Source organism: Mytilus galloprovincialis, chromosome 8, assembly GCF_965363235.1.
Source record: "Mytilus galloprovincialis chromosome 8, xbMytGall1.hap1.1, whole genome shotgun sequence".
In the NCBI taxonomy this organism is placed as follows: domain Eukaryota; kingdom Metazoa; phylum Mollusca; class Bivalvia; order Mytilida; family Mytilidae; genus Mytilus; species Mytilus galloprovincialis.
Window position 1 is genome coordinate 45410414 of NC_134845.1, and position 60948 is coordinate 45471361.

A 60948-nucleotide genomic window follows, 5' to 3' on the forward strand; every position below is an offset into this window, starting at 1 on the left:
GGCATCAATGAGGGTATGCTTGTTATTCAAAACAAAGTTTAAAAAAAACCTCATACTGTTAGTTCTGTTGAAGATTGGACTGATTCATTTATTGCCTATGCCCAGGTCCTTATCGAAAGGTATCCTGGAAAGGCAAGTGAACTTTTCTCGTATATGTCCATAATAAGGGGTGCAGCAGCTGATCATTCTTTTGAAAAATGCTATTCTTATGACCAACAATTCCGTTTAAGGGTATCAAGGGATCATACAAAGAAATGGTCATCCATAGATGGTTTTTTGTGGTTACGTATTTATACTGCCAGTACTCCAAAACAACAACACGCTGATGTTAGTAATAAATGCTACGATTTTAATTTTAAAGGTTTTTGCAACAAACGCAATTGCCAATACAGACATGCATGTCTCAAATGTGGTTTAGATCACTCTTCCTTAAGATGTCGTCGATTTATGGACAATGAAATTGATACTGATCCATCTAGGTATAATAGGAATGACATTGCACCTTTCCAAAACAACTCTGCTAATAGACAAAACCCAAAAGGAAGTTTTAACAAAAGATAATTTACATATAATGTAAATGAACTCTTGTCTAATGCTGATTTACATTTGTATGCTGACAGTGCAGGTGGTTTTTTCTTGGGTTGTGCAGTTTATTCAAATGGGTCATGATCATTTTCAAAATAGCAATATAATTGGGACAAAGTTTTATTAGTTGACATCACTTATTTAAAAATAATACCTATGCTTTAGTCATCTTTTTATTCATTTCAATGAGTTTCATTGTGGTAATTTGGCTATTGTTGCAATTTGAAATATAACAATTATAAGCTTCAAACAGCATGTAACTTCGCATTTGCTGCATTTTTACGTGCGAGTGAACTTGCCACTCCATCACATGTTGAACATAGGCGAGATATATATATTGATCATGTAAAGTCAGCTTTTTATTACTATAGGTTTTTCTGAACTGATAAAAAAGGGAGATCCATTACTTTAAAAGTTTGTTGATAAAAATAAACAAATGAGATTTGTCCTCTACATTTACGTAGTTTGATAACTTTTTTCCAAATAAGACCTGGAAATAATGGTCCGAATTTATACATATTAATGGGAAATCCTTTATAAGAGTTCAGTTTCAAATTGGTTTGAACATAGGACTCCGGTCAAGTGAATAAATGTTGAGTTGTACACGTTACTTATATTTGTATTGTTGTATAGTATGGTTGTTATACTACCTTGAACTGTTGTATAGTATGGTTGATATACTACGTTGAACTGTTGTATAGTATGGTTGATATACTACGTTGAACTGTTGTATAGTATGGTTGATATACTACGTTGAACTACGTTGAACTGTTGTATAGTATGGTTGATATACTACGTTGAACTGTTGTATAGTATGGTTGATATACTACGTTGAACTGTTGTATAGTATGGTTGATATACTACGTTGAACTGTTGTATAGTATGGTTGATATACTACGTTGAACTGTGGTATAGTATAGTTCATAAACATGTACTATGTTGAACTGTTGTAAGTATGGTTGATCTACTACGTTCAATTGATATGGTTGAATTTAAAAACCTATGTAATTTCAGAATTTGTTTAAGTGTGAATTTTTTGTCATGGATTGATAAATTTTATTTGGCGATGCTCACAAACGGAGTTTGCTAGCATTTGGCTGAATTTATCACAGTTGGCGTCTGGTAGCCCAGTTGCCATTTGGAGAAAACATATGATGGTTGCCCTTCAATGTTTTTATCTTGGACATTAATGAGAAATTGTCGATGAATGCAAATTCGTTGGCCGGTTGATACATAGTTGAACTGTCCTAATAAATCCATGACAAAAAATTGCCAAAATTCAAACTTACTATTTGTTGTTTTTTATTATGATCATATATTAGTTTGTCTTACAATTTGTTCACATTTGTATAACGAAGGTAATCTGGAGTCGTTGGAAATATTACGAGGGATTTCAACGAATTTGGGTTATCTTTTATCTGGTATATCGTATTCCTAAATTGACTTCTGTTGGTTTCTTTCGAATATTTAATAATAAGATTTAATCATTCAGCATTAAATCAATTTAATAAATTGAGAGTATCGTCTGCTAAACTAGAGTTAACTTTTCTTTAATTTTGATGGACTTTAGCGTCTTTTGTTAACCTACATTTTTCATTAGCGGTTTTCCCGCTTTTATTTGGTTTAAAATTGCATGCTTTTCGTGATTTGTTCATTGCGTGATTTGAACTGTGAAGGAACACAAAAACCCACCCTATCCCACCCTTTAGAATATTTTTTCTGCTGTTTGTTGTATATTTTCAGATATTGCCAAAAGAAGCGTCATGGATTGAACAAAATTTTTACTGAATACATAGTTTTACTGAAGGGCTGAATTTATCACAGTTGGCGTCTGGTAGCCCAGTTGCCATTTGGAGAAAACATATGATGGTTGCCCTTCAATGTTTTTATCTTGGACATTAATGAGAAATTGTCGATGAATGCAAATTCGTTGGCCGGTTGATACATAGTTGAACTGTCCTAATAAATCCATGACAAAAAATTGCCAAAATTCAAACTTACTATTTGTTGTTTTTTATTATGATCATATATTAGTTTGTCTTACAATTTGTTCACATTTGTATAACGAAGGTAATCTGGAGTCGTTGGAAATATTACGAGGGATTTCAACGAATTTGGGTTATCTTTTATCTGGTATATCGTATTCCTAAATTGACTTCTGTTGGTTTCTTTCGAATATTTAATAAATTAACTCTAGTATCTGTTGATTTCGTTGCAGACCTTAAAAAGTTTTAAGTGACTCGTGTTTATTTTGATTTAATTTTGTTTATATAACAACACCTGTCACACACACACATATAAATATATCATGTATATGTAAATGTAATTTTTATTCTATAAGTGTATGCCTCATATTTCGGAATTTAATATTGAGTCTGCATTATTGTTAATGAATATGTGATAGTTGAATTAGCTTACTTATTTTCACATATTTTCATTTTTTTTAAAAGTAGTATAAATATAGCTCACCTTATTTTGGAAGTTGCATACCGGAAATGCCTTTCTTACGTGACTTCCTACAAGACCTGATTTAAATTTTGACCTTCGCCTGTCGATTGCCCCTCTATTGCATTTCATTTTACCATGTCAATTATTATAGTTGTATGTAATGCCATAGGTCTTAACCATTTATTGTTAATGACTTTGTGCCAATAAAAATATTTGTATTTGTATTTGCATGGGTTACGTGAACTAAACATTTGAAAGCAAGAAATATATAAAACCTTAATAGCTAATTAACCAAAGGTTCATAAAAAGAAATGCCAAATTTTCTAAATCATGTCAGTACAATATTACTGACAACTGAGCTGATAATACATCGAAACTTATGGTCCACCAGACTTGCAAGCCAAAACTATACTAGTTTTCTTGACGGCATTTACCAAAACTAAATGTTAATAGCGAAATATTATTGCTATATTCCGCTTTGTAAATGTATGAAACAAAAATTAATCATATTCTACTTTCATATCATTATTACACTACTATAAAAAAATCTGGATATGCACATTGGACTCGTTATCTTTTGTAAAACAATACAGAATGTGTATATTTAAGTGTGAATGCGCTAAATACCCTCCTTACATGTTACAAGATTACGACATGAGAATAGATTAAACATAATTTGATGAGAGCTTGCATAATGAGATTGTGCCCCAAAACAACCATTAAAAAGACAGATTACACAAAAATCTAAGATTACTCGTTTACTGATTTCTTTTTCAAATTAGATAACAATTGATAAATAGATCATGTTTTCCTAGACTAAACGATAGTGACGGCGAAACAAGAAAAAATTCTAACAACATACACATGTATATAAAGGCCCCAAAAGGACGAGGCAAAATTGATATTAACATTTTTCATAAGAACTACTACGAGAATAATTGTCAAAATCGAAGTAATAGTAAATCTTGCAGATCATATGAAACACTAGTAATAGTTATTAAAGGTACCAGGATTATAACTTAGTGCGCCAGACGCACGTTTCGTCTGCATAAGACTCATCAGTGATACTCATATCAAAATATTTAAAAAAACAAATATTTACAAAGTCAAAGAGCATTGAGGATAAGAAAATCCTTAGTTTTTCGTAAAATTCAAAGTTTTGTAAACAGAAAATTTATAAAAATAACCACATTATTGATATTCACCAACACTACTGGGCTGGTGATACCCTCGGGACGAATCGTCAACCAGTAGTGGCATCGACCCATATTTAATTAATGATTCTTATTTAAATCAATAACTAGTCTTCAATTAAAACGCAAATGTATCTTTTCATTGATGAATCTATCCAAGTATTAAATGTATCAAACACATATGTGAACATATTTCACCGGCTTTGATATTTGTGGCTAGTTTTCTCATTTTCATAAGCCGCTGTTTCTTTATATCTTATAAACATTTCAACCAGATACAACATAGTTCAATTAGAAAAGGTTAAGGCGGATTTTGTGTAAGAAATACAACTGGTGATGATCTTACTCGTAAGTCCATCGTACTTTAAAGAGATGGATATTAATGAAATGTTATATTATGGGAAAATTTTTGATTATTGATATGAGTGCATAAGTTGTATGCGAATAATATCTTGTAAATGAAAAACACATCTCTGGGTTAGAAAATAAAGAGGTGGCTAGTTGCTGTAAGATATTAGCAGGTAATGCTGTAAGATATTAGCAGGTAATGATGATAGATATTAGCAGGTATCATCCTTAGTTGCAGTAAAATCATATGCATTGCAGTAAGTAATTAAAATAAATTATAACTGATTTTAGGTATTGGGTTGTTTGGTTTTTTTGTTGTTGTTGTTGTTGTTTTTTTTTTTTTTTTTTTTTTTTTTTTTGCTTTTCTTTTGGGGGGAGGGGGTAATTGTTTAAAGGGCAAACCAAATATTCAATCCCATAAGTCGAAAACAAACTGACCATGCCAATACAAATTTAGAATCATATTAAACAAATAAAGGATTAGATGAAGAACCAAAACATTTGGCAGCAGATAAAAATCCACAACAATAGATAAAAAGTTAACGATACTGATTCTTCTGCAACTGATGCACATTTCGACAAATAATTTCTTCGATAAAAAAAAAGAAATACCTACATTATGGCAAAATCAGGACAACGAAATCACATTAGCAAACGACCCTTAAACACTATACACACATAAACAAAAGCAAACCACATAGCCGGACCAAATAGTTCGAGATAGCCGTACTTAGAACCGTGAATCTGGCCCACGAATAAATACGGACATCAGTAGTCAACAGCTGTTCAATAGTCATAATTCGAATAAGCAAAAACATATCAGAGTTACAAACTATAACCGAGAGAAACACATTAACCATCAGAGGAAATCAATGGAACAACAAAAACACAGAAATACATCAAAAGCTAATGCCAACATACACAGAAATATACTGTTAATAACAACTGCAATGTTTTTAATAAGGAGACCTCCTGAATAAGAAGATGCATAGTCACAAAATAACCTACATAACAATTTGTAACTGTATCGTTCATCTATGGGAAACATAAAAAATATTTAATAATATCTGTCATCAAAAATTACTCAAATATAAAGGATGTGAAGATTATAGTGTGGTATGCCAAGTACGCTTTCGTTTATAAACCATATGTAAAATATGTTGAAACAATATAAAAAATAGATGGGGATGAAACAGGAATGAGACCAAAGAATTGCATCTTTATATGACTTTCATACATTCAGCATGTCCTTAATGAGCAAAATGATTATGGATAAAGGTGTCCAATTTATAGAAATCATATATCATATTAAATTTTAACATTGTAAAACACGCAAAATATCAATTTTACTTCTTGTGATATTACATTATATTGCAATTATTACAAGATATGGTAATTAAGCAAATCAATCATGTAGTTGGAAATCTATTTATGGAATTAAAATATCTTAAAACACATGAAAGCTCTAATCAGAAGTATAATATCTATAGTTTCAAACAAAAAGGGATAGTGATAAGGCATATATGTAAAGGATCTCCTTGTTTTTTTAGAACAAGAATCATTGTGTTTTAGAAGAAAAAGTGAGTATGTATTGTATATGAATTTTGGGTAACATTTTATTGTGAATTTATACTATTTAGCAATTTCAGTCATTAAGGGCAACCGCTTGTTTATCAACACATGATGTTTGATTTTATGTTTTGTGTAGCTTCGGAAGCCGGTACATAGTTGGAACTTTTCTTGTATTTTGGTTCTGCTTGTAAAGAGGTAGCTGAAAGTTTATAGATATAAGACGATGTGATATGAGTGCCAATGAGACAACTCTATCATCCAAGTCACAATTTGTTAAAGTAAACCGTTTGTTTGTTACAGAGGTCATTTTCCAAAAAAAGGAGTCAGTTGAAATGTTGGTGATTTTTTTTTCGGAAATTTACATCTGTAACAAACAGCCTTTGATAGTCTTGTATGTTTTTTTTCAATTTTAGTTCATTTCATTTTTTCTAGGGTGAGGTATATGACGTCCATTCTAACTGAATTAATACATATTTTTGTTAAGGGGAATCTGCAGCCCTCCTCTGGTTGCGGGATTTTCTTGTTGTGTTGAAGACCCATTGTTTGTCTTTGTAGAAACCAGACTACCATCTATTTCTAGCTTATTAACAAGGATGTTCTTTTGCCAAAAAAAGGTAGAATAATTAAATGACAAAATTACGTTAACCTTTGCCCAATATTCATTACGGAAGACAGGTGAAGATCTATTCACTGAAGCTAATATTTTTTTAGAAACATTAAGATAAGCAATCCTACTTTGTTTCTGGATGCTATTTTTTCCATAATAATGTATTACTTTATCTAGAATGATTTTATTTCTCTAAACACATACTGTATAAACAAGATTAAAAGTTGATGTGTAGTTTCTGGAGTTTTTTTTAAGAGGTGTGCTTTTATTTTGTTGTTTAGTTACTCTTATATTCCCTAAATTTCATTTTTTTACTCGAATTTATAACTTTTAAATACAAACCTTTATAAGTTACCATGGTTGAACTCATGATGATAAACAAAAGAAATCTAATGCCAACTAACCAAAACCTAGAGAGGGCATATTTACATTCAATAAAACTTTTTTTATACATTTTTGATACAGTGCAACAGACAACTGGCAAAAGCTGATGGTACCACTTTTTAATTGTTTTATAAAAAAAATAACAAGAAATATTATCAACAAAATTCTTTCGAAAAAATGCTATCGACCAATTAATCATGTTAACCATTCTGTTCGATAAAATCGTCGAAAGTGATGGTTTACAAAAATATTGTCACGGATCAACAATTCACGTTTTTGAAATTTAAATCTAAATCGATTGTGAAACGTCTGGCCCAAGACCATAATTATTGATCACGCTTTTCGTTGTCCACGAATATAGTTCCCTTTAATTAAGTCTTTCCACTTTTCTGTGGAAAGACTTATTATTTTTCTTCTGATTATTATTATTTTTTTTTTATCATTTTTTTTTCCGCCAAATTTTGTTCCTGCGATAAATGTTTGTTTTGCAATACGTCGCTTAGATATTTCTCATATTGTATCGTATAGTTAATGCGCTTTTAAATTTCACCCTGCTAAGCCGAACCATTTTCTTTGTAAGAGTTATCTCCCTATTCACTGTTTATCATCAGAGTGCATCTCCTTCGTAACAAAAAAAGATATCGACAAAATTCTTTTTACAAATTGTTCGTTAGATCCTCAGGAATTTTTGGCTAATTTGGTTCGAAGCGATTCGATGAAATTTTATAGGAGTTATCTACCTTTACCAAATAAATTTGTCCGTATGTATTTTTAACTCATAAACCATTAACCGCATAACCCTGGAATGTTTTTATTTGAGACCCCTAGGTACTAACTTGGAAAATGAGGTCAAGGTCAAGGTCAAGTTCTCAATGTTGATTTTTCCTTGTTTTGGCTTGTTCTCCGACATCTTTTAAGATATATATAAAATAACAAGTGCAAAATGTTTATTTAGTTGTAATGAAGATATGTTACATTTGGTTTGAAACAATCTAATGGCATCTTATAGGAGTAATTGCCCCTGAAATGTCTTATTATCAGGTTTATTGATAATTACTTCAACATGATTCATTATATAACCAAATGACCTTTAACAAAATATTGGGTGACATATGACCTTGGAAATTGTCAACCGGAAGTGACCTTGGAAAAATCGGAAGTAGCCAGTTTTGCTCATTTTTCATGAAAAAATACTCGGAATCCATATATGTTTTCATATAGATACATCAACTGATTACTGAAGACTAAAAATTACCTCCAACAAACCGGAAGTGGCCAATTATCTCCAATTCTACATACAAAAGTATATAGAAACTATATATTTTATGAATCAGTGTGACAGAAGCTATCATATGAGACCAGAAGTGACATTCATTTCACCGGAAGTAGCATATTATCTCCCTTATTTAACTCAAAATTATAGTAAAACCATTATTTATCGCATCAGTATGAAGAAACTATCTTCTTATCAAAATTTCTTTGATGTGGAAAGACTTTCAATTGTTCTCTGAACAATTGGTTTTTACTTATAGTGTATTTTTCTTCTTATTTTTTTTTTCTTTCCCTTTCTCATACATTTCTTAGTTGTTTTGGGGTGGAAATGAAAGAAGAGAGCTGAAATAAACTTTTCGATGTTTTATTTTAACTGATTTTGATATGGAAAGAGTGATTAGGCCAGGTGCAAAAAGGTGATAATTACAGTTTTCGGAACATCTCTTGACTTGTCCATAGGTGTATGGATGTGTATTGGCTAAATTTGTAAAATACAGAGGAGCAATCTTTCTGAATATTGGATATAATTTTGGACTAGAACTGTACTTAACACACAAAAAATTTGACAAAAAGATTAGGTGCAATTTTTTTAATAAAACAAAACGTTATAAAGAACTAATAGAGAATTTAATTGTGGTCTGTGGCCGTTTTATCTTCTTTCTTTTATGTCTGCAGCAAGTTATCTTTTTCTTGAATGAAAGAATTTTACTAGTACACACTGCATGAAATGAGATAAAAAAAAAAAAAAGAAGAGATATTACTTGATTGGTTTATACAAAGTCATGAGACGATATTACATTGGCTTTTCGTTAGGACATTGATTACTTTCAAAGGTTTACTCGATAAATATTTCGTCCATGACAACAGACATCTGATATTTCTTCAATTATAAACAGAACACTCTCACTTTTCACATGTAAATCTCATTTTTGTCAAATTTTATTACATTTCGAGGCGTACAAAAACATTTTATATGTCTGATCTTAAATTTGATTTAATATCGGAAAAGGACATATGACGGTGAGATGACGGTATACTGGAAGCTGCAAAAAATTGATTTGATCCGCAAAATAATTAGTCCAGTGCAGGTTTTAGAAAAAGGTTTTTCATTTAATTTATATGTTTTATTGATCAAATGAGATCAAAACCAGATAACGAAAATCGACGTATTACATGAAACAAAACTTAAATTTAAACAAGTTTGAGCTTTCTAAAAAGCTATGAACGGCTTAGCCCTATCCTAATTTAAGGTATTACGTGTGCATGTGGTTGTTGGTTTAGTATTGTAAATGTGGTATTTTATAAGTTGATTGATATAAAATGGATTTTTATATATAATTTTATATACATTATGTGACTGGATCGGCAGGAGTTATAAAATAACCGCGCAATATTGTGTAAGTATCTGCCTGTCCCAAGCCAGGAGCCTGTAATTCAGTAGTTGTCGTTTGTTTATGTGTTACATGTTTGTTTTTCGAGCATTTTTTAAATACATAACGCCGTTAGTTTTCTCGTTTGAATTGTTTAAATTGTCATTTCGGGGCCTTTTATAGCCTACTATGCGGTATGAGCTTTGCTTATTGTTGAAAACCGTACAGTGACCTATAGTTGTTAATTTCAGTGTCATTTTGGTCTCTTGTGGAGAATTGTCTCATTGGAAATCATACCATATCTTCTTTTTTTTTTTTTTTTTTTTTATAGATAATGCATTTTTGTAAACATTGCACATACATGTATTATGAAAGCTGTTTAGTAAAACAATTCATGTATATTGCAGATTAACAAAGCAAATAAATACGTATTAATGATTGATAGTTTAATGTTAAATTTCAGTGTGCAATATATGCATAATAAAACGTACATGAATAATTATACTTGATCGGAACTAAAATACACATAGTTTATTTTCCGGCATTTGATGTCTTATCGAAAGACGTGAAAATTCTGTAATTCTTTATCTCATTTAAGCTAATAGCTGTAGCTGTATCTCAGCCGCAACATAAAGCAACTAATCAGAATTTATATGTGATAAGTAACTGCTTCAAGATGGCGTGTATGTCGCCTGAAACTAACTAACAGCTCCGCACCGTGATGCCCAGCAAACACAACCCATACTTATGATTAGAGCGGGACAACAAGCTCAACTAGAACGACCACAATACATCCAACATAAATAAAACACGACATCGTACAATTCTGTAAGAAGAACACTGTATCGATGCTGTAAGTTATCAAACAACATGCTTATATTGCACTGATTATACAACATTTAAAATACAGTAATAAATTACGGGACCGTCATTGGAGGTAGAAAATCAAAAAGTTGGAGATAATACAACAAATAGCGGCAAGGTTTGTAACAACAAAAACAATTACCAAAGTGACTCAAATACAACATTTATACACTGTGTCAATTGGCCTGTTCCTAAAACAAAAAGAACAACAAACCGTCTAAATATCAGCCCAACAATATTAGATCGGGAAATTTGTAAAAACAAATGTTTTGTTCTTTCCTAGCCGGGATTCGAACTCATTTCACTGAGATATCGTAGCACCAAATCGCCCAGCACGATGTCCGACGAGCTTTTTCTTTGATAGAATTTTATTCAAATATTTACAATAAAAAATTCACAAGATAGTTCCTAGTGTCACAAACCGACAGTTACATGTAGTCAATTGAAACAACAAAAATGCAATGTAAATAATGGCAACAGTAGTATACCGCTGTTCAAAAGTTTTAAATCGATTGAGAGAAAACAAATCCGGGTAACAAACTTAAACCGAGAAAACACATCAACTATACGAGAAAACAAAGAAACAACAGAAACACTGAAGTGCTACAAAAAACAAATGAAAATGCATCATACATAGAAACGAACTATTACTATTGGATAACAACTGCCATCACCTGACTTGGTACAGGACATTTAAAGAAAAAATGGTAGGGTGAACCTGGTTTTGTGTAAGTTTTAAAATAGTGCTAGACCACTCGACCACCTTGGCTCAACACAAATAAAGATTTCCGGGTGTTACCTTTCCACGTCAGTTTTAATCAAGCGTCACAACACAGTACATGATATATAAGGCAGGACTTTGCAATTTTTACAAATCAGTTGAATTATCTTTTGTATAGGATCTTACAAATCAATGTAGGATGCACTCACAGAAATAATTATATTATAAGTACGTCTGAACAAGTGACACCTCTACGACATTTTGTGTCACCAGTGATAGTGATAGTCACAGTTATGTGATCGTCGGCAGTCTTTGGGGGGTCATATCGATGGTGTCCAGACTAAAGTATAGATATATATTATCAAGACTAAGCATTGTTAATTGTTAATTTTAGGCTTATTGTAATTTGGAAATACATTTTAGTATGTAAGAAACAAAATATGGGAATTTTGAGTCAAACCGGTGAACATAAATTTAACAGCTTATGCACTTTTGAAAAGTACACATGGTATTATAAAAAAAATGTCAAGGGTAAAGGGAAATCATGATAGCATACCTGCCTATGTTTTAAGCATTATAAAAATATTATAATGAGTTTGCTACAATATAGATACTGGCCATTTCTTGAAAAAGAGATTAATGTGCATCCAATAGAAATATAGGACGATAAAACTAGTAGATAAATAAACTCATCATAGATACCAGGACTAAATTTTGTATATACGCCAGACGCGCGTTTCGTCTACAAAAGACTCATAAGTGACGCTCGAATCCAAAAAAAGTTAAAAAGGCCAAATAAAGTACGAAGTTAAAGAGCATAGAGGACCAAAATTTCTAAAAGTTTTGCCAAATCCAGGTAAGGTAATCTATGCCTGAGGTAGAAAAGCCTTAGTATTTCAAATATTCTAAATTTTGTAAACAGTTAATTTATAAATATAACCATAGTAGCATATGTACAATAATTAATAAAAAAATACTTCATTGTTACCCATGATTACAGAATTATCTATATCTTCTAAACTTTTGGAATGAAGAAATAAAAAAATTGTATTTCACTCTTTAAACATTTAACCAAACTTATTCACACGCTTGTAATTGAAAAGGAACAAAACCAAGTTACATTTGTAAAGTTTTGATGCAGGAAGTCATTAATACACCTTTTTAATCATTAAATCAAATAGGGGCATATCCCTTGGTTACCTAATTAGATTGACTACCATTTTATGGTTTATGACCTCACAAATTGGTCAACATCCTTGGTTATATGACGCCTAGTAAATGATCACCATTTGATAGTGAACACATCAGATGGTGATCATTTTTAAGGTAACGTCTCTCTCAGGTTGTACTGCATGTGGACTAGGGGATATAACTCCAGAACGTATAACATTACTAGTAATACAAATATTGTATTCTATTATTGTAGAACTTTAAATGTTTAATGTGACTAATAATAATTTTCAAATAGCATGTTTTAAATGAGTTGCATTTGTCAATTGGAATTTTGTTTGGAATGTTTCTATATTACAATACCTGTCACACCCATACATAGTCTAAATATGTGGTGTTATAAACGTGTAATTCTGATATCAAGAAATATAGTAATAAAACCTGCATTTTTATAATAAAAATATAATTTTGAATAAGTCACAATTACAAGTAGTTCAACATGTTTCATTCACCAAAAACAATGCCGCAACATTTTCCCCTTAATTCTCTTTGTTTCTATAATATTGTCTCTATATATTAATAAAACTGAGTGATATTTTTCAGTTTTCAAAGAAAGGTAATGTTAAAAGGTCTTACCTTCGGTTTTTGAAATCAAGAGAATAGCTGTGTCCCACTCATGATATATACAGGAAATGACCCTTCTCACGTGACTTCAAACCCTACATTAAAATTTTACCTTTCCTAAATGTAACCAGATAGCATGAATTTAAATTCAATAATACATTACAGTTCTATTGAGAAAATAACAAAATATTGAACAACATTTGACCTTCTTTTATTGATTTTGCTGGCCTTTTATTTTGTGATTTTTAAAATTGTATATGTCTCTATTTCTTTTTGGCCTGATTTCAAAATATTACATGATTCTTTTTTTAAGCTAGATTTAATTACTGATATGGCCAACTAAAATTAATTAGTAGATTTTCATCCAAATTTTTTAAAATAATGGGGCGGGTGGGAGGATTTTATTTTTTAAATTTTATTTCATATGAAACCCTTTTGCATGTTTTGTGACGAGTTCTTCATATATGCAAGTGTAATAATAAGCTTATATCATGTATTGTTAAGGTCGTACAGTGACCTATAGTTGTTAATGTCTGTGTCATTTTGGTCTTTTGTGGAGAGTTGTCTCATTGGCAATCATATCATATCTTCTTTTTTATATACACAAGTATGAGGAATCTTACATAATTGTTCAAATCCTTAAATAAATATATCTAATTGTGGCTTTAAAAATTTAACAACAAAAACGTGTGAGAAATACTCTCTTCAGACTTCAGTTACACTACCTACACCAAATGTATTTGGGTTTCTAAACAATGGTTTGTATTCCCATAAAATAAAGCAAATGCATTGGTATGCAACACAATTATTATGAGTACAGAATAAAATGAAAACTCAGAGAGAGTCGAAAATAATAGGGTTGGTACTTTATATGCAAGATGAAAATATAATTATCATGTAAAACATGAACTTAATAATAAAAAAAAGTTGTTGTTTAATGACTCTTTTTGGGTGTATTGGAACATTTGCTGTTTGTCAACATAAAAAGACAGCCATGGGTAAAATCAAAGGGCTTGCATAAATAAAATGCATATGTTAGTCGACTTTTTAAATTCAATAAACGGTCATAAATCTGACAGGTTCGTGCTTGTATTTCAATATCTATAATCCAGTCATGTTTTCTGTATCAATGGTTTCCACGAATCTTGCACTTTGGGTATCATTTACAGTTTAAATTTCCTGAGACAAAGTCATTGCATAAATAAAAAAGTCCGCAGTTTTCTAATCACAGAAATTTGTGCCATACCGTGATTTGCAGTCTTGGAAACAGCGTGTTTCTCTTAACACCAATATTTCACGTCATTCTCGTTATCAATCTTCACTCTCGGAAGATGATGTTGTCATCATAGAGCAGCGGAAAGGTCGACTTAATTATTTTTGTTAGATTTACTTGATGTACAAAACCGAAATTTGAAACAGGAAGCTTTGACGATGAAACGAAATTTTAACGGTTACCAGTAACGGGAATGAACGAAATCCGGAAATCGTAAATTTTATAAAATAAAAAAATTCGGGGCGGGACGATTTCAGAGGGGCGGGCGGGGATGAAAATCTATCAATTAATTTTAATTGGCCTATTAAAGACTGAAAACAACACTTTAAATCGCATATATTTCTTGTGTACTATTTTTTTTTTATCTTCGCCGGCAAAGCTCAAACCTAAACATTTGAAATCGAGCAAAGGATAAACACACAGAAACATAGTGAGAGCAAGTTAACCAAAGGGTCCTATAAAGAATGGCAAAATCATCTAAGGTTAACTCGACTTGAGGAAGTTTGAACTTAGTTGTTTTCTTAGTTTTTAAACGGATTACTTTTTATTAGTATGTTAGAAATCAGGCCATTACAGAATTACCGAGTACTGACCTGATGATACATTGGAATTAATAGTCCAACAGAAGCGGTTTCGAACCAGGCAAAATAATAACACATTATAGATTTTGTTTGTCCTTGAAAAAAAAGGAAACAAAAGAATACCAAACTGAAATTTTCTAACAGGTATTCTTTGCCATTCTTCAATCAAGGCTACTCGTATTTCTGTTAATTCTTCCTAGTTAGAAGAACCCTGTTGGTAATTTTTCGACTTTTATCATCCCAGACATACTCAATGGGATTTATATCCAGTGACATGGGTGGATAAGGAATAGTGTCAGTTACCTTCTGACGTTAATAATCTGAAACAATGAGAGCTCTGTGTGTCCTAGCAATATTGTCAATGAATATTGGTCTATTTGCAAGATTGTGATAGTCAAAATGTGACACAATGATGTAATCGCAAGATATTTGACCCGTCATAGTCTTATTCAGAACACAAAGGTTCATTTTGCAGTCGGATGAAAAGCATCCCAAAACTGTCAAACTCATACCACCAAACGCCGTAGCTCCACGAATGTGCTGTTTCCTGTATGCTGTATTCCGAGGACGCCATACGCGCATGCGCTTATCAATATGATGTTGGGGGAATCTTCTCTGGTCAGACCAATGAACTTGACGGTCAGTAATGGTCTTTTGACTATTATACGGGCATGTAAATTGGCACAATGTAGTCTGCGGTTAACAGTTACATTTCATTGCACGAAACTTGCAAGGAAAAAACTTGTATGTAGTTTTACAAAACCTGTTTTTATAAATGGAAACAAAGCAGCTTCAAACTCAATTTTAAAACAAAAAATAGAAGCAAAAAAATTAAGGTGTTGCTTAACTTGTGGTGAAGTGTATAGATATCAAATTCCAGGAAAGGACAGTATTCATTGTTCGTATTAGCTATATCTGAAGTCAGTTCAATTTGATATATCTATTTGGTGTACATACTGTAGTCGTTATTCGTGAGAGCTTATATATCATTCATATACTAGTACCCAGATTCTAAAACAAACTGTAAATAACTTGTGATTGATTTTAAGTATCGATCTTTCTCTTACCTTGATTCATTCAAAACGTTTTTAATCCTTTAACCCCCCCCCCCCCCCCCCCTGTGTAACAGAAAAATTGTCTAAAAGAAATAGTCTACAATGTTTCGAAATATAAAAATAGCAGCATACGCTTTAAATCTATTACTTTGAGACACCATAAGGCCTATTTTGTTAACATTGAACAAGAAGGAAAAACAGGCTACATAGAAGAACAAATGATCAGTATGCTAGAGTTTCCTATTGACAACATATTTATTGAATTTGAAGGTAGACATCAAATTGTCGTCATTCCTACGGGAATGAACTGTGTTTTTTTCTTAGCCGACCTCTTCTTATTTTCATATGATACAGATCTCATTCGGACATTTGTCAAAAAAAAAGAAAATCAAAAAAGGGATAATTTAATTTCACATTTAGATATATTGATAATGTTCTTTCCATTAACAATCAAACTTTTTCTGGCTGTATTCCATTCACCATCCTCCAGAACTAGAAATTGAATAAACAACAGCCATGACTTCCTCTGCCTCATTATAGAATTTTACCTTATTTTTTACATTAGCGTAACACATATGATTTTTTAAATATCATTTTCCCTCACCTTAGTAGCAATATACAAACTTGACCTGCATGTCGGATATACATTTCCCAACTCATTCGGTATTTAAGAGCTTGCATATGCTACTCAGGCTTTATAAAACGTCACCAGTGTGTGGGCAGCACGTTTGTGAGCCAGGATTATGCCAAAGAACATCGATGTTTTTACTTTCAAACAGTTGTATACTACTGTTGCCTTTATTTTTCCGTTTTCTTATAAAAATCTTCGAAGGCTACCAAGACCTTGTTGATAAATATTCCGTATCAACTTCACACATAATACATGATGGTCTTGAAGTATAGATTATAGGTACTGACGTTGTTTTTATCTTAATTACGTGATATGGTTTTCCTTCATTTGTTTTTGTAAATTGTCAACCTTTACTGCTTCGTCCATTTTTGTTAGTCAAGAAAGAATATGACAGTTGTTGTCTATTCATTGGATGTGTTTAAGCTTTTGATTTTGCCATTTTGAATTTTGACTTTCCATTTTGAACTTACATTGGAATTCGATATTTTTGTTGTTTTACTTTTTCTTGTATCGGCTTTCGAATAAGAAAATAGACAAAGATCAAGAATTGGTCAATATTTATAATATTTAAAGACCTTGTGTTTTCCTGATCATGTTTACAAAGCTCTCTCTCTCTCTCTCATAGTACAAAATTCATCAATAATACTAGACTTTAAAATTTGTGTTCGCCAGACTTATAAGTTACAATCTTATCAAAAAGTTTAAACAAACTAATGAAGTAACAAAATGGAGATTTTTCTCATATACAATAGGGGTAATCCTTTTCTTTGGTAGAAAATCCTTAGTATTTCTAACAATTCAAAGTTAAATTAAGGTGGTACACTATTCATAGTGGCTCATTTGGCGGGTTGTGCACAATGTTACCTGTTAAATGCACAGAACATGCAGAATGAAGTATCAAATGAAAAACAGCTTATGTTTTGGATAACATCAATCAGTTAATGTATTTTGTTATCAAGGTTATGGTTATTGCACATAATGTCTGCAAGATTCATATCTAACGTATACAATTTATAGTGTGAGAAAATTAGGTAGATATGTGTATGTTGGCAAGTTTAAATAACCCTGAAGTTATTATATTAATATGTGTATGTTCGTTTAAATGTAGACCTTTCAAACTTTTAAGTGAAATGTGCAAAGTTAATATTTTACAAATGGAATGTGGTTTAAATATGTTTCTATTACAAAACTTTTGTAGCCCCTATACACATATTCAATCAAAAACACATCTTAACTGTACATTTATTTGGTATACTTCATGTGTATTTTGATTTTTCTGATATTTTTATCAGAAATGTGTCGCTCATGTGACAACAAAAACTAAATTTAACTTTCTTAAATATTTTACAAATGGAATTTGATTCAATTTTTTAGCCCCCATACACATACACAAACACAAACAAAACACATCTTAACGGTATACTTCATGTGTATTTTGACTTTTCCATAATCATGATAATGAGTCAGTTTATTTGAATGACAAGACACTTATATTACTATATACAATAGCAAAACTCTTTTGATAAATATATGTTAAACTATTATAACTAAGCATGGTTAAGTATGTGTAATGAAAAATATCTTTCATGTGATTCAGTGTAATTGGTGTGTTCAAAAGCTGATATTTACCGGAAATGTGTCGCTAATGTGGCTACAAAATCTACATTCAACTTTCTCATATGTTACCAGGTCACCTAGAACTATATAAATAAAAGATCACATTACAGAAACTTTTAACTAGATAATGGTGTACAGCAACGTTTGATCTGAAACGTTCATTTGTCGATTTTTCTTTAAAAAGCTTCCAAAGCACTTTTATGAATTTTGCTTCACCACGAAGTTAACACTCAAATCAAAATTTTGTAATTCCAAGGGTGAATAAACTCGTAGAAACTTATGAGTTCTATGACCAAAAGGACATAAAACGAAAAGCCAAATTTATCTTGTCAAAATCATCATCGATACCAGGTTTCAAATTGTATATGCGTCTACAAATGACTCACCAATGGTGTTTGAATCATTAACATGATAAAGGCTAATACGTCATTATAGAAATATTTCATTTTGTTATAAGAATAAAATGTTTAACAGCTAAGGTTAACTCTATACCAGGCATCAACTAAATCGATCAGAAGTGAAATATGTGAGTTCTAGTTAAAAAGAAAGTTGGTAAATACTTTTTTAACAGTAACTTAATAACAAGTTATAAATTACATTCAAGACATAATCAGAAGGTACATACTACTGTAGTCAAGGATAAATGGATATTTTGCGTATATCACTTTACCTTCATTTTCGAGTTATCGTTATCAGATGGAAATACATTGGAACAAATAGTCCAACAAAGTTAAAGGATAACATTTATATGTATGCAGTATGTTGGCGTTTGTTTTTGTTGCAGTGCAGTGTTTCAGTTGGTTCATTGATTTCCTCTTAAAGATGGTGTGTTTCTTTCGGTTTAGTTATTATCCGTATTTGTTTTCGCTTAATAGTTTCATGATTATTGAACAGTGTTATACAGTCCAGGCAATTATTGTTATTCGTAATATTCCTCAAACTTGTAATATTACAACAAATAGTAACATTACAGCATTGTGTAATATAAGGCCTATATTACAAAAAAGCGTAATAATCAATATTACGAATATCTGTAATATAGTTTTTCTATATTACGAATATTTGTAATATACGATTAACCGGCTGTATCGTAAAATTCGACGTGTCTTACCATGACATAAAGTAGTCTTTCTAAAAGATATACATACGGTAATCATTTTTACATAAGCAGAAAATTTAGTTTTAAAGTCGAATTTTGTTTTTTTACAAAATTAATGATTTTCTTACGAAATTTCTCACTTACATTTGAAGTTTGGACAAACTGGTCATTCCCACAATCTTAAAACTAATTTCCTATGAAAGAATTACATTTTTCCTTAACAGAAACGTTTTATTTGTTGTGGTTTGAATGCTAGTATCACGTCGAAAAATCTTTAAAGAAACATGTGTATCGATTCCAAACCACATTTCAGTGGAGATAACTCTAGGTCGCTTAGAAGTGGCTGAAAAGTAAAAATCGTTGTCTCCCTTAAAATTGATCTCGTGCACTTGAAATTACAATGTGTGTTAGTAGCTGGTAAAAATTAGGACACAACTGATGAACCAAATTGATGTCCTATGTAATAATATAAATTTAAATTTTCCGCAATAAATGATATTAGGCATCGACTTTTTTTTATTATTAGGATGGGATATTTTATTTTTTAAAGAATTGTTAAAATAAAAGTTTCTATAATATAAAACTTGTTTCAGAACGGAAATAAGAAGGAAAAAAACTGTTTTATATTTAAAAAAACTTAGATGAGGGCCTTGATTAGGATCTTCATATCTGTATTCTAGAATTTGTGTCTATTATTCTCGCCCGTTGGTTGCCAGGACGTCTGCTGATGCCTGCATTTTCCCATTGATAGACCGCGACTTAAATTTTATTCTATTAATTTTAACACTCGATTTTTGAGAACAAAAAAAAAAGATTTTGTCCTATTATATATTCTTTAAATTTGGTCTATTTTCCTCTTTTCGGTAAATCCGTTCTGATCATAATTTATTTAGATAAGTGTTGTTCGTCACACTGAGACCCCATCATAAAGAAAAAACCAAACACACAAATAAAAAAAACCAAACACACAAATAAAAAAAACCAAACACACACACACACACACACACCGAAATGAATGGAAGTTGTCCGAGTCGAACCAAACAAATATTTTAGACACAATCTACAGGCATGCAGGTGTAATAACTGATAATTTTGATAAGAGGTTCTTACTTCCCACAAAGCTACCTATGTCAAACAATATTTATTTCTGATTACAGTAATATGAACAATCGTTTTAGTTCAAAATCCCACAAACCGATTGATTCATCGAAGTTTTTACCACTGAGAATTTTGTTCACACATAAATTATACACAGTATTTTTTTTTCTCATAAATGTTATATCAAAAGTATAATATAGATACTTATAACGTCAGTCAATCATGCAATGCTTCCATCAGTCTTTAAAAGGAAATATAAATGGCAGTACTGGAATATAGTGTGTTACACGGTTGAAAGGGTAGAAAACAGGTTGGGGGACTAGGTATCATCCACATTTTGGCAAAAGAAAATTAATGACAAATAAAAAAACATGGAAATAAAAGAGGACATTGACAAAACAATAGACTATTATACTATAGAATATATATTTTAGATTATAGAAGACTTTTAAATTTTTTGTTTGCTTTCCAATGACAAAGCTTTGATCCCTCACCTTCATTCTATTCTTAGTAATTTCTTACGTATACGCCGCTAATATTTTCGTAATTTGAATTTGTCCCTTTGTTTATAAGCGGTGCTACCAAAAAGAAAGTTGAAGATGCTGGCTGGTAAATTGTTTTTGAAAAGATTGGAGACGTTGTAAATTTTCTATTGACATGGTCAGCACTCGTTTACCCAGCTGTCATTCTGTATTATTTCATTAAGGTTTGGAGAAAAACTGTCATAAAACATTTAAGACACAACAAAATAAGTATTTGTATTTAGAATAATTGTGTTCTATTACAAAATACGGAACAAAAATATTGATTTGACGACTTCAATAGCTTATATAAGTGTTTCTATTAATGAATGTTTTTACATATTGTGTGTCGAGAATGATATATGATTTGTTTTGATTTTTGTTAACAAGACTTGTAAAGTTAATCACCTCCCATAAAAACCACACAAAAAAAAAAAACGAAACAAAAAGAAACAACGGCATACCGTAAAACCTGATATGGTAAGATGATAGGGTATGCGGTATGGTACAAATGCTACCATGACGTGGTAAAAATGTATGTTACGATGATATTGGGGTATGGCATGGTCATAAAGAATATACTACAATACCAAAGTAAAATTAAAAAAATTGTATATTAAGAAAGTTTTAGTATAAACTAAACTCATTTCAGATCTCTATAATGTTGATAGCAGAGATTGAAATTGATAATAACTTGTTGAATCCATATTTCCTGTTAAACAAAATCGAACATCGGAATGGTAATAAACTGTGGCGGATCAAAAAGAGGGGTTTGGGGAGTTGGAACCCCCTATTTGTTTGACCGATCAATGCATTTGAAGGGGGACATATAGTTGGAACACCCCCTTTTTTGCCCTGGGTTGGGACCCCATCATTTTTAAATGGCTGAACCCGCCCCTGATAAATGTTGAATTCGGTATACTACCGTATATATTCATGATTCACAAGGGTTCCTATGAAGCTTATATTTAACATATTATGTGCCCTAAATAAGGTGCACAGATAACTTTACAAATGCACGGTGGTATTTGTACCATATCAATTGTGTATACATGCTACGATTAGATTTGTACCTTATAACCATTATATTGACGTTACAATACCACATATCATACCATTATACCATACCATGTTTTTCAGTATGCCCCCAAAAAATGCATCAGACTGATTAATAAAAAAAACTGATTATCGCAGCTTCATTTTGTCATTCTAAATACATTTTGACACATGTTTTGAATTTGTGATCACCTACTTACTTACAACAACATATAACAAGGTTATTGCAAAACGATAGATTTCAATAATTTAGGAGGGGCTCTTCAGCAAAGCAACCTTATGTTATCGATGCAAGATATAAAGTTTTAAATAATGACATCTTGGTTTAAATACAATATTGTTAAAATAATACACATCAATAATATCACTTGATTCTCTTAGTTTTAGTTTGGTTCGTGTTGCTCAGTCTTGGGTTTTCTATGTATTTTGTTTGGCTGTGAGTCTTTTTTTTTCTTTTTTAGTCATAGGGTAACGGTTGTCAGTTTATTTTCGACTTTTTGAGTTTGTCTTTTTGGTGTCCTTCGCCTCTCTTTTATAACTTAACTCGTGTGTTATATGTGTATATAACTGTAATTTATGTTAATATGTTTACTAGTTAACCCTTTAAGTTTTACTTTTATCAATCATTATAAATTATTGTTGTTTTTTTTTAATCCGAACTAAAAGAAATATTCAGACACTAGACTAGGTACATGTATATCTGTGATAAAAATTGTGCTATGCAAGAAGAATATTGATTGATTGATTGATTGATTGACATTTAACACCACTTTCAATACTATTGTGCTATTTTGTGGCGATCAGATTTTATTGGTGGAGAAAGCCGCAGTGCCCACCGAAAACCACCGACCTTCTGTAGGAAAACTGACAATCCTAGTCAATTAAGATTGGAGTCGAGTGCACCTGCTCCGTGCGGGATTCGAACTCACAACCTCAGTGTTGACTGGCTAGTGATACGGTAGTTCGACAACTTAGACCACTTGGCATCAAAGCCCCCTACAAGAAAAATAAAAAAGATTTTTTTTTTTTTTTGGGGGGGGGGGGACGCATAACAAAGTGTTCCATAAGAACAATTTAAGAAAAATTCGTAAAGGATTCCGTGAAACCCTGTGCTTCGCCAACGATTGCTGCTGTCCGATTAAAAGTGTAATATCGACATAAAAGTGAGTGAATTTATCAGTAAAAAAAAAAGACTTTAAAAAAAAATTTGTCTTCAGATGCTATTTCTTGGAGATTAGCTTATGGCTAAGTTTCAACAATCCATCAAGTATTACAAACTTATCTTGTCCGGACTGTCTGTATATATATATTAACTACTTAATTAATTACTTGTTAACTGCAAAACTAAGTCCATTTATCAGTAAATGACGGAAAATGAAAATACTTATTATCAAAATTTGTTCTGGATACTGTTCTTTGGTCATTAAAAAGCTTCTGTCCACATTTAATAAAATTTCGTGAAAGTTTTGCAAGATTATTGAAGACTGAAAATCTTAACCTAAGACTTAATCTGAATGTTAAGTTAAAACTTACTGTATTTTGGTCATTGACAGCTTCTTTCATTTCTTAAAATTCTGAGAAGATTTGACTTAGTTATTGATGACTGAAAAGATTTAACTTCAGTCGGACTGAATCTAAAGTTAAATGAAATAAAAATTAAGTCCTACTCAATTTATTAGTAGAATACGGAAAATGAAAATAAATGTTGCAAATTTTGCTCTGAAAACAGTTACTCTATAATTCACAAAAAATCTTAAGAGTAAAAATACTCTTAAGACATAAATATTTCATTTTAACTTACGACCAATTTTAATCCTAAGATTTTCGGGGAAAAGAGTCGCTGTATTTTGGTCACAAATAAGCTTCTGTCAAACATTTTACAAAATTCCATGAAAGTTTAATAAACTGTAACCACAGACAGAAGCTAAATGTTGACGCCTCTGACGCCGACGACGAAATGTAGGATCGCTATGTTGCTTTCGCGACATAATGCTGCAGGCTCGACAAAAATAAAACTGAAACTAGAGTTAGTGCATGATCACATCTACCCCGCCCCGTAGAAACATAGAGATCATGATTTTGTTAAGTGGTCAAAAATATATCATTTACATATCAATAAATTTCAAAAAGGATTTTCTATTTATAATTAGGAAACCACAAAATTAAAAGAAATCTCAACAAAAAAGTACTGTTACAATAACTCTGGAATGGTAACATTCAAAGAAAACCGAACTAGTCATTAAGAAACCACAACATTTGGATTTTTCAAACGACGATTTGTTCACATTAACGACCGATTTAAGAATTGTAATGAGCTTTTACGAGCTATATACGGTTTATTTTCAATTATTAAAAGTTATTACGATGTATTAATACCAATATTCTACGATTTGATACGAGTTGTCACGAATAAATAAGAGCAGCTTCGTTCAGTGGCTCCCGGGCATGTTTTGATAATATATAATAGCTAGTAACGTATGAAATTTTGCTATTCATCAAATCTTTTACGTGTTAGTTACGACCTGTCAATGTGTTGTTAAGAATAGTAACGAGATAGTGTTACGAGTATTTACGAGCCCATACAATTTTGTAGCTTGTATACTAATACCTTACCAAAAATCGTAAATAGTACGCGAGAATATACGCAAAGAGAACGTATCTATTAGTAGTATTAACTACGCATAAAGTGCTCGTGATATAAACTCGTAGCAATCCATAAAGCCGTCGTAACATGAACCGAAAGAAATCGTAAGCAACACTCGTATTAATATTCCATCAATAATTTGTAAAAATATCGTTTAAAAAAAGAATTACGAGTCATAAACGGATTGCTACGTTCTGTTGCGAGCGGTTAACGTACGATACCTTCAGAAGGTTAAATACCGAAAAATCGATCCATGGACAATCGTGAAAAGATTTTTGTCATGAATAAAAAAGTCCTCTCCTTATGAGTTTCTGCGAGTTGTTGTGAGTTCTAACCAGTTATTTACGGGTACCAGCGAGTCATTCACGGATGCTTACAATCGACAACTAGCAAAGCGTAAGGACTCGTTAAAAAATCCGTGTATGTGAGGGAGACATTCAAAAGTTTTCGACGGTTCTCAAGGACGACGGAAGCACATTTTGATATTTTGTCTAGATGAGCTAAATATAAGAATGACATAATATTGGTATGCAATTATTCCATGTACATTACAAGTCAAATAATTACTTCAATTGGAAAAAAGTAAGCAAGTATCTCCAAAAAATAACAACAATGTGTTAACCAAGCATATTAACTAAGGTTATACTTCTCTAAAGCAAGGAGCATTTTTGTTTGATAAATATTGCGGCACCATATATAAAAATTATCTAGGAGCTTATATCATGGAAAAGTCATATCTTTTAATTTACTTTGACTTACAATGTTAAATATTTGACCAAATACAGATTATATATACACGCGCTAAAATGTATTTGCATTTGCGACCAGGATATGTTTATGACATGTTCTATAATAGTATTATTTTACTATGCCGGACGAGCACGCGTACCATATTCAAATCATTATGTAAAAAAATGTACAAATACACCACAAAAGGCTAAAAAGGCACGGAAAAAGAGAAATAGGTATTGCTTTTCTGGCGGGGTTGGCAGCGACAGAGGAGGATGAGTCAACAATTCTTTAGTTTTCGGCGTCAGTCAGTTTGATAGGAACTACTTGATCAATGACATATCTTTACAAAGTTGCATTAGTATCAGATCAATTAAGCTACTTCGAGACCCAGTCCCCTATGTCAAGGTCAGGCGAATTTTAATTAGTAAGCAATTTTCAATATTTAAGTTGCCTGCTTATATGAGTTTGATAGGAACGACTTGTGATAGATCACTGACATTTTCTATAAAGTTGCAATACTATCAATACTTAATAATTTAAAGACTATTTTGAGGCCCTGTCTCTAAGTCAGGGTGCAGTGGTTTTAAATTGGGAAGCAATTGTCAATGTTAGCTTCTTTTCTGCTAAAGTCAGTCTGATATATTATGAACTACTATATCGGGTTGTTGTCGCTTTGACACATTCCCCGTTTCCTTTCTCAATTTTACTTGTGATAAATGAATAACATTTTCAAAAGAGTTGTGTTATTATCAGTACATACCAGTTTGACGACTATTTCGAGGCCCTTTCCCCTAGGTCATTGTCAAGCGACTTTGAATTGATTTTATTCTAAATTTCTGCAAATAGGTGAAACATTTCTTAGTGTAAAAAGTTTTTTTTACTATGAAGATAAAAAGTCTCAGGCTAAAGCTTGAACGTCGAACGCTGAGGAATTAAAGTTCGGCGCTGAAATTTAATTAGTCTAGCGCTGAAATTTAAACTATACCGCCGGGGCTGTATATTTGCTCTGAAGATGTTAGGATCAGCACTGAAGAATATAAGTCTAGCTCCGACGATATTGAGATCAGAACTGAAGATATAACGTACAGCGCTGAAGCTGTAAACTCAAGCGCTGCAAATATAAAGTTGGTCGCTGTAGATATATTTAGAATTTAGCAATGGATTTGGAAAGACTGGCGCTACAGATGTAAAATGTGCGGTGGAGATAAAGTTCAGCGTTAAAGATATAAACCTATGCGCTGAAATTGAAAAGGCTAGTGCTGGAGATTTAAAGTCTAGAGCTCGAAATAGGAGTATGGTGCTCTAAATGTAACGCAGTGGCGGATCTAGGAGGGGTCCGGGAGTTAGATCCCATTTTTGTTGGCCGATCAGTGCATTTGAATGGGGACGAATGGTTAGAACCCTCCTTTATCCTGGGTTGGGACCCCACCCCCTTTTTGAAAATTGCTGGATCCGCCCCTGTAAGTTGTAACGTCTAGCGCTAGGTAATTAACTTTATTTTTTCTAAACTGCAATGTATATGTTCCAGACCATATGAGTATTTGGACCGTACGCGTACGGTCCGGACCGTATACGTATACTCGTACGGTCCAACCATACGCGTACGGTCGGACCGTATGACTATACGCGTACGGTCCGGTATGAGCTGACCATACATGTTATTCTATCATATGGGTAATTAATTAAATTGAAACAAGCATTTTAATTTCACAATCTTTATTTTACTAGTGATTTCAGTTTTACAAATTGTTATTGATCATTTATTACAATTGAAATTAAGTATTTGTTTAATTGTAAATCAGAATCCTATTTTGGTACTATCGCCCAAGGTTACACAATTCAAGTAACGTAATATTTTTTACATTTTCATGTATGCAGTTCATGCATGTTCTTTTGCATTTGCATTTTGTGGTAAAGTTGCTAAATATTCCAAAACAATTGACCTCCCACATGATATTTTCTTCCGATATCTTCAATTTCAGTGATCATAATTCAATTAATGTATTACGGAGGTCTATTACTGATCGACATGCTAGATACAAGAGATTAAGATTTAATAAGGGGGAATTTTAAAAAAAGTTAAAATATAAATTTTTTGTTTCAATTACAATTGAACTTTTTTATATTAATTTGATAGATAAGTTAGGCCACGGTTTTTTAATTTGTTGGTTTACGGATTTTCTCCATGAAAAAGTCGGGTCGGTCGGTCGGGAAAAAAATAAAAAAAATACCTTTCAAGACAGAAAACTGATATGCAAAATAAATATATATTTCACCTTTCTAATAATATGTTTGTTATCCTATTTTGTCATCATTTCTTAAATTTTAGTTTTTCCACCTGTCCACATTTGGACAAGTCTATTTCTATGAGAAGATGCATCTTACGGACTGTTGACAAATAAGAGAAACGAACTTATTGTGTAATTGGTTTTAAACACGGGTTTCGTTCCTAAACAGAAAGTGTTATTAATTCTGTTAGTGATTAATGCATTTCATTTTATAAAAAAAAGGCTAATTTATTTATTTTTCAGGGATAATGCATTTGTTTGGGTCGGCGGGAATGAAAAAGCATGAAAAGTCAATTTTATTTTTATTCTGGAAATAGGCAAAATCAGGTCGGCGGATCCGTAAACCAACAAATTAAAAAATCCTGGCCTTATGTTGATCTGCTATATGCATTTGTATCTAATAAACCTTACCATCTTTTTTTAATATTAGTCAGACCGTACGCGTACGGTCCGCACGTATGAGTATTTTTTTAAAGTACGCATACTGTCCAGACCGTACGCGTACGGTCCAAATACTCATACGGTCTGGAACATATATTAAGTAGTTATATAAAATCTACAGTCCGAGTTTATACCGTGTTCCCTCATCACACCATTTGTTAACAAGAGGCTGTCACAACGACAGCAAACCGGATTTATTAACATTTATTTGTGTCCTGGCTATATCACAAGAACCATTACTGATGAATGGTGAAAGTGAAAATCGTCAATATCAAATTTGACCTCCATTTTGTCATCAGTATCAACATATTAAAATTTGAAAAGCTTAGATTGAATGGTTCATGAGTAAATGCAACAACCTGAATGGAAACGCCATTTTACGATCTTTCAAGAACCATAACTCCTGAACGGTAAAAGTCAAAATCGTCATTATTGAACTTGACCTCTATTTTGTCATCAGTAACAACATATTAAAATTTCAAAAGCTTTGGTTGAATGGTTCATGAGAAAATGCACGGACACGACGGGAAAAACCATTTTTCAATCTTTCAAGAACCATAACTCCTGAACGGTAAAAGTCAAAATTGTCATTATTGAACATGACCTCCATTTTGTCATCAGTAACAGCATATTAAAATTTCGGAAGCTTTGGTAGAACAGTTCATGCATAAATGCACGGACACGACTGGAAACTCCATTTTTCAATCTTTCAAGAACCATAACTCCTGAACGGTAAAAGTCAAAATTGTCATTATTGAACATGACCTCCATTTTGTCATCAGTAACAGCATATTAAAATTTCGGAAGCTTTGGTAGAACAGTTCATGCATAAATGCACGGACACGACTGGAAACTCCATTTTTCAATCTTTCAAGAACCATAACTCCTGAACGGTAAAAGTCAAAATCGCCATTATTGAACTTGACCTTTGTATAGTTGTCAGTAATAACATATTAAAATTTTAAAAGCTTTGGGTGAAGGGTTCATGAGTTAATGCATGGACAACATTTGATTGCCGCCCGCCCGCCCGCCCGCCCGCCAGCCCGCCGTACATCCCCAAATCAATAACCGACATTTTTGTCACAAAAATCCGGTTAAAATCAAATAGTAAAAATCCATAAGTATTTTGTTGTTTGATTGCTGTTTCATCGATGTACAACCCACACCTTCTTTTATTTGGATCTGAATTCTGAACAAAATTGAAAGAAATATTTTTAATATTCTAAAAAGGTCCTGTGTATGAGAGGTCACCTTAAACAAATAAGTTAATAAAGAAATTAGAAATACAATTGCGAGATCAAGTGATTTAGTTAGTCATCGTGGTTTTAGATGGCATTTCCCAGTACAAAGTCTTGTGTAATACCCATATCCTTTTACACCAAAACGAAGCGGGAAATATAACTGCTTTAACCCAACTGACATAATTATTTAGATGGCGAAAGAAGCGGGAAATATAACTGTAAGCTATACATAACATGCTGATTATGCATTTCTCACGGATATTTGATACAGAGAAGGTCGTTGTTTTATCATCACACCTACATTCCATCCTCTAGTTTCCGCCGTAATTTATAATTAATCTGACAGTGCTCGACATCATTTTAAAGTCACTGCTACACCGACAAAGGAGTTTGTTGCATTTTAGATATGACATAAAAAAAAACACATTTTATCAAAATAATATTGTATACAGTTACTATTCTAAGACAACGACCATCTTTTAATTTTATAAAGGAACCATGAAGTTTCTTAAAAAATGAAAAAAAATACCAGAAACAAGAAAATTGACTAAAAAAGTTTGTTCCTGTGTGTTTTAGAAAAAAGGTTTTTTCCTTTAAGTTGGAAAATAATGTTTGTCCCATGCAAGTATAACCATATCCCATAGACTTGCTACAATGCCCTTGAGTTTCTTTTATTTCTTTCTTACTAATTTATATGTTTACGTCTACTGATTGCCTTCCTCCTTGCAGATGTCAGTATAATGGAAATCTCCTATAGTTATAGCAGAAAAAATGTTAAAGGGGCAAAATTGAAAAAAAAATATTAGGAAGGGACATGTAGCAAGTCTACATACCCCCTTAAACAGATGAATTGTCAGGCCATTTATGCACTGAGAAGATTAGCCCATATATATAAATATGATTCCGTACTACAATCAGTATCTTCTAAGGGACGAAATATTCAAAAGATAGATGTAGGATAAAAAAAAAACTTAAATAAAAAATTTTGGGGTTGGGGGGTGGGGGGGGGGGGTAAAATTCTGCAATTTTTGTATATCTAAAATCGATTTTTACATAGGAACTATATCCCTATTGTTAAATCAATTTTTCCCAAATCAAGTTAAGAAGGGGTGGGGGGGGGAGGGTTGTCAGTGAAAAAACTATGTGAATTAAGTTTTTTTCTACATTAAACTTTTGATGTCGTCCCCAAGGAAGCTAATTTAATATAGCGCAACACATATTTTTTTAATTTCTTCCTAGGTTTGCGATTCCAATTCTTAATTAAAAGTTTTTTATATGTTATAATCAGAAACTAAATTGGATTTACATTTACATTCATGATATAATTTTAAGTTTTATAAATTTAACAAGAAAATAGATATGGTATAGGCAAATTCTAATTGAAAGGTCAAGATTTTGAAAATTTTGATTAACAAAAAGCTAGGGGTATAGTAGATTAGAGCAAACATAATGTCATACAATTGTAAAATTATAAGTCAAATAGAAACTGATATTTTTGCTTTAAAATTAATTATTTAGAATAAACATTTTTTAAATTTTGATGTAAGAAATCGTTTGTTGTTTCAGAATACTACAGATTCTTTGTTTTTTTGAAAATGTTTGCGTTATTCCGCAAAAGTTTGCGTTAGGCAACAACCATTTTCTTATCTGGGAGGGGGGGGGGGGGGGCTGGGATTTTTATTATGTTCATAAAAAAAAAATTCAGAACCTTCCTCCGATAATTTTTTTTTTCTTATTAGAAGGAAAGCAAAAAAAAAAATTTCCTATAATGTGGAACAGAAATACATTTTTTTTCTCAAAACCATAAAATTCATTTAAATTTTTAATTGACGTAAAATGTAAAGTGCATGGCTCGGTCTGTATCCTGGCATTGGCTGTTGTCTCTGTTGTTTTTTTTTTAGCCCACTTTCTACATTATGATATTCTCTGAGTCCGTCATACAGGAACCACAGTCCTTGAATTTTAATACTGCAATTGAAATGGCCACCATTGCCATATGTAATGGCAAAGAGTGAGTAGCTCCAAATTATAAACATCCACTGTTTCCAACTATGATAATTGACATTCCATTGAAAAAAAAGGTATAAAGAATGATACAGAATGATACAAAGGAAAATACTACCAGTATACAAGTCTGTGTCATACACAATCAGGGCTACTTTAAAAGACTGTTTTAATATGATACCATATCTATCCCTGTTATAAAATGACCATATCATCTTTATAATAGTTGCAGTTTTAAGTATGTCTTAATGTAGTAGCATACATGTGGGAGATTTGGAATGCTTTTAAATATTTCCGGATCAAACACTATTACAGGAAAATACAAAAAGTAATAAGGTATAAATATAAATCTTAGCTTAATCTGTAGACTGGACAGGTGTTTATAATCTGCTGTTCAACTGTCTCAACTGTTGTTATTTTCACTATTCTCAAATTCAGCAGTGCAAATTTTTTTTTTTCAAGCAGGTGACAGCATAATTTTTTTTTCAGCTACAGTGCAAAACATTTTTTTTTTTTCGTTCAGCTAGGCCATCAAAATATTTTCGCAAAGATTTACCGTTAAACGCAAACATACATGTACGAAGAAATATAAAAAAAAAATTGTGTGGCGCTAATACGCGTCTGTAATCTTCCGCCTATACATTATATATTTATCATAGGGAAATTTCTCAACTGGACATTCAGTTTTAATTTTTTCCACTCACAAGTTTTTTATTACCTTTTAGAATAAATAAATGTAGATTGTGCGCTTATCCCAGGGTTTAAGACACAGATCCAGACTAACCAACAGTTATAAATAATATAACGCTGCATTATATCAAAGTCGAAATATAAGGCGTGGCGAGCGACTTTTAAAAAGAGTTCTTATATTCAGTCATTGGCTGAAAAAGTTCAACCTCACTGATAATTTTTTGCCCTACAAATTTAAGCTTTGGTCAAAAGCATATAACATTAGTAAACACAAGCTTTACAAAATTAACTATTTTCATGACAGTATCGAATCGCCGAAAAAGGGAGGACTGCTGTTCTATAATCCCCGAGAGTAGCAACTGACATACTTTTCCAAAATTCGCCAATGATAAAACTTCGAAATTGTTTTAAAAGAAACTAGGGTTCCAACTCCCTAAGGGATAGCTGAACTTACGTATATTTTGCTATTCTTTGTATGTTCCTTTTGGTCATAAAGCTCCTAGCATATACTAATATATCTATACATTGTAAAATTGAGAATGGAAATGGGGAACATGTCAAAGAGATAAACCCGACCAAAGAGCAGACACCAATAGTGGCTTTGAACTAGCTGTCAGTAACTGCGAGAACTCTCAGATCTGTACTTAGTGTCTTTTTGTTGTTTGGAGGATGTACAAGTACACGACCACGTTCACTTGTATGTGTATAGTATTTGTATTTTTATCCATCTGATTGAGTTAAGCCTTTTCCAACTGATTTTTATATTTCGTTCATATGTTGTACTGTTACACCACTGTCCCAGGTTAGGGGGATGGATGAAATCCCGCTAACATGTTTAACCCCGCCACATTCTCTGTGTATGTGCCTATCCTAAATCAGGAGCCTGCAATTCAGTGGTTGTCTTTTGTTTATGTGTTACATATTTGTTTTCGTTCATTTATTGTACGTAAATTAATCGTTAGTATTCTCGTTTGAATTGTTTTACATTGTCATTTCGGGGTCTGTTATAGCTGACTATGCGGTATGGGCTTTGCTCATTGTTAAAGACCGTACGATGACCTATAGTTGTTAATTTATGTGCCATTTTGGTATCTGATGGAAAGTTGTCTCATTGGCAATCATACCACATCTTTCTTTTTAATATCAGTCGAAGACCACCAATGGGGCTTAGTTTGCTTTCAAAGTTCTGGTTCTGGCTGTTCCTGATAAATGTCAATGAAGATAGGTGCTGTAAATGAGACTTTAAGTTTTTAAAGGTTTATATGACCCTCTAAAAGACTTTTAGTTTAATGTGTTGCTGGATTGGTATCTCATCTGCGTATGTCCCACGTCGCCTTTTATACATACGTGTTTTAGCTAAACGATATTAAACTATTAGAATGAAATTCAAAACAGTGTAGCTGTGGCCATTGATTGACACATTAAACTCGTCCATTGACTGCGACAATTTAGGTGAACGTTTGTATGTAACGACCACTGTTCACTATGTACTTTTTAAAGACACTAAAACTATGGGGTCACCAAAGGTTCTCAACACCTAAATAAAGTAGTTCGAACAATTAATCAGAAATAACACAATGTTTTGATTTATATCAATTATATAAATCAAAACATAAAGGTTATTCCTGATTAATTTTTCGAATTATTTTATAATTAAAGGCGTTAAGAAACCTTTGGTGACCCCACAGTTTAAATGTCTATCGTAGGTACGTCGTGAACAGTGGTCGTTACAGACAAACGTTCACGTAAATTGTCCCAGTCAATGGATGAATTAAATGTGTCAATCAATGGCCACAGCTACACTGTTTTGAATTTCATTCTAATTATAATAATAAAAAAAATATAAAAATGGTAGTAGACACCGTTTTTGCATGAACACGCAGGTACGATGGTAAAGCCTTTCTTAGCTTGATTGGTATAAAATCATAAAATTAGAAATAATTTTAAATGAACGGACAATCGTTATACTTTTCATAAAATCGTTACACTTTAATACATTTCAATAATCATGATAATGCATGTAAGAGAAATGAGACAATAGCGTAGTCAGGGGCGGATCCAGCTATGTTAACGTTCCAACTACATGTCCCCATTGCAAATGCATTGATTCTCCAAAAAAGGGGAAAATTCCAACCCCCGGACCCCCAACCCCCACCCCACCCACAAACACACATTTTTTGGATCCGGTACTAGTACTAAACTATGATCTATCGCCATTCGTATGTACTTGTTAGTTTTCAGTTTAATACGATATTGAACTCAACCCAGTAGTTTGTCCGAGACCACCATTATCGTCCCTTGATTTTCGTTGTTCTATATAGTCCCTAGTGTTGACAGAGGGTTACTTGCCATTAATTTAATATATACCCCTTCCAAATCGATTTCTCCATGTTTAATGCCTTAAATTGCAAGAAGGGGGAGGGGTGAAATTACACTGTAAAAAAATTTGGGTCCAGAATTTTAAAGGAAAGTAGTGATTTGGTCCAGCTGAAAAAGGTTTAAAATTAGCACTTCGGAAGCTGTCAAAAGATTTCAAGACGCCACAAACATAAAATTGTCCATATTTTGAGTTAGAGACGATGAAGTTTTCTATAATGTTGATATAATTTGTCCCAAACGTAGTACAACACACTGTAAAAGTTTCTTTGAGAAAGCGCAGGTGGGATTTTTTTTATTTTCATTTATGTTCTAAAAGAAATGCACTACGAAATAATTGTGGTCTCGGACCAGTTTATATTAGATAGACTTCAAAGTACAAATAACCACTACTTTGTATGGGGTATAGAAATATGGATTCATCTAAGCCACGTTCAATATCGTAGCTGCTACGTAGTGCTACGTAGATTTTGACTGTTGAACGTGTACAAATTGTCTTAAAATGTCTGATGTTAAAGTTCGACGACAAGGTTCGTGAATTATTATATTGAAATCAAACAAGTGAATCTGTGAGCTATAGACTGCTCACTAAGGATACCTCCGTCCCCTAAAAGTATAATGTCAGCAGGAATTTGTTGAGTGATGAATCTGAAAACGTATCCAAGGTTTACAATCATGTAGCTGACTCATAAAAACCCTAAAACCATATATTTCAGAGATCCTTGTAATGTAGTTACTGAAAAAGATGCGACGAAAATTCATATTGACGGACGGACATACAGAGGTAAAACAGTATACCCCCATTGTTTTGAAGCGGAGTATAATAACTCGAGGTGATATCAAGCGATATCATAAGTATTACACATTTTATATATCAATATGTATAGAACACGGTGATTATACATAGCTTGAACCTAGTCTACGTCTGGTCGGAATGGAAACGTAATCTCCGAAAGGTTTCACAGTCTCCTCACGTTAAAGAACCTTTACAAGAACTCTTTGAGGGATGTAACAAAGTTATGACTATTTTATATTTTTCTTATAGTATTTATTATGATATATTTAATAACAGTTGCATTATGAATTTATGTACTTGTATTTTCAAATTTGCAAAAGTATCACCTCCTCCAAAACATCTTAATATATACATGTAGTCTTATAAAATATGAATGTTGTTTAAATTTCAATATTGTATGTTTGTAATGATTGTCATGTTTGTCTTGGTAACACTCCAATATTTGGATTTTACACCAATAAAATGATTTGATTTGATTTGACTATGGTGTATTATCCATAATGAAACTTTTCATGCTATAATGTCTGTTTATATTAAAAATGATGCAATGTATATGTTCCAGACCATATGAGTATTTGGACCGTACGCGTACGGTCCGGCACGTACGGTCCGGACCGTATACGTATACTCGTACGGTCCCACCATACGCGTCCGGTCGGACCGTATGAGTATACGCGTATAGCCCAGTACGAGATAACCATTTATCACAATCTTTATTTTTAGTTTTATAAATTGTTATCATTACAATTACTTTTAGATGGATAAAATGAACAATTGAACGATTGACATTAAATATTTGTTTAATTGTATATCTGAATACTATTTTGGTACTCTCGCCCAAGGTGACATTTACTACCACAATTAATGATATATTTTTTACATTTACATGTTTGCAGTTCATTCATGTTCCTTTGCATTTGCATTTTTTTGTAAAGTTTCTAATATTCTAAAATTGTCGTCCCACATCATGTTAACTTCCGATATCGTAAATTTCTATGATCATAATTAAATTAATGTATTACTGATCGACATACTAAATACAAGATATTAATAGATTTAATAATCGTGAATTTTTTTATTAGTTAACAAATAAAGCTTTTATTCCAATTACAATTGAACTTTTCCATATTAATTTGCGAGTTAAGTTATGTTGATCTGTACATGAACTTTACATGCATTTGTGACTTATAAACTTGAGCAACTTCTTAATGATATTAATCAGACCGTACGCGTACGGTCCGACCGTACGCGTACGGTCCGACCGTATGAGTATTTTGAAAAAGTACGCATACGGTCCAGACCGTACGCGTACGGTTCAAATACTCATACGGTCCGGAACATATATATAATCATATATGCAATTAGGACTCAACTAATTTTGTTAATGAAAATACTTGTATTTATATTACACGTACAAATTACCTACTTAAAATTTATATAGTTTGAATTAATGCTGTGTATTGATATTAATCTATTTATGAAATAATTACCACCTTTGAATCAATGATTGATTGATCGAGTGTTGGTTTCTGAACGTCCAGTGGCAAATATTTCATGCATGTTCAGGACGAGAACAAGTTAACAATAAATACAATAGGTAGGTCTTGTAATTGAGGCCATTCGGGATGATTGTCGGGGAAATTTGGACCGCCACTGAAAATGAGGATATATTGGATACTAAGGGCAGAAATTTTGCCTTGCAACATGCCCCCTACGGATCCCTCAAAGAGCGTGGCACTATTTTTACACGAGGCATTGAATTTAACGTGCCCATTCTGACCGGACGTGACTGCAAACGTGTACATCCCGCACAGCCAAACGGACGCCCCACTTTGGCAAGCGTTTTACTGTCGGACGAAGACCTAGTGACAATATTTCTATTCCTCAGTCACCGGGGGAAAAGGGGGTTGGGGGTGTCAATGACACACGACATGTGATATTTATCAATTATAATTGGAGTGACAGTTTAATTTGAAAAATGGTGTTTTCTTTAGTGTTGCAGATAACAAGTTCAGATATACCGCCAACATCATTTTAATTGCGATTGATTGATTGTTGGTTGTCCAGTTTCAAAGATTTTGATGCTAATTCTTAGGAAAAGATGTAGGACTGTAAACCATGATAAAAATGTAAATCAAGCATAAAGACAGAATGCGTTATGCTTGATTAAGATTTTTGTCTCGATAAATACTATATATACAGGCCTACATATAGTATTAATTCTATTTTTAAGGTTTTTTTTCGAAGTACATTGGACTTGTAGATAGGTGATTATCTAACAAAAAAAATATTCCAAACCTGTAGCGTTAACTATTGTTCAGTAAAATAACTGAATTCTTATTAAGAGGATGTTGATTTATAAGCAACAGATGGGATTATGGTGTATTAAATCTAAGACTAGACATGCTAAATTTCTGGGCCATTTTTTATATTATACAATCATTGACATTTGATCGTGGTTGATACATACTGTTACAGAATATCAGAAAAATGACAATGCTGAGATTATCAAGTTACTGTAAAACTAATGTGTAAAATTAAAGTTCCTTTTCTATGTCTTTTATTCTTTTAAATACATAATGTGTATCAATAATCTATTGAAGTTGTCTCATCAGCTCATATAAAAAAGAAGATGTGGTATGATTGCAAATGACACAGAAATTAACAACTATAGGTCATCGTACGGCCTTCAACAATGTGCAAAGCCCATACCGCATGTACATTTTTTGATTTCTTTGGATGGTTATCAGAAAAACTTAAAACCTCTATTAACTAACGTTTATGTTTATACTTTACTGTTTTAACATGCCGGCATAACTGATTTCTTTGGATGGTTATCACAAAAACTTAAAACCTCTATTAATAACGTTTATGTTTATACTTTACTGTTTTAACATGCCGGCATAACAGATTTATAGCTTTACTTTGCCATTTCAAAACTGGGAAAAGATACGAATTGTAAGCTGTTACATGTAGATTTTGTTTTCACTCTCAACGGCTTAGCAAGACTGTATACCATTGAAAAGTAAAAAAATTCAAAATACTTGACAAATCACAATACTAAATTACATCACTTCGCTCCTTTGATGAAACGGTTGCATATACAAAAATTTCAACACTGAAATGTAATTACCTTTGGCGTTTTTTCTGATGATATAAGTGCGAGAAATACTAGACGGTGCATCATTTTTAATTTTAACTGAATTGACCTGCGTAGGCGTAAAGGCAATAAAGCTGTCATTTCACTTATCAAGCATTTAACCACTTAACCATTCCACATGCTTGCATGATGTTGAACACGCGCGTCTTATCGATCAGTCCCTTTAACAAATACCGCTGCTATAAAAGAATAAAGCTACATTTGTACTTTCAGCTATCATTTTTAATCGTTTCAACTAATATTTATTTCTTCCGTATTATTTTTTAAAATGCACTTGGTCTTTGTTATAGATTGAATTTCTGTTATCAAAAGGTTTTTGTCGGAAGCTACTTAAGTTAAATTCAACTTTTTTTTATTGCAACAGGCGATACACGTATTTTAATTAATAAACGTCTATTGATATTATATAGAATGTGATATGACTATTGTTTCTCCCTTTTCTATATATATTTTCTTCAAATATTACATCAACCCGTTTTATAGCATTGTTAATGGTATATTTTCTATCTAATTTTCTACGATGAAAGTTTAATTATTTTGAGAACAAAATTAATGTAAGTTTGCGGGTGGCAATGAACATTACCCTTTCCTGGATCATGATATCTATATCTTTAACGGGAAGCTTAATTCCAAAATTTATGACAAAAGAGACGACTTTTCGTTTCCTATTGTCAATTATCCATTGTTTGATGGTAACGTTCCTTTTTCACCATCTTATGGTGTTTGTATATATCTCAACTTGTCCGATTCGCTCGTGTAACGTATTTGATTTCAACGAAAGAAATCTCTGTATTACTGAAAAGTTATTACTCCAGGGTTTTTCGATATCACAAACTAGTCTACATAAGTGTAAATTAGTATGCTGATCAGAGCTGGAACCGCTTGGGGTTTTGGAGCCTCTGGCCTTTGTTAGTCTTGTATATCTTTAATTTTACTTCATTTATATGTTTTGGAGTTAAGTGTGACGTCCATTTTCACTGAACTAGTATTCAATTGTATTAAGGGCCAGTCAATTAAGGACCACCTCCGGGTGCGGGATATTCTCGCTGCGTTGAAGACCCATTGGTGGCCTTCGGCTGTTCTCTTATCTGGTCGAGTTGTTGTCTCTTTGAAATATTCCCAAATTTTCATTCTCAATTTTATCATAATATTAAAATAGTTATTCGTTTATTTATGATTAAATTGAGATTTAAAAAAAATCTAGTTTAGACCTTCAACATATTCCTGTGCCAGTCCTTACCTCGCCAGTTTTTGTCTTAATATGATATTTAATCCGGAGAATATGGTAATGATGATAGATATTTGATTGTCTAATTTATGTTTAATTACAACCTTCATAATACTGGGGTAATTTGCATGTGTAATTGTTGAAAAATCCTACATTGATAAAAGCTGACTGACGACTTATGTCGCGTATTGTTTTAAAGTATTATGTTGAAACACTATAAATCAAACACTGCTTATCATATTTTCCGAAATCAATCCATTATATTATGCATTTATCTTTTTTAAATCGTGAACAACAGAAGTTATTCTTTTTAAATTTCTGATAAACAACTTCTCTCATATACATACAATAATGTTCCCTACAGTAGGTATATACTAAACCCTCTTCCGTTAATATTTGCTTGCGACCCGTCAGATACTGACAATATCAAATCAGATAATGATATACGCTGCATTACATGTAACCTTTTATTGGCAGATCATAACGAAAAGAAGTGTTATATTTGTTAATTTTACTTGCTTTGTTTATCTGTACTAATATGTTTACATTTTAACCCGCCAGGGTTTCATGTTTTGTAATAAAGATTATTTATTTGATAAATTTCCCTTTTTTAACTTGCCTGTGTCTGTCGAAACATAGATGTAATAGTCGAAACAATCTATGATTAAAGGGAGATAACACTTTCTACTCGTCTATATTACAAATATTCGTAATAAAGGTAAAATTACTTGTTTAAGTAATATTACCCATCCAAATAATATTACACGAATAAATAATTGCCTGGACTGTTATACTACTGCTGCCTTTATTTATCGACAAACAATACAATCTGAATGCACTTTATAAAATTCGTGAGTTCAGATTGCTTGTCTGGATTTACCTCCATCAGCAACTCGCAATCTTAATCTTTTTTTAAGAAACGTACCTTATGGATAATATAATCAAAGAGCTCTAAAGAGAAACGATAAATTTGTCTAAGGTCAACTTCCCGGGAAAAGGGGGGGGGGGGGTTTGAACTTGAGTTTCTTAAACAAATCTTAATTGATCAACATCTTATCAATTATGTCAGTACCGAATCAGGTTAAGCAGATGAGGAATATACCAATCAGAAATTCAAAAGTTATAAGTCGAAGATCGAATTCCGTATATCAACTTCGCCTGATGGAATTGAAACCTAATTTCATAAACAAAAGTAATTTAAAATAGTTAGAACCGAGTCACTGACTACAGAGTTGACGATAACTGAAAGTAATAGTCCATCAGTAGTGGTATTTAACCATTACTAGTAAATTGCAATAAAAAATTAGCAACAAACTGAACAATATAAAATTATTGATTTTAAATGTAAAAAAATAGACATTTAAGTAAACAAAATGCTAACTACTTTCGAGATATTTTCATCAACAGCTGTAGCATCTATACAGATGAATTCCTTTTCAATTATTGTATTTTTGGCCAGACGTTGTCAGTTTTCCACTCAAATATGAGTTTTAAATGTTCCCTCGGTATAATCTGCATGTGCTTAACCTGTAAATATTGTACTATGTTGGTGCTTATTCATTCTGGTTGACAACGATAACGCAGACTTGTAGGAAAACTAGTTTACGAGAAAGAAATCCATAGATCCGAGACTAGAGAAACATTCACCTTTTGATTATGTTTGAATCATATCTATGCTTTAAATGTGGCTCTTTTCTTTACATTCTCTTCCTTTTATTGAAGTTGATTGGTCTTCGAGCATATTCGGGTAACTGACTTCCTCCAAGGTAGGTTTTAATTTATAAGAATAATGATGACTTTTTTACCAATTTTTTAAGCTAAAACTAAAATATCTCTTCTGATTGATTGTCAAGTGATAGCATATATCAATTCTCCAATGTATTTTAAAAGAAATAAATGTGCATTTATACTGTTTTTCTAGGTTTTAGATGAAACCTCTTCAAATGATAGTCATCTACCCAATTTACATTTGACTGCAAACATAACTCGTATAGAAAAAAAACATCGGACGAATTTACGATCGGTTGTTGTGGTAAGGATTAACTTGATATAAATACAAATTGGTGGAAGAAAAAACCAGGATACATCGGATGTCTTAGAATTGAAAGACAATAATAATTATTAAGTTTTATACGCATCACATGAATCCCATACACGTATTCAGATAGAGTTAAAATAAAGAATTATTAGGAAAGTGGACAAGTTCAAACCGCACGTGCTATGTGTGGAATTAAAAAAAACATTTGTCCACAAATGAATGTTTACATTTTTTGATATTCTAATAATATCATATCATAAATTTACCGGATTTGTTATAACAGGAGCAACACGACGGATGCCACATGTGGAGCAGGATCTGCTAACCCTTCCGGAGCACCGGAGATCACCCCTAGTTTTTGGTGGGGTTCGTGTTGCTTATTTTTCAGTTTTCTATGTTGTGACATGTGTACTATTGTTTGTCTGTTGTCTTTTTCATTTTTAGTCATGGCGTTATCAGTTTATTTTCGATTTATGAGTTTGACTGTCCCTCTGGTATCTTTCGTCCCTCTTTTTAGTACCATGATAACAAGTGTGTGGTTGAACGGGATGTATAGATTTGCAGACATATCCGGTCACAAAGCGGACGTTAAATACTTTGAACTATCTAGAGAGAAAGCCCTATGTAGAGAGTATAACACTCTCTGAACGTTAGAAACACTTTCATGGGTTCATATGGAATCTCTAGCCAATCTTTACTGACCCTTACAAAAATACAATACTTTTTCAGTGGCATCCAATCACCCGCCTATCATCCCGGTCAATTGTGTGTATCGATAAAAAAAAACTTGATCTGAACATGCATAAAATAATTGCCACTGAATAGAAAATTCTTTCCATCCAGATAAAACCAGATACAACCAGATAAAAACAAATAAGATGTCACTGAATTTGCAGAGAATTGCACAATAGGTATAAGTTATTACATCTAGGCATGCGTCGCAATCGCATAAAGATATCGCATATTAAGGTAGAGTACATTGAGAACATATTCGTGATATTAATAATCGCATCAACTATATCTCATTTTTTTCTAAATATGAAAACTACATCAAAGGATTAGTGTGAATGAATGCAAATAGTACAAAGCATGCAAAAGCGCCAATATAAAGAAAGAAAATATAAGCATATGTTAACAAGTATTAAGTATACAGTGGCTGCATTGGAAATTACCTGCATTGTTGTAAGTATTTTCTCTTAATTACTACTCATTTTCAATATTACCTTTATATGTTTACTACTAGATATTGATTCAAATGAGTTAAATTATTAACTTGCAAGCCAATAATACACCAGTGATTTTTTGTTTTGAGATTTTTATGACGAAATGAACCCAAACAGACTGCTAAAAGCGAAACATAGTTTCTACATTCAACTTTAATGAATGTTTGAAACAAAAATAAAATATGTTGTTTTCCCTATTGATGTAAGACTGTTGTATCAAAGGTATTAATCAGAAATGAATACATTAGTTATATGTCTGTGTTATGCACACATTTCTCTGTGTTGGATCAGCTTTGGCCATGCAATCTTTTGTTACATCCATCCTGTTTTAACGCGAAATCCAACGGCCTGATTTAAGCTGAAGCAAAAACCGAAAACCATATTTGACTGACAGTAAATCACGACAATCACTGACTTACCGGCTTTTTATTTGGGATAGACGTATACAGAATGTAGTGGGGTTAGAAAATTTTATGAGCTCTTACTGTTCTCCTTACCTGGTTTACCAGCGTGTTATAAGAATAAATTGTGTCAAATTCAGTTCCGAAGAGCTTGCATAATCAGATCGTGCACAATACACAACCATGAAAATAGACAAAAGCCAAAAAGTACTAATCAAAGATTACACTAAGATACTGATAGCTTGTTCAAAGCTGATAACAATTGGTAAATAAATAATATTTTCTAAGATTAAACGAAAGTGGCTGGAAAGACGAAGCAAATATATTTCACATATATGAAAGCCATCAGAGGACTAAGAAAAAATGCTATTTTCCATAAGAACTTCTACGTCAATCATTGTCAAAATCGAAATTATAGTAAAACTTGCAGATTATATGTATAGATTATCATGTTTTACACATGGATATCGTAAAATATCAGCTACGAGCCATAATGTGAACCGTTTTGGCGAGTGAGCGCATTGAACGAGCTAAAAGGTTTCACGGTTGATATTTTAGGATATCTATACGTAGAAAAACCCGATTATCTGTTTATCGTTCTATTACTGTTCTTTTCCCTCCTCCTAAGACAGTTTTACGCTTGACGAAAACAAGCTTGATAACGTCTCCTTTCACATTGTGACGCCTGGTCTCGTTTTGACGCCTTGATACGAGAATTACGGAGCAACAAAGCAAGGTGATATAGGCGTAGGGAAGGACGATAAGAGGCAGTAGCAATACACTTAATTAGACAGTGATCCTTATTTCAATCAATAACAAGTTTTGAAATTGAAACGCAGATATATCGTTTATATCAACGAATCTATCCATGTATTAAATGTATCAAACACATATGTACATATTTCACCGGCTTAAATATTTGTGGGAAGAAGTTATGTCATTTTATTAATCCGCTATTATATCTTTTTATAAACAATCAAATACAACGTAATTCAAATAGAAACGTTTAAGGCGGAGAATTGTGTAAGAAATGAAACTGGTGGTATCTTACATGCGACTACATGATAGGAAAAAAAGAGATTGATAAAAAGGAAGTGGTATATTTTGGATTTTTTTTATCATTGATATGAATGCATTAGTATTATGCGTATAATGTCTTTGCACATGAAAAATATATCTTTGGATAGAACATAAAGAGGTGGTTAGTTGTTGTAAGATATTAGCTGGTATCATCCTTAGTTGCAGCTTAAGCTATATGCATTGCAGTAAGTGATTAAAATAAATTACAACTGATTTTAGGTATTGGATTGTTTGGGGATCTTTTTTTGTTTGTTAATTATTTAATGGGCGAACATTCATTTGAAGAAAGGCAAAATATACTAAATAATCAAACCCGTAAGTCGAAAACAAAGTGACAATGCCAATACGATTTTGAAAACATATTAGACATAAGGATCAGATGAAGAACCAAAACATTTGGCAGCACACAAAACGTACCACAATAGATAAAAAGATAACGATACTGATTATTATGTAGCTGATGCGCATTTCGACAAATAATGTCTCCGATAAAACAAAAGAAAGACCTAGATTATGGCAAAATCATATTTATTAATATCTGTCATCAAAGACTTCTCAAATATAAAGGATTTGATGATTATACTTGGGTACGCAAAGTGTGCTTTATAAATTTGATGTGAAATATGTTGAAACAATATAAAAACAGGCAGGAATTAGACAAAATAATTGCATCTTTATATGACTATCATACATTCATCATGTTGTTAATGAACGGGATGATTATGGATAAAGATCTCCCAATTTATAGAAATCATATATCATATTAAATTTTAACATTGTAACACACGCAAAATATCAATTTTACTTCTTGTGATATTACATTTTATTGCAATTATTACAAGATAGGGTAATAGAGCAAATCAATCATGTAGTTGGAAATCTTTTTATGGAATTAAAATATCTTAAAAGACATGAAAGCTCTAATAAAAAGTATCATATCTATAGTTTCAAACAAAAAGGGATAGTGCTAAGGCATATATGTGTAAGATCTGCTTGATGTTCAAAACCATAATCATTGTGTTTTAGAAGAAAAAGTGAGTAACTATTGTACATTTTTTTTGTGTAAACATTTTATTGTGAATTTATACTATTTCGTCATTTCAGTCTTTATGGGCAACCGGTTGTTTATCAACCCATGATGTTTACGTTTATGTTTTATGTATTTTCAAAAGCCATTACATAGTTGGAACTTTCATTATATTTTGTTTCTGCTTGTAAAGAGGTAGCTGAAAGTTTATAGATATAAGACTATGTGGTATGAGTGCAAATGAGAAAACTCTCTCATCCAAGTCACAATTTGTAACCATTTGTTTGTTACAGAGTTCATTTTTTTATGGAGTCAGTTGAAATGTTGGCGATTTTTTCTTCTTCGGAAATGACATTTGTAACAGCCTTTGATAGTCTTGTATGTTTTTCAATTTTAGTTCATTTAAATTTTCTGGAATTAGGTATGACGTCCATTCTTACTGAATTAGTACATAATTTTGTTAAGGGGCCAGCTGCAGCCCGCCTTTGGGTGCAGGACTTTCTTGCAGTGTTGAAGACCCATTGATTGTCTTTGGTCGGGCTGTTGTGTTTTTGAAAAAATTCCCCCTTCCCATTCTAAATTTCATGTTAACAATAAAAAATGTTTTCTTAATGTCAAATAAGTATAAATAAATCTGACTATTTTCAAACATATTAAAAAGATCGTCTTACACTTTTAGATCATATAAATGTTGTTAGCAAAGAAATTATAGATCTTTGTATGACTTTCATACATAAATCATTACGGATTTCAAAGATTATTTGGGTATGGGTCAAGATGATCTCATTTCCAATTTTTATGTGTCTTTGACATGCCAAAGATCTATTCGATGTCGGTCGTTTTTAAAATATGAATTTTATCAATGTGAGATGATTGATTATGTAAAAGATCAGTAAACAAAGCAATCATTTGCTACCGTAGAATACGTAACGCCTTGACTGTCTTCTGATGTTCATTGTTTAATATGTTCGGTGCTTTAAGAATTATGTTCAGTAGTTTTCATATTATGTTCAGTAGTTTTGATATTATGTTCGGTACATTGGTTACATGATGTTCAGTTGTTTCATTATTATATGCAGAGGTATTTAAATTATGTTCGGTACTTCTGACGTTATATTCAGTGCATTTTTCATTATGTCTAGTACATTCGACATTATGTTCAGTACATTCGACATTATGTTCAGTAGATTCAATATTATTTGCAGTACATTATGTATTACCTTCCGTGGTCCCGGATTCTTTATATTCGGCCGATTATTCATTAATGACAAATCCACCGACTATAAATAAACTGGGACAACTGAAGGTAATACATAATATACTGCAAATATATTGATATTGAATCTACTGAACAATACTGAACATAATATAAATATACTACTCAACATAATGCACGAAGCACCGACACATATTAATTAATCAACACCAGAAGACAGCCATGGCGTTTGAGAGAGATTTAGCAGTGTTATAAAGGTGATGAATTATTCTAAAGCTAAAATATCAGACAGAACTGTTCATACTGATTTAGTGCAAAATGATAACATAATATTTGAAAAAAAAATAAATTTAAAGTGTAAACAAATTATTTTTAGATAGAATATTATAACCCATCCGGAGCACTTAGCTTCTTTCCAATTTTCGTTAGGTTTGTGTAGCTCAGGCTTAGTTTTCTATGTAGTGTTTTGAAAATGTGTTTATCATTTCATCATTTATCTTTTTCTGCTTTGACATTGACAGTTTTCCCTCCACTTATTAAGACTTCTGTCTCTTATCATTGATTCTAATTAAACAACCTGTGATATACTGTTCCCCAATGATACCCACGCTTTACGAATTCGATTGTCTTTGAGGTTTCTTCAAATGATTTTTGTATATCTGCCACTACGAGCCAGCAAATCAATACAGTTTTATATAAACAAGAATACGAAAATAAGAAGATGTGTTATAATTGCCAATGAGACATCTCTCCACAAGAGACGAAAAGACACATAATTTAAGAACTACAGATCACCATACGGCCTCCAACAATAAGCATAGCCCATATCGCATAGGCAGCTATTAAAGGCTTCAAAATTACTCATGTAGACCAATTCAAACGAGAAGATTACCGGTCAAAATTATGAACAACATAATGAACTAAAAGTAAATATATTACACAGCAATACACGATAACCACTGAATCAAAGGTTTTTGACTTGCAATTGGAACCGGAACATACAGTCTAAAGAATGAAGCGGGGTAAAACTTATTTTAAGACACGCCCCCACCCCCCGCTCTTTCCCCTTTTCGCCTCACTTTGGACAGTGGCGTAACAGTTTAACATAAATTCAAACTACAAAAATCATCAGATGTACACAAATAGAAATACATCTTACAAAAACACAGAGTGGACGAGGACGGTAACATATGCATGAAATTAAGAATGGAAATGGGGAATGTGTCAAAGAGACAACAACCCGACCAAAGCGTAGAGGCCGAATGCTTTTCGAGGTTTTAATATTACCCCCTTATTACCTTTCGGACAATGATATTAAGTTGCGTAATGACCTTGAAGTATATAACATTACGCATTATTTGGAGCACTATCCATCCCCACCCCCTTAAGGTATCGACTACCTTGGCCTCCCAATTGATTTGATTCGAGCATTATAGCGTAATAAGTCATTAGCCTGGTATCTTTAGTGAGATTTTTCGTGAATAAAAAATAAAATATGTGTGGTGCAGAGACATTTTTTACAAAAAAGATATCTTTATGAAAGTCTAGTCCACTAGAAGTAATATCGACAAAGAAGTGGGCAAAAAAAGGAAGTGGAATATCCTTTCTTTGAAATCCATAATTTTTGCTAAAGGTTTTGTTTGTCTGAAGTACAAAATTAAATTAAGATAAACCATTATGTTTCCAGTCAAACAACAAACTTTTGTAAATATTATCCAGTTATTTCAGAAGCATAAATTTCTTTATCTCTTTCAGTTCTAAAAAAGGCGAGACGAGTTTTATAATGGCTAGTCAATTACTGGATGTGTTCAATTATTCTTTTGAGTCCGAGGAGCATATTGAACATTCATCAAAAGATGAAAATAATGTGATTGAAGATTCGTCAAAAACCGAAACGAAGTACGAACTTTTTAAAACCGAAGAAAGTGGAAGTCAGATAGATATAAGAACTGAGTCGAAGGATCCAAAGGAGGAAATTAGTGACGAAAAAGGTATGCCATATAGTTTTGGCTTGACTTGTAGAAGTTGCATTCTTTCAAACTTTTCATAAAGAGCCAGTGTCTAACCTGCTTTGATAATGGATCAAAATGGTGTTACTCAATACATTTACTACTATAATCGAGGATCCAAGTTATAACATATATTATAGAATTAAGTTAGATTAATCATGATATATTCGTAATATTTTTCTTGACTACGGATCAAATAAATATGATTTAAACGTCAATAACAAATCTATTAGAATTCTCAATACAAAATTGATATCCGAAAACCATTCTATTATCATCAACGATAATATAAACAGGCGTTCACAATGTAATTTTTTAAACGCCGGAATAAAGGTAAAGTAGTAAAAAACAAATGTTATGGGGTATTTTTCCATGAACAAAAATCAGATCATGCAAATCAATATATGCTTTAAAATAACAAGTTTTGTATTGGCGGATCCAGGGGGGGTACCGGGGGTTGGAACCCCCCTTGTTTTTGGCCGATCAATGCATTTCAATTGGGACATATAGTTGGAAATAAACTCATCATAGATACCAGGACTAAATTTAGTATATACGCCAGACGCGCGTTTCCTCTACAAAAGACTCATCAGTGACGCTCGAATCCAAAAAAGTTAAAAATAAAGTAGGAAGTTGTAGAGCATTAAGGACCAACATTCCTAAAAGTTTTGCCAAATACAGCGAAGCACCCCCCCCCCCCTTTTTTTTGTCCTGGGTTGGGAACCCTCCCCCCTTTTTTTAAATGGCTGGATCCGCCCCTGTTTTGTTAACATCTACCAGTTTTAAAAGTGATATATATCATAGGAATAATTGTACTTCCTTTTTCCCTTTCAGATCTTGACATTCTGGAAGCGGATAACGTTATCGCTCGTCCGTTACAGAAGGTGTCTATATCTATTGAGTCCGACAACCAGCTTGAACTTACAGCAAAAGAAGAGAACAATGTTGTTGCAAAATCTATTAAAGACGAACTGAATTACGATATGACAAAACTCAAAGAGAGCGACCACCAAGAAGAGGACAAACCTGAATTTGCTGACAAAAGAGAAGCAACTGGTAGTAGAAAAAGATATCATAGTGGTATTTATTTAATATTCCTGTTACTCAAAATGGTTGTCTTACTATCAGTGATCGCTACGCTCAAAACTACTAATCAAACAATTAATATACTATTACGAAGAAAATAATCAAATCAAAGCCACAGTGATGAATATTTATCATGTTTACATGAAAGAAGCCAAATTATTCTGTTTTCTGTATCTTGAATTTAAAAATTATTTGATATTTTTATTAGCAGAATACAACATCACTTATGTGTATTCATTACAACTATATAATTATATTTTTTAAAGGTATAATTATATCTCTTTTTACTTTCTGTTCTAGAAAACAATGAAGATGGTAATATGATTGCCAGCCCGTTACAGAATATGTTCAAACTTGTGTCCGATGAGCAATTGAAAAATACCACAAAAGAGGAGAAAACGGTTGTAGCAGAATTTTTGATAGCTGAACTGAATTACAACATGATCAAATTTAAAAAGAGCGACAGTCAGAAAGATAAAAGTATTGAATCGGAGAAAACGAAGGAGGTTTCAGGTGATAGCTCTGATGGCATTATGTCGGTAAAAAGATACTTGGAAGTTAACTTTCCTACTAATACACATATCCTGGAAAATCAAAATAAGAACACGAGTAATGGAGAAGTTGTTGGTGCCAATGGAGAAAACGATAAAAGAGAACCAAATGTCGACTACACATGGTTAAAAAGTTCATCGGTGAAAGATATTGAAATGTCACAACTGGAGAATAAGGCACTACAAAAGGTTATTGGTCAGGTAAAACAGGAGGATTGCAACAAAATATTAGCTCTCTTTAGAAATTCGGTTCAAGACAAGGGCATTCAAAAAGCAAATGAACTGCCTTCACTACTGATGGAAAGCGCATTTCAAGTTCTTGAAAAAAAGAGATATGAAGATGTATTATTAGTTGATTTGTTACCAAATATGATTAGAAACAGCAGTGAAGGATCAAATGATGCGAAAGTTGATCGTGCAAGTACTTCGGATGATCAACCTACGAAAAATGACAAAGATTAGTTGTCTTTTTTTAAAGGATAATAAATAATACGATAATGTATATAAAAACGCTTATTGTATTGGCAAAAAGCAAATACGACTAAAATGCTAGATGCTTAATATATTAAAAAATTCTCTGAAAACATTTAGCTTAGCTGAAATATGACAGGTAAAATAAATATATACTACGGAAGCCGTGATTAAATTCTGAAACACGAAATTCAATGTTTAAGGTTATAATACCTGTGAAGTGAAATAACCTTTCTGTCTTACAAAATAGGTATCCGTCTGTTTGGTCATTTATTTAACTGTCGACATGGATGTAAACTCATTTAAAAAGCGATACTTTTAGCAGAACTTTTTGAATATTTCTCCATCAAAATTACACTGAACGATATGGTCAATCACCTCGGAATTTGATAAACCGAATGAAGAGTGTGCTCATCATCAAGGTAGTCATATTAATTTACACATGTGTATACAGTTATTGTTATTTATTCTGTAATTTGTAAATGTTGATTATCAATCATCGTGTTTGTCAATATAGTCATATATTGAAAAATATTCTCTGATAAATTATGCAAAAAATGCATAGAAAACTGATTTAACATTAAAAACCGTGAATAAACTCATGTGCTATGGAAGTGTAATAGCTCCCTATACCACTGTTGTCACCCGTCATCAAATTATTAGATTTTTTTTAATGATTGCTTTATATTATCGTTACAAATAAACGCTTCTTGTTATTTTCTTTGTTTTAACGACATTATTTTCATCTGTAATTGAAATGCTTCTTTGTGAAATACATGTTTGCTTCAGATAACGGTGCACTTGACTGTGATACTTTGCTTTTGTGTATGAAAAATATACATAAAAAGTTTCTGTGTGAGCATCAACAAATAAGGGCAGATGTAGACCATTCATGTCTTCTATAACCGTCAAACTTGTCTAAGGGTGTTTTAGTAGAAATATATAAACTATTTATAATTCATATCAATTGGCGTTTGATTCTGAACGTTCGAAAACCAAATCATTCATGAATTAGAATTTGAAGAGCATTCAAAAATACATAAACCTAAATGATGAACCGAATATGGCCAGATATCATGATATTTCATGTTGGACTAGGAAAAATTACCAAGATAACTTCAATAAAACAAACTTTCGCGGGCTATTTAGTTTACTGAGTTTTACAAGTTATGGATAACCCTTATATGTTAAACTTGAGTCTTTTGTTAAACTAATGCAAGGAAACTATCATTGAGTAAAAATTTATTCTGTAAATTCTTATTTTTTTCTATCCGCAAATTATATTTAAACGCTTATTTCGTGTCATATATTTTTTTGTTTTTTGCTCTTATGACAAGTCTTCTATCATTGTCGTTTATAAATGCATTCTTCTCCGTATCCATTGTTAATCACATGAAACATCAAAATGATTAAATGTGTCAATGACACGTTTTGTCTTCCTGTCGGAACTGTTTGCATTAACGACTTTGTATAGCATTCAAACGCCTTTTTAATGTCGCCAGTATGGAAATAACAATAACCTAATATGTTCAAATGCCTGAAACTATGGAAAGTTCCATCGCATTCATTTACTGTATATTCTAAAGCATCCATGTACACGTAAGCCTCTTGGTCACATTCGGTGCTTATTACGGCTAGGTATAACATATACACTAATGGATGAATCATGAAAGCTCTCCCTACGGTACATTCGAATTTCATAGCATGGGGAACAAACGATAGGTCTGCTCTAGAAAATATGACATCTTGAGCTGTAGACAGATATCCTTTTTTGTGATCAAAAGGATTTGGAAGTCCTTTCAGTTGAGCTGTAGTTCCCTTACCAATGTGTATTGTCTTGTATTTAGAACAATGACCAGTGTACAGTAGGTTTTGGGACGGCAAATCAAGGATACTCTGAATAATTGAAATCACTTTTTGAGAATTTTTGAGTCTTAGACAGTATGTAGCTAAATACAATTTACCAGATAATGCATCAATATTTTGGTTATCCTCCAGAAACTTCTGTAACTTTTCTAGTTTTTGCTGCTTTACAGTATTATCTTTAACTTTTATGATCGTCTCCAAATACGTCAATGCAATTCGAATATTAATAAACATGCGCACAGCTTCAATGAAGCTGTCTTCGATGTCCTTTGTCGGTGTGTGATCATCAAAGTCTACAAAATATTCAGAAAGTAACTTAAAGTCAGCAAGAACAGTTTCTATATTCACTCCTAAAAAACCTCGACCCTTATGATAATATTCCAATGGCAATCTGTATGTTTCAAATTCTGTTGTGATTCTAGAATCCAGTCTTTCTCTGCATAACTGCAGAAAATCATCAACCTTCATTTCACTCTCTAGCCATGGGGATAAAAGGTCAACACCATCGACACACTGCAAAACATGGGATACAATTTCGGCTGAAATATCTTCAATGCATTTTATCATATTTTCTTTAAAAATATGATTTTCAAATCTATACGAAAACAAATTTTTTCGACGATCAAAGTAGTGCTCCAGATGACGTTTTTCTATGCAATTTTTTAGAAAAAGAAGACAGTTAACGGTGCAACGAAGTAAATATTTTGGTTGCCATAGATGTTGAGGATTATTTTCAGACTGCCAAAGTATTATTGTTTTCATGTGATAGGAACTCAATTCTTCTGGTGCGATAGGGTGTAGAAATTTCTTTAAAATATTTTTCATCAAGATAAAGCATTGAAGCTGTGTATTATTAAAATTCCATACCAACTCCCTTTCTTGTAACAAAAACGACACTCTCCATTCTAATGACGATGTAGGTGACATTTTATCTCCAACAGCGACTACGTGACATTTCAGCTTTGTAATTTTTTCAATAAATTCTGGAGAAGGCCACCCATGTTTTCTTTCCCTGGCAATCCACTCTTCGCCATCAATTGGCCATTCGTATAACGATATTCCAAAGGCGAAATCTTGTTCCACTGATGCACCTAGCTTTTCCTTAATAAAGCCGTATATGTCTATATTAGCCGCAGTGGCACTTGGTCCATGACGGGATGTTTCTGTTGGTGTATCTGCTGTCTTCGTCTTTGTCAGGAAATACATCCAGAAATCAACCATTTTGTCACTGGAAAGAAATGTTTTGTCTCCTTCGATTGTTTCCAACATATCATCAATAGTCTTTCCATGATCATTAAAAATTGTTTTTATGTTTGGATCAAGTTTTACAGGAATCAATCTTGCAAACCCTGGACGACAAACTGAAGTGTCTAGAATAAAAACCTGCCCTTCGATCTTGTTTGATTGGTCTCTATCCTTACAAGCCGTAATATTTGAAGCAACGATCATTTTGTCGATATCGCTGTCTTTCACGTTAGTTCCTTCAGCCGTACTACCACCAAAGAATCTGCGTATTACTCCTTTATTTCGTGTATAATACAAATACTCTAGTGTAAGCATAGTGTTCTTTTGACCATTAGTCTTGCAAGAAGATGCCATTGTATAAAATGTTGCGTTAGAGACAACATCCGATACTTTTTCCAACTCAGTGTCATTAATCTGAAAATGAAAATATACCGTGTAAGGGTCTTTTTTTGTTGTTGTCATAATCGACATCAGTTTACAAAACTTTAAACGAATGTTTTTTATGTAATTATTCGTTTATTTCAAAACTTTTTGCATGTGCCCTATTTGTTATACTAGTACTGTTTACTGTATTGCTGAATACAATAACAGCGCTTTAAGGAAATATCCAGGTTATCATACTTTATACCCCAGTTACCTCTCTAGATCGTAATAGCAAAATTATGATCGTAATTTGGGCAACTATAGGAACTTAATTATTGGCAATGCAAATTATAGTGTCTTCTTATCTATTGGTCAATTCTAATGATTTGCATTTGCATAATGAGTTCATACCATCTTAATGATCCCGTTGTATTTTTCAAATAATGGTCAAGTAACGGCAGTAGCTCGAGATCTCAGTTGGAAGAAAAATGTCATTTTCAATACTTCCATGCTGTCAGGGGGGATTGGATTTGAGGTTGGCTTATATAATTGTTGTAATCGAAAATGTCCTGGATACTTAAAACTCATAAATTTTTGGTATAATTGCATTTGTATTATATCTCATTTTCTATCAATGAGTCTGAAATTGAAGATAATCCTGAGATAATCCCCGGGTTTTTTTTTCGCGTAGTGTACTGACTTAGTCTCTATTGTATTTATGTGGGACCTGTTTTGTAAATTAGTTTGTCTTTTCTCTGTGGTTTAGTTATTAGTTATGATGATTTCGGGGGTTTTTTTTTTGTATCTTACATTTTTTCTATTGTTTCCTGTATTTTTTTCCTTCTCATTTTTTTTACATAAGGACAACTGCATTAAATTGATGACATGAACAATCATCAACAGGACATTTTATATGCCATTTTGAGTTTAAACACGATTAACAGTAAAATCAAATATTGATGTCATAGAAAACTGTTCGTGAATTCTACAGTAAAGATCGTGGAGAAATGTGAGATTTCCTTTTTTCAAATCCCACATTTTATGGTATTTTTGTTGAAATTCGGATCGACACCAAAATCATTCAGTCAATATGACAATAATTGCTCAAGTCGTGTTAATTTTGAATCAGCATTATCTAGAACGTCTCTTCTCACCTATTTTCTTGTTGGAACATTGCAAAAGATAACTTATTCGAATTCAATGTTATATGTAATATTGTTGACAAAGGAAATGAAAGTAACTTTATAAATATATTTAAATATAACATACCAACGATGATTTTGATGTTGATTGTGTCATTTCCTAGACTAAATCTTGGGCTAAATGTAAGTTAGTTATATATTTGCCTGTTTCTTTACGTCATAAGTTTCATATGCTCGAACCGAATAAAGGAAGTAATATTCTTAGTATGTCACGTGGTTTGTTAAAATTTATGATAAATATGTTCAGATAAAAAAAAATTAACGTCATTTATAGTGGACTTTTTTTTTATTTCAAGTAATATTTTTGGCAACCATTTTCATTTTTTTTTTATGTCAAACATATGTTTATGTCTGTTTTCTATCATTCATTTCATTATATATTAATCAGTTATTTCTTCAACAATTCCAAGACCTTCATAATTCAAATTAAATGAGTCAGGACCTACATAAATCTTTTCATGATATTCTGAAATATTCAAGGACCTCCGTAATTCGATTTCAGGATGTCGTGAAACAGTTGAGGACCTCTATCAATGGTTGGATTAAAATTGTTTTGAATATTTCATGACCTACACAAACATAAAAAAAAAATCTGTCAAAGCTTTATTTCAATAGATAGATCCTTACTATGAGCGTCTGGATGGGACTTCCAAAGTTATGAATAATTTGTTAAAATTGCAGATTAAAGGGGGAAAATCAAGAATAGAGAAAATTTGGGACAAATAAATAAACAATAGATAATGTCTCAATAATTAAAGAATACAGAAATCAAAAAAACATCCAGACCCTCGCTATTAACGATGAAGCTCCATAATTGTATAATTTCGTTCCTTATGTAGTATATTTAGATCTTGCCATCCATAAAAACCAGTGCGTGTGGGGAAAAGTTTAGAAGCAAATAGTATGAAACATTGGTAAATTAAAGTTCAACTTTAGTCATAAAAATGCTTTATTTGAAGTTTTTGCGATGGTTTAAACATGTATCTGTTAAAAAGTCACATTGTTTAAACAGGGACCCAGATAGCTTCAATTAAATGAGCTAATTAATTACTTGTCTATTATATAATCCGGATTGGAACGTGAGGAATAAATCGGTTGAATGTACAATGGAAGACATGTAGATATAAGAAGAGAAAGAAAAAAATATGCCAAGAAATAAAGAATAGCCAGAGAATGATTGGATGCTTGATTACAAAGAATGGAAAATAATGGACAAAATCAATAGAGAATAGAGAAAATGGTATAAAAGGGGTATCCTGAAATTGAATTGTGAAGTAGATCTTGCCGTGGATAGAAAACAAGTGCCTTCGCATTTCCTCCCTCGGCTCGTTCCTGATGAACTTTGTTTTGAATACACTTGGTCAACACATATAACGACCAGGTATAGTGTGCACGTTTATTGTGTTATTTTTAGGATCTGCATAAAATTCGAATCAGGATATTCTTAAATCTAATTTTGGAGGTCCTGAAAAAGGTGTGCCGTGGAATCCTATAAAATTATTAAAGCATAAACTAGAATTGAATTTTGTAGGTTTTGCAATGTAATATAAATGTATTTAATGTCACTGGTGTGTGTACACCCACGTAGCACAAAACATTTTCAAAAAAATTTATAAGGTTGTATAAATGTCTTCTCAAAACGTTGTCAAAAAAATATTTTCGTGATGTTATGTAAATATTTTGTCTTGGATTTTTAAAACATTTATTTAAAACATCTTTTGGAAATAATTAACAATGATATGTACGAATATTCATGAAAATAATTTCAATAACATTTTTTAAGATATTTTGTTTGAATGTTTTATAAATGCTCAGAAGATATGTTGGTTCCACCTCTGAAAAACATTCTAAAAGTATATGAGTAGAATATGCTTAACAATATTACTCCGATGTTTTTTTTAATATTTTCTAAAAATGTTTCATGAAATATTAAAATAACATATTTTAACAAGATTTCTTCATAATATTTGAACATTTCAAAATATACACTTTTAATATTGAGAAAAATTAATTTATAAAATATTTTGTTGCTAATATTGTAACAACATTTTAGAATAATATTATGAACACATTTACACAAAAACATTTTAAAAACGTTTCGCAATTAATATTGAGAGAATGAATTTATAAAACATTTTGTTGCTAATATTTGCAGGCATGGGACAATTTATTCTCTTTACATGGGGAAAATTAACTATCCCTATTGTAGTATTCATAAGGATAGTGGAGCATGTCATGTATAATAGTCTTATATATCTGTGTATCGCTTTGTTCAGCCAATATCTACATTTTTAAATAGAGTTGTCGTTCATAAAAGTCGTCTTTTGATATATTCTTGCGTATTAAAATACCTTTTAAATTTAAGTTGAAATTTAACACTCATTAATGTTATCAACTATTTACATATTGTAAAATATATAAATATACTTCGTTTATGTTTAGATTAGTATGCATTTGTAGATCTTTGAACAGTATCACGCCATTTATGATTATTTATTTATTATGTATAAGAAAGTTCAGTCAACTGTAACTGTAACCACTTATGTGGTGGATTAAACCTGGTTTTATAGATTCTATTTGGAAATCAAGTCTGCGAAGAAGTAGACTTTACAATTCAACATATCTACACATCAAACCACACGCTACAACAACATAGAACGAAGGTTCAAGGGCTTCTGCGTCTAGTACAAAAAAATACATGTTATGATCTTTGTATCATATGCTCCAACAATGGAGAAATATAACATTTTGTTATATTGATCCTCAAAAGATGAAAAAAAAGAGACAAGTTAGAGATGTAAACAATAAATGTAATCATAGATGTAATACACATATAATGTATTGCATCCAATGTTAAATCTTTCTATCATATGCCTCAACAGCGAAAAACAACAACAGTGTAATATATTTTTATATTAAAAAAAGTTAAAAAAAAAAAGTTAAAAAAAAAAGAGCTTTAAAAATCTTTCAAAAAAAACATTATGACTACTGTTTCAAATGCCCATAACAACTTTGTAAAGTAATTACTAATATTATGGAAATTCGTTCCGCATTTGTATCATTTGTTATTTTCTGCATTTTACATTTTATATTTTCATGTGATAATGTTTGGGAAAGGCATGTGATAATTTTTCTTATCATATATACTTAGAGAAAATAACAGTTATTTTTTTTAGGATGATAACAACATTAAATTAACGTGAATTCATATTTTTATGGAATGGTGTTTTAGCGGGCTGTTATGAAAAGATTATCACATGCTTCGATTATTATCACATGCCTTTCCGCAACGTTTCCACATGGAATTCCTGCGATACTCGGAAAATTCCGGAAAATACACCTAAATGGTACATTTTCAGTGAAAAACATTACAAAGTAAGGAACAAAACAATTATTTGGATACTGGAAAGTATATTGTGTAAAATGAAATCTAAAAATGAAATGATCTAGAAAGTCATTTTAAAAATGTTGACTTTTTCGAACATTGTTCGGTATGTTTATTGTTGAATTATGTTTTGTATCGTCCATATTAAAATATATCATACTGCTGTTTTTCTTCTCTGTTGAGGCATATGATAGAAATAGATCATATTGAATCTACTACATTTGGGATCAGGCATCCGTGAATGTTTTGAACTTCTATTTGAGAACCACGCAAAAGGGTCGATACATTTATCTTTCATTTTTCTCCATTGTTGAAGCATATGATAAAAAGATCATAACATATCATTTTTCATATCGCATGTATTATCAGCCCTCGGTCAATATCAGCCCTCGAGCCATGCGGCTCTTGGGCTGATAATACATGAGATATGAAAAATGTCCTGTAATAATCTGATGATATCAGCCGTTCACAGGTTTTGGAAAATATGGAACTCGTGTAAATTTAATGCTACTTTCATACTATAAAAGATAAAAGTTTTTTACTCTTAAGTATATCATAATACTATAAACACTAGTTAAAGGATATAGTATACTGAGAGATTTAATTGAACATTTTGTTAACAAGAAAATTCCAAACAAGTCATCAAAACCAAAATAACTAAATGAATACATAATTGCTTAAAAAGGACTATCTTATAAAAAAAACCCAGAGCACAAGTGACACAAAGCCAGATACATAACTGCATATTGATTCTAAAAAAAAATGTCATTCATATGCACTACTGACTTCTAATGGTTTTCAACATTTATGAGTTCAATAACCCTACAGAAATATACATGAAGAAACATGGACAGATTGACAAGGTGATTGTTTTGTATATAAACATTATACTTTTTTCCATTTGTAATGTGTGTTTTGTGGTAATAAGCATTGTGTAAAATTGTCATAACATTTTGTTGAGGCAAATGTTTGTTAGAAAACGAAAAGAGAGAAGAGTACGTACGAAGGGTAAAATCTCATAATCAATCTATGCAAATTTTAATGTCTTCTTATCTATTGGTCAATTCTAATGATTTGCATGAATTCATACACAGTTAACTATCCCACTGTCCTTTTCAAATGATCAAGTGATGGCAGTAGCTTTCAGTGTGGGAGTAAAATGTCAATATAATACATCCAATTTTCTTAGGGAAATTCGATTTGAGGTTAGCTAATATAATTGTTGTCATCGAAAATGTCATGAATTCTTAAACTCATATATTTTTGATAAAATTGTATTTATATTAAATCTCATTTTCTATCAATGAGTCTGTATTCAAAATAATTCTGAGGTAATCCGCGCTTTTTATTTCGTGTCGTGTACTGGCTTTGTGTATTGTATGTGGGACGTTTGACAGTGTTTTATAAGACAAAAGAAGTACTATGTTTTCCCATAGGGTTCTATATTATTAAGTTCAGCTCTTTTTAAGAACCAGGCAGAGTGCAATATATGATGGTTTCAGATTTTATCTATAATTGGCTTAGTAAAAGCAGTAAATGAATAATGCTCAAAAAAAATTTAATAGCCTATAATTCAGTGGTTTCCGTCTGTTTATGTGGTACATATTTGTTTTTCGTGCACTTTTTGTACATAATTTAGGCCGTTAGGTTTTCTATTTTGAATTGTTTTACAATCATGCATTCAGAGGTGCATACAAAACCTACGATGTAATATGAGTACAAGAGTTACTAATCCTTTCAAGCATCCGGATGTTGTGGATGCTTTATCCTCTTTGCATGACAAATATGTCGTTGTTGCAGCAGATAAAGCCTCCAATAATATTGTCTTCATATGAAAAAACCATTATTTGCAATGTCTAGCAACAGAGCTTGGAATAAATCAAACTACTGGTAACCCTACATATTCTTTAACATCATTTACCTAGGACGAAATTTTACAAAATCATAAATCTGTCCTTCTTTCTTTTGGTATCAACATCAAAGAAAACGAAGAAAACTTACCTTCATTATACTGGATACCGAAATTACATAAAACTCCATATAAAGAACGATACATAGCTGGGTCCTCAAAATGTTCGACTAAACATCTTTCTAAA

General features: G+C 32.0%; 1 protein-coding gene across 1 annotated transcript; it reads left to right on the forward strand.

Moving 5' to 3' along the window:
* The first annotated feature begins 48400 nt into the window (after positions 1-48400).
* On the forward strand, positions 48401-50782 carry LOC143043037 (uncharacterized). Its single transcript, XM_076215535.1, has 3 exons — positions 48401-48665; positions 49518-49763; positions 50070-50782. The coding sequence occupies exons 1-3, from the start codon at positions 48458-48460 to the stop codon at positions 50780-50782; spliced, it is 1167 nt and encodes a 388-aa protein (XP_076071650.1). The 5' UTR covers positions 48401-48457.
* Positions 50783-60948: the final 10166 nt, after the last annotated feature.

What these genes read in the sequence shown, in the direction of transcription:
- LOC143043037 (XM_076215535.1), top strand. Translation starts at nt 48,458, where the DNA reads ATGGCTAGTCAATTACTGGATGTGTTCAATTATTCTTTTGAGTCCGAG. An exon ending in GGAAATTAGTGACGAAAAAG is followed by an intron (nt 48,666 to 49,517) that starts GTATGCCATATA and finishes TTTCCCTTTCAG; the next exon opens with ATCTTGACATTCTGGAAGCG. An exon ending in TAGAAAAAGATATCATAGTG is followed by an intron (nt 49,764 to 50,069) that starts GTATTTATTTAA and finishes TTTCTGTTCTAG; the next exon opens with AAAACAATGAAGATGGTAAT.